Here is a 60,948-nt window from a genome sequence, read left to right as displayed (position 1 = left end):
ATTCTCTGATAGGGTGGAAACCAAGTAAATCTACATAACACAGATGGCTTGGTGCTGTGTAAGAGCCTGATGAAATCTTATTAATCATAGTTGATCTGTCAGATGTAAATAGAGAGAGATGTACGAGAATAAAGTGGAAAAAAAATAAACACAGTGTTGGAAACGTCGATGCAAAAAGCAGCACGTGCAGGAAAACTTAATTAAAAGAGAATGCAGGAAAACATTGGCAGAACTACTCTGGTTACGTGGAGCTATTTATTTACCCACAGGGCATTTTAACATTATTTTATGTGCCAGTGGCAGGGTGGGTGGTGGCATTGGGATTATCACCTCAGAACATCGGTTTTATGAGCTTTCTCTCCAGTCTGTCTCACCAGTACACAGTTAGTGCGACACTATTACAGCTTGAAGTGCCAGAGTTCAGAGTTCAATTCCAGTGCCATCTCTGAGGACTCTGTATGTCCTTCCTGTGGAATGCATGGATGTTCCACGGGTGCTCCAGTTTCCTCCTACAGTCCAAAGATGTACCGGCTGGTAGATTAATCGGTCATTATAAATTGTGATTAGGCAAGGGTTAAATCGGGGGATTGCTGGTCAGCACAGCTCAAGAGGCAGGAAGGACCTATTCAATGCTGTACACCAATTAATAAATAAATAAAACAACTTAACTGTTTAGCTCGAGGAATTTTGTTAGTTTTTGAATTTTGCTCATAATTTTCAGCCATTCCTGTCAGAGTTACCCCTCTATCGAGTGTCACTTTACGCACAATCCGTCTACAGTCTGCTTCTAAGCTAATTTTATTTATTTATATTTATTGAGTTTTTTTATTGCATCCTTTATGCTTCTGGTATCTTTTTTAGCTGCATCAGATCCGGAGTAACGATCACTTCTTTCTCCTTTCCACTTGCGTACTGATGAATGACAATAATTAACCTTGAATTTTGAATGCTAAGATCAGAGAAGGGAGATTTAAAAGGGAGATTAGGAGCAGTTTTTTCACGCAGAGGAGGCTTTGTATTTGAGATGAGCTGCTGGATACAGTGGTACAGGTGAGCATCTGAACAACATTTAAAAGCCGCCTAGATGGATAGGAGAGGTTTAGTGGGCATTTGGGACTAGCTTGCTGAGCAGCACAGTTAGCATGGAAATGTTGGGCCGAAGGGCGTGTTTCCATGCTGTATGGCTCTATGACTCCGACAACCTCAAGGTTCTCTGAGTTTTACAGTACAGAAGAGGCAGCCGAGACAGAATAAATCTGAGGACAGCTTGAGCAGGAGCTCATTCCCAGTTCAGAACTATGTACCATCCCAGGGCAAACCAGCTGTGCTTGGTGAACTGGCTATTGTGGAAGCTTAGGGAGTGGCCACATAGTAGTAACATGTTCTACCGGACTTTAAGACATAATTACCAATGTGGTAAACCATATATATATAGGTTGTAACTGGGTTACCTGTCTGGACGCGCCCCTCTGCTGACTGCTCCTGTGGCTCCTCCCTAAGCACCCTGAATAAAGGCAATTGTGTCATTGCTCCTCCCACTGTCCAGGACAGATACTCAGCATAGACGTTCGTCCATTTACTGTTAATAAAAGTATTTCAGTATTTACTCTACTTCCAGTCTTTTGGAGTAATTGATAGTGCATCAACCAATTATGTCTCTGAAGATATGTGGCTTTTTTTTTGCATTAAAGACACTACAAGCACGAGATGGTGTTGACAAAATGTACAACAAATGAGGAAATAGATGCTGTCAGTCTCTTTGGCGGGTTTGAATTCAGCATGCAAGGTTCACACATTCTGAGATTATCAATCACAAAGTGTCAGATCATGTGAACAAAGAAACTCCCCAGCTCTAACTGCCAAAGGTTCCTCATACAAAAAGTTACTACCCTTCAACCATCAGGCTTCTGAACCGGAGTAGATAACTTCAGTCACCTCCACTCTGAACTGATCCCACACCCTCTAGACTCACTTTCAATGACTCTACAACTTGTGTTCTCAGTTTTATTTATTTTGTTTCCTTTGCACAGTTTGTCTTTCGCACATTGGTTGTTTGTCGGTCTTTGTGTGCAGTTTTTCATTCATTCCATTGTATTTCTCTGTTCCACTGTGAATGCTTGTGAGAAGATTGAATCTCAGGTGACATATACAAACTTTGATCATAAATTTACTTTGAACTTTAAGATTAGCAGCCATGGGTGATGCGTTGGAGAGCTGCGGTTTGAAGGCAGGAAACACTATTTCACAACAGACTTTTTGTTAAAATGGCACAGTGGAAAATCAACAAAACAGACAAAAAAACACACTAATAGTGGATATGATTTGTTTTGCTCCATATATTCTGAAACTGCTACTTACACTGTGACATTCCAACAGATCAACTTCTTGTGTAGCCTTGACCAGGGTTGTGTTTGAGATTATTTCACTGCAGTTGTGATGTGTCATTGTACAAACAGGCTGCAAAATAATCCTGGCACTTTAAACATATATTGATTCCGCTTTGAGCTACTTTGGAGTCTGCAGATGCTGGAAATCCAAACAACACACACAAAATGCTGGAGGAACTCAGCAGGCCAGGCAGCATCTATGGAGAAGAGTACAGTCGACATTTCCGGCCAAGACCCTTCTGCAGGAGTCCCGCCGAAGGGCCTTGATCCGAAATGTCGACTGTACTCTTTTCCATAGCTGTTGCCTGGCCTGCTGAGTTCCTCCAGCACCCTTGTGCGTGTAATTCTGGGATTTGTCTTCTTCAGATAGCCATGAAATACAGGAAAAACCAGGGAGGTTGTTGATTGATCAACCCCCACCACCCCCCCCCCCGCAGCCCTGCACAAAAAGAAAAAGAAACAAAAACTCACAAACTCCAAACTCCCCAACCTCCCTCACACAAAAACTAACAGATTACCTCCACGGAGAACAACAACAAAAACATTGAATCCCAAACCCCCAAACCTCTCCCTCACAAAAGAAAACTAATATATATGTATATACATTACAATACAATAATGGAAAAGAATTTTCCTTACTATTTTGTTAATGTAGCTAATGATTACATTGCCCAATTCTTATCAGTTGTGGTACACCATAGGGTTAAAATTCAATTGGATTGTATCATTTGAAATGGTATCAAATAGCTTTTCCCTGTGTAAGTCTGTGCATGTTGCGGTGATTACACCATATCCCTTCTTTACTTACTTACTGTCTGTTACACCACTGGCATTTAGGGTATCTATGAAGGTCTTCCATCTCTGGCAGTGCTCAGGGCTTCTTTCATCATGCCAGTAGCTTCCTCTCAGTTTTCACTACTGTCAGCCATGCAAGTCCTGGGTGGAGACTGAGGAATATCATCGCACTCAGATGTAGAAAGATTCTTCATTGCTGTTTACATTACAGTTTTATTAGACCAGTTAGGGTTGTTAGCCCTGAGCTGAACCCCAGAACCTGGAGGACCGGTGAACCACTCTTAGTCTGGCCTCTACCCTTTGACCTGTTTGGCACGGGTGACCCTACTGAGAGCCAAAGCACAAAGCCCTGAATCCAGCCAACATAGCTCTCCAGGACACCAAGGCTCACAAGCCTCCAAACAATGACAAGGTTGTGGTCCAGTTGGAGGAGATCCCTTCTAGGGCTCACAAAAAAAAAGATAAAATATCAGGAGTAATTGTACTTTGTATTGCAATAGCTCTCAATTAAACACAAACTTTGTTTCCAACTTGGCACCAACCTATCAACAATGAACATAGACTTTAACATGCCTCCCAGCTTCTCACTTCATCCCCCACTCCCCAACCCACCTACCTTCCCCCTCACTTGGTTTCACCTATCACCTTCTGGCTTGTACTCCCCCCCAACCCACCACCTCATTCTGATTTCTGCCCCCTTCATTTTCAGTACTGATGAAGGGTCTTGGCCCGAAACACCAATCATTTATTCCCATCCATTGGAGCTGCTGGACCTGCTGACTTCCCACCACCATTTTATATTTGTGGCTCATTTATTTCACTAAACCTGGCTGCTCCTTTCCTGTGACGAAAATAATTTCACCTTTCGCTTTTTTTTTCTGCTCACTGGGTTTACATTGCACTTTCCCTTTCATGCTTGTAGCAAACACATTTACACCCGCCACTTCTATCAGGCGAGCCAACAACGCTTGAAATTGGCAATTGTTTTTCCTTGATGACTCGGGATCAAGAACGTCTCGCTGCTGCTCCTGATCTGTGGATTCTGAGATGGTCGATAAGGCGAGTGAGGGAGCTGTGGTCAAACGCTGGCGGGGCACATGGTGCTTGGCAGGGTATGGGGTGGGTATTTTACACTTAGACCATAAGACAGGAGCAGAATTAGGTCATTCAGCCCATCAAGTCTGCTTCACCATTCCATCGTGGCTGACTTATTATCCCTCCCGACCCCGTTCTTTTGCTTTCTCATCTCTGTTCTCATTGGAAACTCTTCTGTTCTGAGGCTGCACCCTCTGTTTCAAGATTACCCCACTACAGGAAATATCCTCTCCACGTCCACTCTAGCTAGGCCTTTCAATATTCACTTTGCATTACATGACGATGATGATGATGACTTCGACTCAGACCTCAGAGGCCAGCGTTGGGCATTTTCATGCCTTACAAGGTGCAGTTCGAAAGGCTGTGTGGGGCGCCACTCCTCGTACAGACAATTCGCAGTATTATTTTAAGAGGCTGAGTTGCGCGCTCGACATCAACCTGACGTGGATGGAGAGTGCGCACGGGGGCAGTCCGTCACTGGATCGAACCTCGGGAACTTTGCATTACAATTGCTATCATAAACCTCCTATCCCACAAAACCTATCTTGTTTTCTGAAAAGAATTAAACCATAAGACATAAGAGCAGAAACAGGCCTTTTGGCCCATTGAGTCTGCTCTGCCAATCAAATATGTCTGATTTATTTTCCCTCTCAACTTAGTTTTCCTGCCTTCTCTCCGTAACCTTTGACCCTTACTAATCAAGAACCTATCACCTTCCGCTTTAAGTATACCCAATGACTTGGCCTTCACAGATTGACCAGCCTTTGGCTAAAGAAATTCCTCCTCATCTTTGTTCTAAAGGGATATCACATCTGCCATATGCATGGGATAGATACCCCAATATTAAGCATTAAATGGTTTTCCCCACTCAATTTGACATCTGAACAGGAAAGGATTTGACCAAAAGACAAATTCAAAAGATGATTGATATTTGTACTTGATTGCAGATAGGAAGCAAATTCACAATACAAATCCTAAACTGCAACTGATTTACCCTCTGACTCACAATGAAAAGTTTCAAAGAGAAACTTTGTTCAGAATTGGGTCTCATCTCTTCATTAAGTCACCTGTTTGGTTCGTTCTCTAATTAATAACAATTTTTACACACCTTCATTTGACATCTTTTAATTTTAGTATTCATTAACCTTGCACCTTGTGTTAATTCAAAAATAAAATTTCATTTTTCTTTACCCTTGAAATGTAATTTATCAGTGTTTTAAAATCAACTAGAGATTTAAGCAACCATTTTCTGGGCTCCTATTAGCTTTGCAAATTATCTTTCATAAGTCTAAAGTGAAGTTTAGTTGTATTCCAATTTCCCAGGAGTGTTTGACTAGTCAAGATAAGCACTGAAGATTTGGGAAAACTCACTTTAAGAAATGTGCACCTCAGGAACTCTCAAACAAGAGAAAATCAGCAGATGCTGGGAATCCAGAGCAACACACACGAAGTGCTGTAGGAACTCAGCAGGCCAGGCAGCATTTATGGAAGAGAGTAAACAGTCGATGTTTCAGGCCGAGACCCTTTGTCAGGACTTCCTCAAGACCTTTCTGTACTAAAGATAGCTGATTTTAACTTATAGATTGTTATATCCAAATTTCAGACAAACAGAAAACAATATTATTTAAAATTATCTTGGACACTGTTTAGCTTGGTCAATGAAAACTCACATCCAATGTTAAACATCATCAATCGACGAATGATCTTAGTTATAATTCAATAAACCAGTAAAGACTTTTTCTGAAAATATAATAAAATCTGCCTTTTAAAAAGTATAGTCCTGATGAACGGCCTCGGGGCCTCTCAGAGTCCAGCCCTACTTTGAGAGGTGTAAATGGGTCAGGCCAGCCAACAGAACTCTGGTGAAGCTGTATAGGCCAATCCCCTGTACAGTTGATATGATGGATTACAGAAACATTGATGAATTCCAGCCAGACCATCGACTTTGGACGATGGAGATGGGAGGCCATCAATGGCCTATGGTCCACTGGGAGCTAAGGGCCCAAGAAGGTTCTCAGGCCAAAAATATTGACTATTTATTACCCTCCATAGATGTTGCCTTACTTGCTGAATTCTTCCAACATTTTATTGTGCTGCTCAAGATTTCTAGCATCTGCAGAATCACATACAGTATGTTAAAAACTACAATGCCTGTTCTTTCAGAGTCTCAATCAGAACTTTAATTATTTTAAGACAATTGCTTTTCTGAATAACCAAGATGACAGCAACATATACTTTAGCTCAATATATTGCTAATGAAACCCCACATCAGAAAGAATAAGGGATATTTAAAGTTAACATTTCACAGCTACACTTAGACTCCAATAACCTGGTGCCCCATTTTCCAGACTATAAAATGTTACTCCCATTAATATACAAATGCATTTTTATTTCAGAGACACGGGAGGCTGCAGTCACTGGAATCTGCAGCAACGAACAAAATGCTGGAGGAATCAACATGCTGAGTAGCATCAGAGGAGTGAAATGGACAGTTGAACTTTAGGGTCAAGACCGCTTTTCAGTACCTTTGTCTTTTAGAAAACTTTTACACAATGGGTAGGGAGGGAGGGGGTGTAGAGGTACGTCTCTACCAACCGCTAGCCTGTGGGTCACCCTTGGCAAGGTGTAGCACCTGCTTAGCTACTTGATCAGGGTCATGTGAAGCCATGGCAGCAGGTGGTGGATGGTCATACGAGCAGCTGGTGCATATCACAGGTCCTGATTATGTGACCACTGATGCCAGGCAGACAATCTCTGAACAATGTTCATAATGGCTAGGGTCACCCATCTCGTTGCCAATGCCAAGTGGTTAAGGCATTTGACTAGCGATCTGAAGGTCGTGAGTTCGAGCCCCAGCTGAGGCAAAGTGTTGTGTCCTTGAGCAAGGCACTTAATCACACATTGCTCTGCGATGACACTGATGCCAGGCTGTATGGGTCCTAATGCCCTTCCCTTGAACAACATTGGTGTCGTGGAGAGGGGAGACTTGCAGCATGGGCAACTGCTGGTCTTCCATACAACCTTGCCCAGGCCTGCGCCCTGGAGAGTGAAAACTTTCCGGGCACAGATCCATGGTCTCGCAAGACTAATGGATGCCTTTATTTATTTATTTATACCCATCTCGTAAAGACATTGCCTGAGAAGAAGGCATTGGCAAACCACTTCTGTAGAAAAATTTGCCAAGAACAATCATGGTCGTAGACCACGATCACTTACAACACATAAAGATGATAGCGGTTCCAGTGAACCTAGCGAGCTTCATAGGAGCAGGAAGTGTGCCAGTATTCCAGACCTCAGCTCCACCTACAAATCTATCATGTTTCTAAACACTGCTGTTCTGGATCCTAATCCTGTCTCTGGACCCTGATTTCAGAGCTCAGCCCTGGTCCTAGCTGTAATTCAGACCCGCTTCCACTCTGGTTCTCATTCTGGAGTAATGACTCAGCCAGCATCCATCAACACCATCCAAATTTCCAAACAATTGGATGCTAGATTAGAACATTATTTGTTTTTTTTGCAAATAAACCAAAGTGTTTTCATTTGATTCTCGAGGTGCAACTTTATAGTTTCTGAATCCAACCTGCATTCAACCTGCACCCCAAAACACTCTAACTTCCTTCGCCCAGACTTTAGCCTATCTTCTTCTGCTGCTGCTTCCTGCCCAGCATATCAGGGATAACCCCACTGATGTGATGGATATTCATTGTCCAGGGCCAAGGGCTCTTTATTGCCAAGCCCCGCTTTCTAGCACAGAGATCAAAGACGTGTTTTTGAGTAAGTTAAACTTCCAACTAAAACTCTTTGTTCAACTTCTCCTCATAAACGGCAGCCAGACTTCAGTTCTCAATGTACACGGCAAGCTGTAATCAGTCTGAAGTTAAAAGGACAGCTTTCCAAACAAGCAGAACTGTCAATAGAGAACAGACTTCTGGCCCACAGCACAAGGTTGACTTCTCAAGAGATGCAGCATAAGACAACGGAGTTATATTAATGGGATTGTATCAAACTAGATAACGTGGCTAAATTATATAGGTCAAGGAAGCTTGCAGACTAGATTGATACAATCACTTTGCACATCAAATAGCTGACCTATCAATAGTTGGAAGATTTGCATACTCAGACGGTCACCTTCACAACAATGTTGGGTATTTGGGCACTCTGTCCTCAGAAGCTTTTATACCATCTGTGTGAAAAGGTACGATGTCTGAAAAATTAACACGTGTGTGTGAAGACCAAGAGGCAGAAACACAGTATAAGTGTTAAAGAGCAGTCAGACTTGTTAGGAATGGTCAGGGAACATCAAGAAAAATGACAAAAAGTTGGGTTGAACTAGAATCCATTCCTCTGCCTTCGATTCCTGCAACAGACAACTTGCTTGTCTGTAACTCATCGATATGTCTTCTTAGCTTATAGGAATTTTCCCGTGTTTTGGAAGTCCTTTGTGTTTTAAAAATAGTTTGTAATTTGGAAATCTTTTATACGATAAAAATCTGCTGAGTTTTAAATTGGTTTTAAGAATTTTGTCTAAATTTAAATGTGTATCACTAAAAATAAATGAACTGTATTTAAACTACTTAGTTAGCTGGAAGCATCTCTTCCTTAGTCGGGAGGGAGGACCCATGACTCAAATAGTGGGTACTGGCAGCTGAACTTATCATAGAGGATAAACAGGGAAGTGAACTAGCTTGAAGAGTAGGTGTCTACAGTATAACCTCCCTTTAGTGAGGGTACTCATAGTTGGATAAGGCTTAAGATCTTCATTTGAGTTTAGAACTCTTTGGTCAGTATGACACTGGAAACAAATAATTGCAATGTCCTGTTGCAGTATTCTTCCTGATTTCAAAGGCAGTAATCCTTGCACTGTCCAGTGTCACAGTAAATCCACAAGAAACTCCTTAAAGTGTACATCAGCAGAATCCAGGTTACAGGATTAAGAGTTCGCTGAAATGCATTCTAAGGATCTCGAGTATTTTTTGGTAAAGACCCAAGAGGACTTGGAAGTCCACTTATTTCTTCTTATACATCCCAATATTGAATTAAGTAAGCTCTTGTAATATTTGTAACAACTACAGGATAACAAGTCTGTGGCTAACTATCATTGGATGATGAGATTGTGTGGAAATATATCTATCGTGAATAATAATAATAATAATGGCTCCGTCTGTCTAAGTAGACAATGGATGCGCCCCTCGGGGCGCAGATCTGGGCGATGAATATGGAGATCCTGGGCTGCCCAGACATCTAGATCCCCCTCCCGGCCTCGCGGATGTCATCCAGAGGAATGCGAAGCAGTACATTTGGCATCAGCTTGGCTGCAGGAGCTGCCGGGAGGTGATGTGATACGTCATCCAACCCCCTTAGGGGCTCCACTCCGGATTTGTGTAGGGTTTACTCCTCAGCCTTCTCTTCTCCCGAAGATACCCACAAGGCAGTGGGATCCGTAACCCTGGATAGGGGCCCATACCGGGTACTGTCAGCCAGAGCCAGCTGAGCCCGGGACTCGCGTAAGGCAGGGTCATGAATACAGAAGTAATAATGACACTGGTTTATTTGTGCTATTCAAAGCATGCAGTAACTGTGGTACTCCTGAATCTTAAAAAAAATAGGACGCTGGACAAGAACTAAATTAATGGAAGTCATTAATGATGTAAGTTGATGAGGAAAAAATATTATTTTTGTAAAACACTGATGCTTAAATACAACCCATGAGCGGCTGTATGAAATCAACAAAAAATTGAATGAAAATCTCTGCGTGTTTAAGTATACCTGTAATCTTCACTATTGCGTTCAATCTCATGTCAATCAAAGCAGATGTATGAAATAGATCCTTCAAAACGACAGTCTCCCTGCAATCTAAATAAGACCATAAGAGCATATAACCATAAGACGCAGGAGCAGAATAAGGCCACTCAGCCCATCAAGTCTGCTCTGCCATTCCATCATGGCTAATCCCGGATCCCATTCAATCCCATACACCTGCCTTTGCTCCATATCCTTTGATGTCCTGACCAATCAGGAAACGATCAACTTCCGCTTTAAATGTACGCACAAACTTGGCCTCCACTACAGTCTGTGGCAGAGTACAGTATTCCACAGATGCACTACTCTCTAGCTAAAAATATTCCTCCTTACCTCTGTTCTAAAGGGTTGCCCCTCAATTTTGAGGCTGTGCCCTGTAGTTCTGGATACCCCCACCGTAGGAAACATCCTCTCCACATCCACCTTATCTAGTCCTTTCAACATTCGGTAGATTTCAATGAGATCCCCCTGCATTCTTCTAAATACCAGTGAGTACCGTCCCAAAGCTGACAATCACTCCTATGTTAACTCCTTCATTCTCAAAATCATCCTTGCGAACCTCCTCTGGACTCTCTCCAATGACAAGGCTTAGCATGATCTCCTTGCTTTTATATTCTATTCCCTTGAAATAAATTCCAACATTGCATTTGCCTTCTTTACCACAGACTGTAAATTAACCTTCTGGGAGTCTTGCACAAGGACTTCTAAGTCCCTTTGCACCCCTGATGTTTGAACCTTCTCCCCATTTAGATAATAGCCTGCACTATTGTTCCTTTTATCAAAATGCTTTATCATACATTTCCCAACACTGTATTCCATCTGCCACCTTTTTGCCAATTCTTCCAATTTGTCTAATTCTGCTGCAATCACATTACTTCCTCAGACTACCTACCTCTCTATCTACCTTCGTATCCTCTACAAACTTTGCCACAAAGCCATCAATTCCATTAACCAAATCATTGATAAACAATGTGAAAAGTAGCAGTCCCTATACTGACCCCTGAGGAACACCACTAGTCACCGGCAACCAACCAGAAAAGGCCCCTTTTATTCCCACTCGCTCTCTGTTAGCCATTCTGCTATCCATGCCAGTATCTTTCCTGTAACACAATAGGATTTTATCTTGTTAAGCAGCCTCATGTGTGGCACCTAATCAAACGCCTTCTGAGACTCCAAGTAAATGACATCCACTGTCTCTGCTTTGTCCACACTGCTTGTTACTTCCTCAAAGAACTCTAACAGATTTGTCAGCCAAGATTTCCCTTGAAAAAAAACAAGTTGTCTTTGACTTATTTTATTATTAGTCTCCAAGTACCTCCATACCTCATCCTTAATAATAGACTCCAACACTTTCCCAACCACTGAGGTTAGGCTAACTGGCCTACAATTTCCTTCTTCCCTTCTTAAAGAGTGGAGTGACATTTGCAATTTTCCACTCCTCTGGGACCATACCAGAATCAAGTGATTCTTGAAAGATCAAGGCCAATGCATCTGTATTTCTTCAGCAACCTCTTTCAGGACTTCGGGATGTAGTCCATCTGGCCCAGGTGACTTATCCACTTTAAGACCTTTGAGCTTGCATAACCCTTTTTCCTTTGCAATAGCAATGGTGCTCACTCCTGCTCTCTGACACTCACAGACCTCTGGCACACTGCTAGTGTCTTCCACAGTGAAAACAGATGCAAAGTACCCAATAAGTTCATCGGCCATCTTTTTATCCCCCATTACTACCTCACCAGCATCATTTTCCAATGGTCCAATATTCACTCTCACCTCCCTTTTACTTTTTATATAACATAAAAAAAACTTTTAGTATCCTACTTTATATTATTGGCTAGTTTGCCCTCATATTTCATCTTTCCCTTCTTATGACTTTTTTAGTTGCTTTTTGTTGGTTTTTAAAAGCTTCCCAATCATCCAACTTCCTATTCACTTTTGCTACCCTATATACCCTTTCCTTGGCTCTTTTGAGCCCTTAACTTCCTTTGTCAGCCACGGTTGTCTACCCCTGCCATTTGAGAACTTCTTCTTCTGTGGGACATATCTATCCTGTGCCTTGTGAACTATTCCCAGAAACTTCAGCCATCTCTGTTCTGTTGTCATCCCTGCCAGTATCCTCTTCCAATTCACTTGTGCAAACTCCCCTCTTATGCCTCTGTAATTCCCTTTATTCCATTGTGATACTGATACATGTGAGTTATGCTTCTCCCTCTCAAACTGCAGTATGAGTTCAATCATATTATGATCTCTACCTCCTAAGGGTTCTTTTACGTTAAGCTCCCTAATAAGATCTGGGTTATTACACAACACCCAATCTAAACCCTTCCCCAAGTAGGCTCAAGCACACACTGCTCTAAAAAGCCATCTTGTAGGCATTCAACACATTCCCTTTCTTGCAATCTGACACCAACCTGATTTTCCCAATCTCCTTGCATATTGAATTCCCTCATTACGATTCTATCATTACCCTTATTACATGCCTTTTCCAGCTCCCTTTGCAATCTTAGCCCCACATCTTGACGACTATTTGGAGGCCTATATATATATTTTTACCCTTGCAATTTCTTAACTCTACCCACAAACCTTCAACTTTCTTTGATCCTATGTCACCTCTTTCTAAAGATGTAATTCCATCTCTTACCAACAGAGCCACACCACCCTCTATGCCTTCCTGCCTGTCCTTTCAATGTATATCCTTTGATGTTAAACTCCCAGGGGGTGGCATTGATTATTATAGATGGACTCAAAAGAAGTATCCTGAGATATTGCATCTCAGCCTGGTATGGCAATTCTCTGCTCTGGACCAACGAATTCTGCAGTGGTAAACACAACCTAGGCCAGTTTCAGGAAGGCTGACAGTATCACCAAAGATGTCTGATACCCTGGCCATTCTCTTTTTCTTTCTTTTACCTTCAGGGAGAAGATGTATGGCCATGAATGCCCAAACATCCAGAATCAAAAACAGCTTCTTCCCACAACTATAAGACCTCTGAACCGATCACTTATTCCACAATCCTTTCCCGGTGGCGCTGCCATTTTTCCATATTAGTTTAATTGTTTATTTCGTGATAAAGCATGGAATAGGCCCTTTCAGCCACATCGCCCAGCAAACCCCAATTTAACCCTGCCCTTATCATGGTGCAATTTATATAGATCAATTAACCCACTAACTGGTATGTCTTTGAAATATGGCGGGAACTGGAGCACCTGAAGAAAACCCACGTGGGGAGGACGTACGAACTCCTTATTGAGGAAGCTGGGATTGAACTCCGACGCCCCAGCTGCAGTAACGTGGTGCTAACCACACCACTATGGCGCCCTCTGTTATTCTGTTGCTGGTACTTAAGCATTTTTCGCACTATCTTAGATTGTACTGTAACCTTTGCACCGTTCTGCTGTTTAGCACTCATTGCTGTATTCAATATTATTACGTGTACTGTTTACTCACTGAGCATTATGCAAGTAAGGTTTTTCATTGCACCTTGGTGTATATAATAAACTTATCTGGATCATTGGTTTATCAGAGTTTTATGGCTCTGGGTCTCTACTCACTGGAGTTTAGAAGAATGGGGCAGGGGGCAGAGGAAGGGGTTCTCATTGAAACCTATCAAATTATTGACAAGCCTAGACAGAGTGAATGTTAATTAATTGTGGGGAGTCTAAGACCAGAGGACACAGCCTCAGATAGAAGGCTGTCCCTTTAGTCAGAAGTTGGTTAATCTGTGGAATGCATTGCTACAGATGCTGAGGAGGTCAAGTCATTGGGTATACTTAAAGTGGTTCTTGATTGGTAAGGGCATCAAGGTTACGGAGAGAAGGGAGGAGAATCCGGTTGAGAGGGATAATAACTCAGCTGTGCTCAAATGGCAGAACAGACTCAATAGGATGAATGGCCTAATTCTGCTCCTATGTTTACACGTAAAGGGATATGGGTGTCCTTGAATACTGAAAAGCTATCATTACCAAATGCAGCAGGCATTTAGGAAGGCAAATGTCTCTTTGATTTTTTTTATAGCAAAAGGATTTGAGTACAAAACTACAGGACCCAAGTGAGACCACACATGGAGTATTAGGTACAGTTCCAGTCTCCATAGTTTAAAAAAAAATAAAAATAAATAAATAAATATATATATATATATATATATATATATATATATATATATAGACACACACACACACTGCAGGAGTGCAGCTACAATTCACCAGTTTCTTAGGGTGACAGATATGTCATAGAAGAAAGGATAAAATAAGCAGATTTAGAATGAAGGCAACCTCTTTCAAATTTGTAGAGTTCATTGAATTTGGAGGATTTTCTCCCACTCATCGTGAATGCCACTCTCTCGAAATAAGGCAACATAAAACAGAAATGAGAAGACATTTCATTATTCAAAAGGGTGACCTATCTTCCACATTTTTTACTTCGGATTGCATTCAAAACAGATGTATAATTCCTGCATATTTAAAGACCAAGGAATATAAGGAAAGGATAGCATAATGGTTTTGAATGGAAGAATAGTCCTATTCCTGCACTTATTTCTCAGGTTTTTATCTTATGAGCATCATCTAACAATATCAATATATACAGAGAATAAAAATAAAAAGCCAAAACCCCAATGAAAAATCTCAACGTTTTTACTTGGTGTACAATATTCATGCCAAACTTTACTTTTCCACCGCTGTTACCTGTACATAACTGTAGCTAGAACTGAAGTGGTATTTGCAAGCCAACCCTATCAGGGATAAATGCACTGTTATATATTTACTATCTGAATCATAAGCCTTCTAAATGTTTAACCTACACTGGCCTGCAAAAGTTTGGGCACCCCGGTCAAAATTTCTGTTACTGTGAATAGTTAAGTGAGTAGAAGATGAACTGATCTCCAAAAGTCATAAAGTTAAAGATGAAACATTCTTTTCAACATTTTAAGCAAGATTACTGTATTATTTTTGTTTTGTACCATCTTAGAGTGAAAAAAAGGAAAGGAGCACCATGCAAAAGTTTGGGCACCCCAAGAGATTTGAGCTGTCAGATAACTTTTACCTTAATTAGCTTGTTAGGGCTATGGCTTGTTCACAGTCATCGTTAGGAAAGGCCAGGTTATGCAAATTTCAAAGCTTTATAAATACCTTGACTCCTCAAACCTTGTCCCAACAATCAGCAGCCATGGGCTCCTCTAAGCAGCTGCCCAGCACTCTGAAAATTAAAATAAATGATGCCCACAAATCAGGAGAAGGCTATAAGAAGATAGCAAAGCGTTTTCAGGTAGCTGTTTCCTCAGTTCGTAATGTAATTAAGAATTGGCAGTTAACAGGAATGGTAGAGGTCAAGTTGAGGTCTGGAAGACCAAGAATACTTTCCAAGAGAACTGCTCGTAGGATTGCTAGAATGGCAAATCAAAACCCCTGTTTGACTGCAAAAGACTTTCAGGAAGATTTAGCAGACTCTGGAGTGGTGGTGCACTGTTCTACTCTGCAGCGACACCTACACAAATATGACCCTCATGAAAGAGTCATCAGAAGAAAACCTTTTCTGTGTCCTCACCACAAAATTCAGCATCAGAAGTTCGCAAAGGAACATCTAAACAAGACTGATGCATTTTGGAAACAAGTCCTGCGGACTGATGAAGTTAAAATAGAACTTTCTGGCTACAATGAGCAAAGATATGTTTGGAGAAAAAAAGGGTGCAGAATTTCATGAAAAGAACACCTCTCCAACTGTTTAAGCACAGGGGTGGATCGATCATGCTTTGGGCTTGTGTTGCAGCCAGTGGCACAGGGAACATTTCACTGGTAGAGGGAAGAATGAATTCAATCTTTTACCAGCAAATTCTGGAAGCAAACATCACACCATCTGTAAAAAAGCTGAAGATGAAAAGAGGACGGCTTCTACAACAGGATAATGATCCTAAACACACCTCAAATTCCACAATGGACTACCTCAAGAGGAGCAAGCTGAAGGTTTTGCCATGGTCCTCACTGTCCCCTGACCTAAACATCATCGAAGATCTGTGGATAGACCTCAAAAGAGCAGTGCATGCAAGACGGCCCAAGAATCTCTCAGAACTAGAAGCTTTTTGCAAGGAAGAATGGACAAAAGACCTCCAAACAAGAATTGAAAGACCCTTAGCTGGCTACAGAAAGCATTTACAAGCTATGATACTTGCCAAAGGGGGTGTTACTAAGTAGTGACCATGCAGGGTGCCCAAACTTTTGCTTCGGGCCCTTTTCCTTTTTTGTTACTTTGAAACTGTAAAAGATGGAAATAAAAAAGTAATCTTGCTTAAAATATTGCAGAAATGTGTCATCTTTAACTTTATGCCTTTTGGAAATCAGGTCATCTTTTACTCGTTTAGCTATTCACAGTAACAGAAATTTTGACCAGGGGTGCCCAAACTTTTGCATGTCACTGTATTTTTCCTTTTGTCACAATGAAAGAATAATCTAGTACCTTCAATTTATTTTTGCTCCTGAGGCATTTGACCTTTTATTAAGAGTTGCAATTCATCACAACAATACCCTTAACCAAATTCTGAAGAGATATAATTTAAACATCTGGTGAGCCAAAAGAATTCAAGTGGAAGTTACATTATGCAAGTTATACATATCAAATAAAAAATTCACTTGAATAAAATGTCTCCACATTTGAATATATCAAATTATATATTAATATATAATTAATATATCAGTATTTGAATTTACCCAGACTCCCTGCTGTGTCCAATCCTATGTCAACCATGTTCTCACAGAACTTTAAAATATGGCCATTTTGAGTTCAACAGTTTACACCCAGGCCCCCAAGACAAATGAGGAAAATGCTGAATACAGCATATAACATGGCTTACAACAGAGTGAAACCAATTTAAGATTTCACTGACAGGTGCAATGAAATAGAACTATATTCAAGTGATACATAGAGGTATTCAGTGTCTTGGATGTGATTGCCAATGGGCAGTTGCATGCATTGCTACATAAAACTCTCCTGTTTCTGACAGTCCAATTTCTTTGAAGGTTTACATTTAGATGTGTGACACAGTTGAATGCATATTCTCCAAAACCTCGCCATATAACCAACTGTGAACAAAATCCTGAGAGTGTTTCATTGCTTCAAAGAGTCTTTTGTATTCCTCTGGAAACACATTTCCTGTCCATACATCCTCTGGCAAATCTAGTTGTCTCATTAATTTTATTCCTCCTCCAGGACACCAAGACCTATCAAAGATTTAAAAAAAATTGAAGAATGTTTACAAATTAGCATTTGGTAAACTATATAAACCCCATTGTGTTGGATATGATAAATAAGGCAATGATAGAAAACTAGTAACATCCCTTCTCAACTTTGAAAAGATACGCCCAACTTTGTTATGTTCTGTTTTCAGAATAAGTTGCGACAATAAAATCATACAACTATATATAGAAAACTCCACCATGGACAATCCCAAGCCCAGAATTGAAAGGAGGAGGGTTGAGCATGAGGCTAACAACCCAGTCCTATAAAAACCCAGAGCTACAGAAACACCAACAGAAACTCCAAAGACCTCGTCCCTGGGAGAGGAAGGATTTTCAATGGGCTGCACCAGAAGACAACTTGAAAGACGGCCCAGGATAGAGAAATCTGAAACCCTGCCAGCTGCACCAATTCCTCAGCCAAACCATCCAATTCTTACCTTCAAACTCAGGAGGCACAGGCAGCAATCCAGGGATTACTACCCTTGAGGTCCTGCCTTTCAGCTTTCTACCTAACTCCCTATATTCTCCCTTCAGGACCTCATCCCTTTTCCTGCCTACATCATTGGCACCAACATATTCCATGATTTCTGGCTGTTCATTCTCCTCCTTTAGGATGCTGTGGACCTGATCCAAGACATCCCCATACCCTGGCACCTGGAGGCAACATAACACTGAAGTGTCTTTTTCACGTCCACAGAATCTCCTGTCTGATTCTCTAACTTGGGAATCCTTATCACTACTGCAATTTTCTTCTTCACCCTTCCCTTCTGAGCCACACTGCCGGATTTAGTGCCAGAGACCTGGTTGCTGTGGCTTTCCCCTGGTAGGTTGCTCTCCCCAACAGTATCCAAAGTGGAATACTTATCATTGAGGTAAATGGCCACAGCACTACTCTGCACTGGCTGCCCATTTCCTTCCCCTTTCCTGACCCATCTACCTACCTCCTGCACACTCAGACAAGACTACCTCCCTGTAACTCTGAGATATCATCTCCTCATTCTGAAAGGTCATTCAGCTGCAGCTCCAGTTCCCTAACATGGGTTGTAAGGAGCTTCAACTTGATGCACTTTGACTATAAGATATAGGAGAAAAAATAAGCCATTTGGCCCATCGAGCCTGTTCCACCATTTCATCATGGCTGAAAAATTTTCCGTCTCAGCCCCAAACTCCTGCCTTCTCCCGTAAGCCTTCATGCCTTGACTAATCAAGAATCTATCAATCTCTGCCTTAGTTATCAGGCAGCCGAGAGGTCTCCCAGCATTCCCACATCTCACACGAAGAACATCCTTAAACTCATCCTCACTGTACCAGCTATGTACTAAAAGAAAGAAAAACTTGCTTGGAGCCTTTGCCCCTTCTTGCATAAGCTTCTTGAACCAAAGCCTGACGACTCTAACAATGCCCCACTAACACAATGACCACTCTACTTATACTGTATCTTGCTTTTAAAAAAATTGGCCTTTGCCATGTGCATAATGGATCATTATGACTGAAGCCTGGGAGAAAGTCCCAAAAGACCTTGAGCACTTTTTAAACTTTGTACTGCCTCTCCCATGAGTGAGTGCTGGTGATGATTGAAGTCTGCTGAAATCCACACTAGATACTTACTCCAATTTGTTAATCAGATTTGTTTTTCGTTTTGTAAGGCACTGCTTCAGCATCAATACCAGTGTGGTTGAATTGAATGTTGTTAAAGTCTCATTGAACAAGTCTTTGCGGGGTGTCAGTCGTACGAGACACAGATGGTCATCTGGCATCTGCTCAAAAGATATAGGTAATTTTAAGCTTAATTTTAAAAAATATTCATAAAAACATACTCTGAAGTTATAAAATCACCTAGAACATGAAAGAATTGTATTCTACTGAGCTTTCTATTTTTAACCTACAAAAAAAAACTTGTCTCACATAAACTTGCATCTTTCAAACAGAAAAAGTATTAAGGAGATGATAAATGTTTCGGAAATCCAAATAATGTTGGCAATGAAAAGGGCGGCACTGCTTCACAGCAGTTATTTGTAGAAATGATCCAATTCCCAGTCCCACACATTCTCTCCATGATAATGTGGATTCCCTCTGGGTACTCTGGTTTCGTCCCTCACAACGAAGACTGGTTGGTAGGCAGACTGGTCGGTAGGCAGACTGGTCGCTTAGATTAAGAGCAAATGGTTGGTAGGAGAAGAAGTATTCAATAGCCGTGAAACAAATTGGTTACAGGAATTGTAATGATGGTATTGCTCCAGAACTGCCATGACCTCAATGTGTCGAATGGCCTTCCCCTTTGAGAGATATAAATAAAGATGATGCAAAACTTTAATCTTCTGAAAAATTATTCAGGTAGAAATTAAACAATTAGGCACAATTGAACAGTGTGAAAAGTAAACCCACAGAATACCACATATACATTAGGATGAGAAAAAGCAGTCTGAACAACAATGGGCTCATATAGTCACTGCTTCTTTTTTAACAAATATGTAGGGACATTTATTAGTTCTAAGCAAATTTATTATCCAAGTACAGACATGTCACCATATACAATGCTGAGATTCATTTTATTGCATGCATACACAGTAGATTCAAGAAACACAATAGAATCAATCAACAGGATGGACAAACAACCAATGCGCAAAACACAACAGATTGTGCAAACCCAAAAGAAAAGGTAGTAATATTAAATAATATGCAATAAATATCAAAAACATGAGATGAAGAGTCCTGGAAAGTGAGTCCATAAGTTGAGAGAACAGTTTAGTGATGGGGCGAGTGAAATTATCCCATCTGGTTCAAGTGCTTGACGGCTGAGAGGTAATAATTATCCTGATTCTGGTGGTGGGGCCCTGAGTCTCCTGTACCTTCTTCCTAATGGCAACAGCAAGAAGAGAGAATGGCTTGGCTGGTGGGGGTCCTTGATGATGGATGCTGCATTCCTAGGACAACGCGCCTTATAGATGTGCTCAATGGTGGGGAATGCTTCCCTGTGAATGACTGGGCTGTATCCACTACTCTTTGTAGGATTTTACAATCAAGGGCATTGGTGTTTCCATACCATGCTGTGATGTGAACCTTCGCAAACTCCTAAAGAAGTAGAAACGCTGCTGTGCTTTCTTCATATTGGCACTAACGTGCTGGGCCCAAAACAGATCCTCTGAAATGACCACACTGAGGAATTTAAAGTTGCTGACCCTCTCCATCTCTGATCCCCCAATGAGGACTAGCTCATGGACCTCTGGTTTCTTCCTCCTGAAGTCAATAGTCAGTTCCTTGGTCTTGCTGATATTGAGTGAGTGTGAGATTGTTGTTGTTGCACCACTCAGCTAGATTTTCAATCTCCTTCCTATATGCTGATTCATCACCACCTTTGATTCGGCCAACCACTGGTGTCATCAGCAAAATTAAACCTGGAATTGAACTGTGCTTAGCCACACAGTCATAAGTATAAAATAGGTATTACAGCTTGGGGAGTCAGGGTTCGGAGTCCAATTCCACATCCTCTGTAAGGATTTTGTATGTCCTCCCCGTGAACACGGGGTTTCCTCCCCTAGTCCACAGATGTATTGATAGTTGGTTAATTGGTCACTGTAAATTGTCCTGTGATTTGCCTAGGGTTAAATCGGTGTGTTGCTGGGTGGTGGGACTGTTTCGCACTTTAACTCTAAATAATAAGTAAACTGAGTAGAACAGAGGGGCTAAGCACACAGTCCTGTGGTGCACCTGTGCTGATGTATTGTCGCAGAGCTGCTGTTGCCAATCCAAACTGAATGGGATCTGTAAGCGATGGAATAAAATATCCATTTGCACAAGAAGGTATTGAGGGCAAAGCCTTGAAGCTTATTGATTAGTATTGAGGGGATGATAGTATTGAATGCCAAGATCTAGTCAATAAAGAGCATCCTGATGTATGCACCTTCTCTGTCCAGATGTTCCAGGGTTGAGTGAAGAACCAATGAAATGGCATCTGCTGTGAACCTGTTGTGAAGGCTGAGAAGATCTGAGTCGCTTCTCAGGCAGGAGTTGATATGTTTTCATCATCAACCTCTCCAAGTACTTACACCTCTGTAGATGCAAGTACTACTGGACCATAGTCATTGAGGCAGCTCATCACGTTCTTCTTAGACACCAGTATAATTGAAGTCTGCTTGAAGCAGGTAGGTACCTCAGACTGCCGAGAAGTTAAAAATAGCGGTGAACACTCCAGCCAATTGATCAGCACCGCTGTTATATACTTGGCCAGGTACCCTATCGGAGCCAGATGCTTTCATGGGTTCACCCTCCTGACTCAAAGGATGCTCGCACATTAGACTCAGGGACTGGAATCACAGGCTCACCAGGGCTATGGGAGTTTGTGAAGGTTCCTCTGTTTTAAAACATAGAAAATCTACAGCACATTACCGGCCCTTCAGCCCATGATGTTGTGCCGACCATGTAACCTACTCTAGAAGCTGCATAGAATTTCCCTACTGCTTTACCCTCTATTTTTCTAAGCTCCATGTACCCATCTAAGAGTCTCTTATAAGACCCTATTATATCCGTGTCCACCACATTTGCTGACAGTGCATTCCACACACCCATTACTGTCTGTGTGAAAAACTTACCTCTGACATCCCCCTTGTACCTACATCCAAGTACCTTAAACTATGCCCCCTTGTGTTAGCCATTTCAGCCCTGGAAAAAAGCCTCAGGCTATCCACACAATCAATGCCTCTCATCATCTTATATACCTCTATCAGGTCACTTCTCACCCTCAGTTGCTCCAAGGAGAAAAGGCCAAGTTCACTCAACCTATTCTTATGCTCTCTAATCCAGGTAACATCCTTGTAAATCTCCTCTGCACTTTCTCTACAGTATCCACGTCCTTCCTGTAATGAGGTGACCTGAACTAAACACAGTACTCCAAGTGGGGCCTAACTAAGGTCTTATATAGCTGTAACATTATCTCACGGCTCTTGAACTCAGTCCCACGGTTGATGACGACCAACATACCATACAGCTTCTTAACAACACCGTCAACCTGTGTAGTAGCTTTGATCATGGGCTCCAAGATTTAGGTGATCCTCCACACTGCCAGGAGTTTTACCATTAATTTTATATCTTGTCTTCAAATTTGACCAACCAAAATGGACCACTTCAAACTTATCTGGGTTGAACTTCAATCTGCCACTCCTCAGCCCAGTTCTGCATCCTATTGATGTCCCGCTGTAATCTCTGACAACCCTCCAAACTACCTACAACACCCTGACTTTTGTGTCATCAGCAACTTACTAACCCACCCTTTAACTTCTTCATCCAGGTCATTTATAAAAATCACTAAAAGGAGTCGTCCCAGAACAGATCCCTGTGGGACACCACTGGTCACCGTCCTCCATGCAGAATACGAACCATCCACAACCACCCTTTGCCTTCTGTGGTCAAGCCAATTCTGGATCCACAAATCAAGGTCTCCTTGGAATCCTTGCCTCATTACTTTCTGAATGAGCCTCACATGGGGAACCTTATCAAATGCCTTACTGAAATCCATATACGCTATATCCACTGTTCTACGTTTGTACCTTCATCAATGTGTTTTGTTACATTCTCAAAGAATTCAATTAAGTTCATAGAAACATAGAAAACCGACAGCACGATACAGGCCCTTTGGCCCATAATGCTGTGCCGAACATGTACTTACTCCTACCATCAGGTAGGAGGTACAGAAGCCCAAAGGCACACACTCAGCGATTCAGGAACAGTTTCTTTCCCTCTGCCATCTGATTCCTGAATGGACATTGAATCTTGGATACTACCTCACATTATTTTTAATATACAGTATTTCTGTTTTTGCACGTTTTTTAAATCTATTCAATGTACGTAATTGACTTACATGTTTATTTATTATTTTTATTTTTATTTTTTTTTCTCTGCTAGATTATGCATTGCATTGAACTGCTGCTGCTAAGTTAACAAGTTTCACATCACATGCCGGTGATAATAAACCTGATTCTGATTCTGAAATTAGTTAGGGTTACCCATAGCCCTTTATTTTTCCAAGCTCCATGTATCTATCCAGGATTCTCTTAAAAGACCCTATTGTATCTGCCTCCACCACCATTGCCGGCAGCCCGTTCCACGCAGTCACCACTCTCTGCGTAAAAAACTTACCCCTGACATCTCCTCTGTACCTACCTCCAAGCACCTTAAAATTGTGCCCTCTCATGTTAGCCATTTTAGCCCTGGGAAAAAGCTTCTGACTATCCACACGTTCAATGCGTCTCATCATCTTATACACCTCTACATGCCCAGGTTCTACTTGTCGCCCTGGCTACGAAGGATGGGTCTGGCCCCACTCCCGCGCAACGCCCCAGTCAGCTGGTCATTGCCGGCATACCTGTCCTACATAGCGAAGTTCTTCCAGGAGAACGCCTTTGACCACAGGGCCATCAGGCAGTGGTCGGCACGTAGTGTCCTGCAGGCACTGCAGGAGAAGGACGTGATGGACACAGTGGGGTGGTTCCCTGAGCAGACTGTCCAGTTCATCTGGCAAAATGCCTCATCGCCAGATCTAACCAACAGGCACCAAGACCTCGCCTGGCTGGCGGTGAGAGGGGCCCTCCCAGTCAGAGCCTTCCTGTACGCCCGGAACGTCGTCTCCGCACCCCACTGCCCACGGGAGGACTGCAGTGAGGAGGAGTCTGTGACCCACCTCTTTGCACACTGCCAGTTGATGGACGGGCTAGTGTCACGGTTTATCCCCAGCAGCTGCGTAACAGAGGACTCTCTGATCTACGGGCTGTTCCCGGGGACACACACGGAGACCAACGTCCGGTGCTGCTGGCAGATCATCAACTCGGTGAAAGATGCTCTTTGGTCGGCCCGAAACTTGATGATCTACCAGCACATGGAGATGTCCGTGGGAGAATGCTGCCGACTGGCACATTCTCGACTGCAGGAGTACGTGCTGAGGGACGCACTGAAACTTGGTGCAGCCACCGCAAGGGCCCGGTGGGGAAGGACCACAGTATAGGTTTCTCCACCCGTGGGAGTGGGAGGGGTCGGAGGGTGGGGAGTATACCCCTCAACAATGAAATGATATGGTAAGCTGAACTACTGGAGTGCCACGTGGGTGGCTATAAATACGGATATGTACTGTGTATAATGCAAACGTATGTAAAGGATGAAAAGTTATGGAATGGTTTGTTGTATATATTTATTTTTGAATAAAGTATATTTTGAAATAAAAAAAAAATACACCTCTGTCAGGTCACCTCTCATCCTCTGATGCTCCAAGGGGAAAAGACCGAGTTCACTCAACCAATTCTCATAAGGGATGCTCCCCAATTCAGGCAACATCCATGTAAATCTCCTCTGCATCCTTTCTATAGTGACCAGAACTGAGCGCAGTACTTCAAGTGGGGTCTGTCCAGGGTCCAAGTTCATAAGGCATGACCTGCCCTTGACAAAGCAATGCTGACTGTCCCTAATCAGATTATGTCTCTCCAAATGCTCAAATCCTGCCTCTCAGGGTGTTCTCCAACAACTTGCCCACCACTAAAGTCAGGCTCACTGGTCTATAATTTCTTGGGTTATCTCTACTCCCTTTCTTGAACAAGGGAACAACATCTGAAACCTTCCAATCCTCTGGTACTTCTCCCGTCCTTATTGATGATGCAAAGATTATCGCTAGAGGCTTAGCAATATACTCCACTTCCCACAGTAGCCTGCGGTATATCTCATCCGGTCCCAGCAACTTATCTAACTTAATACCTTTCAACAGCTCCAGTGCAACCTCTTTCTTAATGTCTATACGCTCAAGTATTTCAGTCCGCTGTAAGTCATCCCTACAATCGCCAAGGTCCTTTTCACTGGTTAATACTATAGCAAAGTATTCATTAAGTACCTCCGCTACCTCCTCCGGCTCGATGCACGTTTGCACTCTCACTGCTATTGGTCCTATAGTTACATGGCTCATCCTCTTGCTCCTCACATACTTGTAGAATGCCTTGGGGGTTTTCCTTAATCCTGCTCGGCAAGGCCTTTCATGGCCCTTTCTAACTCTAATTTCATTCTTGAGCTCCTTCCTGGCACCCTTGTAATTTTCTACAGCTCAAACAGTACCTAGTATCTTGAACCTTTTGTAAGCTTTTCTTTTCTTCTTAACTAGATTTTCTACATCCTTTGTCCACCATGGTTCTTTTACCCTACCATCCTTTCCCTGCCTCAATGGAATATACCTATGCAGAACTCCATGCAAATGTTCCCTGAACATTTTAAGTATATAAAGGGTAAAATAGAGTTGAGGGTAGACATAGGACCAATAGAAAATGACGCTGGAGATATTGTAATGAGAGACGCAGAGATGGAAGAGGAACTGAAAGCGTACTTTGTGTCAGGCTTCACAGTGGAAGATGTTTGCAGTATACTGAACATTCAAGCATGTCAGGGAGGTGAAGTTTGTGCAGTGAAAATTACGACTGAGAAGGTGCTCAGGAAGCTTAATGGTCTGAGGGTGGATAAATCTGAACCTGATGTTATGCTCCCTTGGGTTCTGAAGGAAGTAGCTGGAGAGATTGTGGAGGCATTAATGATCTTTCAAGAATTGATAAATTCTGGCATTGTACCAGATGAATGGAAAATTGCAAATTTAAGAATCCGCTATTTAAGAAGGGTGGGAGGCAGCAGAAAGGAAACTATAGACCTGTTAGCCTAAACACAAAATACCCTGCAGATGCTGGGGTCAAAGCAACACTCACAACACACTGGAGAAACTCAGCAGGTCGGGCAGCATCCATGGAAGCGATCAGTCAACGTTTCAGGCTGGAACCCTTCGTCAGGACTGAAGAGGGAAGGGGCAGGGGCCCTATAAAGAAAGTGGGGGGAGGGTGGGAAGGAGAAGGCTGGTAGGTTCCAGGTGAAAGACCAATAAGAGGAAAGATAAAGGGGTGGGGGACGGGAAGCAGGGAGGGGATGGGCAGGAAAGGTGAAGAAGGAATGGGGAAAGCACAATATTGAATTCTCCAACTTCCAGTAATTCCCTCCTCCTCCCTTCCCCTATCCCAATTTCACTCTGCCCCCTCCCCCAGCTGCCCACTACCTCCCTCATGATTCTGCCTCCTTCTACTATCCATTGTGCTTTCCCCTATTCCTTCTTCACCTTTCCTGCCTATCCCCTCCCTGCTTCCCTTCCCCCACCCCTTTATCTTTCACCTGGAACCTACCAGTCTTCTCCTTCCCACCTTCTTTATAGGGCCTCTGCCCCTTCTCTCTTCAGTCCTGACGAAGGGTTCTGGCCCGAAACGTTGACTGATCATTTCCACGGATGCTGCTAGACCTGTTAGCCTGACGTCAGTGGTTGGGAAGTTGTTGGAATTAATTGTTAGCGATGAGATTACACAGTACCTGGAAGCACATGACAAGATAGGCCAAAGCCAGCATGGTTTCGTGAAAGGAAAATCCTGCCTGACTAACCTGCTGCAATTTTTTGAGGAAATTACAACCAGTGTAGACAAAGGAGATGCAGTGGATGTGGTGTACTTGGATTTTCAGAAGGCCTTTGACAAGGTGCCGCACATGAGGCTGCTTAGCAAGATAAGATCCCACAGAATGACATGGGATTTACAAGCATGGATGGAGCATTGGCTGATCAGCAGAAAACGGAGAGTGGGAATAAAGGGATCCTATTCTGGCTGGCTGCCAGTTACCAGAGAAGTTCCACAGGGGTTGTTGTTGGGATCGCTGCTTTTTATGATGTATGTCAATGATTTGGTCCATGGGATTAATGGATTTGTGGCTAAATTTGCCAATGATAGAAAGATAGGTGGAGGAGCGGGTAGTGTTGAAGAAACAGAGAGCCTGCAGAGAGAATTAGATAGTTTAGGGGAATGGGCAAAGAAGTGGCAAATGAAATACAATGTTGGAAAGTGCATGGTCATGTACTTTGGTGGACGAAATAAACGGGCAGGCTATTACTTAGATGGGGATAGAATTCAAAATGCAGAGATGCAAAGAGACTTGGGTGTCCTTGGGCAGGATACCCTAAAGGTTAACCTCCAGGTTGAGTCAGTGGTGAAGAAGGCAAATGCAATGCTGGCATTCATTTCTAGAGGTATAGAATATAAGAGCAGGGATGTGATGTTGAGGCTCTATAAGGCGCGTGTGAGACCACCCTTGGAGTATTGTGTGCGGTTTTGGGCTCCTTATTTTAGAAAGGATATACTAAGATTGGAGAGGGTTCAGAGAAGATTCACGAGAATGATTCCAGGAATGACAGGGTTACTGTATGAGGAAAGTCTGGCAGCTTTTGGGGTGTATTCCCTGGAGTTCAGGAGAATGGGGGGGGTGGGTCTCATAGAAATATTCCGAATGTTAAAAGGCCCGAACAGGTTAGATATGGCAAAGTTATTTCTCATGGTTGGGGAGTCAAGGGCGAGAGGGTATGACTTCAAGATTTAAGGACGTCCATTTAGAACAGAGATATGGAGAAATTACTTTAGTCAGAGGGTGGTAAATCTGTGGAATTCGTTGCCACGAGCGGCTGTGGAGGCCAAGTCATTGGGTGCATTTATGGCAGAGATAGATAGGTTCTTGATTAGCTAGGGCATCAAAGGGTACGGGGAAATGGCAGGGGAGTGGGGATGACTGGAAGAATTGGATCAGCCCTTGATTGGATAGCAGAGCAGACTCAATGGGCGAAATGGTCTATTTCTGCTCCTATATCTTATGGTCTTATGTGCCACATTTCTGCCATGCATTTCCTTGAAAATATCTGCTCCCAATTTATGTTCCCAAGTTCCTGCCTAAAAGCACCAGATTTCCCCCTACCCCAATTAAATATTTTCCCAAATTTTCTGCTCCTATTGCTCTCCAGCACTATGGTAAAGGAGATAGAGTTGTGATCACTACCTCCAAAATGCTCTCCCACCAAGAGATTTGACACCTGACCAGATTAATTTCCCAATACCAGATCAAGTACAGTCTCTGCTCTAGCTGGCTTATCTGCATATTGCATCAGGAAACCTTCCTGAACACATCTAACGAACTCCACCCCATGTAAACCCCTTGTTCTAAGGAGATACCAGTCATATTAGGCAAGTTGAAAACAACCCTATTATTATTGCAGCATTCCAGCATCTGCCTCATTTGCTCCTCGATATCTCTATAACTATTGGGGGTGGGGGGGGGGCGTCTGTAAAAAATACCCACTGGAATTATTTCTCCCTTCCTGTTTCTGACTTCCACCCACAATGACTCAGTAGACATTTCATGACTTCCTCCTTTTCTGCAGCTGTGATACTATCCCTGATCAGCAGTGCCACTCTCCCCTCCTCTTTTTCCTTCCTCCCTGTCTTTTTTGAAACATATAAAGCCAGGCACATTCAGCAGCTATTCCTGCCCAAGTCATCCAAGTCTTTGTAATGGCCACAACATCATAGTTGCACGTATTGCTCCACACTCTAAGTTTATCTGTCTTGTTCATGATACTTCTTGCATCAAAGTAGATGCACCTCAAACCATCTGGCTGAGTGCTTCTTTACTCTATCATCTACCCATCCTTCCTCATAAACTTCCTACAAGCTGTCATTACTTGTGCGCCAACTGCAACATCTCTGCCTCTTCACTTCCGTTCCCGACCCCTGCAAATCTAGTTTAAACCCTCCCAATAGCATTAGCAAACCTCCCTCCCAGGATATTCGTTCCCCTCGCTTCTGATGGTCAAAGTGAGCATAGATGTCATTCAGCTCATCTGGGAATGAAGTGCTACTGTCACCCATGTCACTTGGCTGCATCTTGTAAGAGGTAATAACATTCAAGCCTGCCACAGCTGTTCAGCATCCTTCAGTGATTCAAGTTTGGTCCCGAAATGCCACTTTGCATGTGAGATGGCTTTCCTGAAATAGTACCTGGACCTCATGTATTTTATTTGGTGTCAGACCTGAATGCCATTGATCTGGCCCTCAGCAGACTGTAGATCTCATGCTTTATCTGGGGCTTCTGGTTGGGAAAGACTCTGAATAATTTTGTGGGGATACATTTGTCTATGGCTGTTTTAATAAAGTCTGTGACAACTGTGGTGTATTCATACAGATCTGCTGATGAGTTCTTGAAAATGACCCAGTCCACTGACTGGAAGCGATCCCGCAGCTGTTCCTCTGCCTCCGGCAACCACCTCTTTGCTATCCTTATCTCTGGAGCCGTGCTCTTTAGCCTCTGCCTGTACGCAGGTAGAAGGACGCCAAGTAATCAGGTTCCTGAAATATAGTCTATGCACGTTTATAGTCTGTGCCTGAGGGTACAGTTTCAAGGTGCTTGGAAGAAGGTACAGAGGAGATGTCAGGGGTAGGTTTTTTTTTTATACACAGAGTGGTGAGTACGTGGAATGGGCTGCTGGTGACGGTGGTGGAGGTGGATACAATAGGGTCTTTTAAGAGACACCCGGATAGGTACATGGAGCTTAGAAAAATAGAGGGCTATGGGTAACCCGAGCTAATTTCTAAAGTAAGTACGTGTTTGGTACAGCATTGTGGCCGAAGGGCCTGTATGTTTCTCTATCCTTCTATGGAACAGTAAGGATTCTTAATTGAAGTTTAGCAGTGGTCTGGTGTGTTGCTGCTGCATGTTATATGTTGATAATTGGGCAGAGATTTCTTCAAACAAGCCTTATTGAAGTACCCCAACTATGATTTGGAAGGCATCAGAGTAGGCTGTTCATTTGCTGATAGCAGCATTCAGTATCTCAAGTGTCTCCAAAATGTCGGTCTTTGGGGATATGCAAACTGTGGTCAGGATCACGGAGGAAAACTCTCTTGGAAAATGGTCGGCACTTAATCATTAAGTGTTCCAGGAGAACAACAATGTGACAAGACTACTGCATCCAACCACCACAAAGAGTTCATTATGAAACACAGAAGACCCCTATCCTTTGCATTCTCTGAATCAGCAGTCCAGTCCTTCCTATGTATAGCGTTCAGGTCTTACCGATGTATCCAGAGTGAGCTATAACTCCATGGAACAGGTAGCAACTCAACATTTGTTAACAAGATGCTGCGTAGAAGATGTTTCATTCCCCTGTGTTTCAATCTAGCTTGTAGTCCTCCCCTCCTCCATCTCTTTTGGCAATGGCAATATACCTTCAGCTGCTTAAAGATGCCATACCTACATGCTTAAGAATAAGTCTGCTAAGTCCTTCAGAAGATTGTGAAATCGGTAATTCTTTAAGATGGTTAACTTATTTCAACTGATTTATTTACAAATTGAAGAATGAAAGTTAACAAGCTAAGAAATGGAAATAAACTGTGCAATCTCCTGTTTGTTCTGCCAAGGCTAAACTAATTTTATAATTAACAGGGATAGTGTCCAAAATGCATACTCAAAAATTTTGTTGGCAAGCAGTATGCAATGCCACCTCTCAACTCTTTAAACTCCACCAATAATAAAGATATATGACAATTATCTTTGTTGCCAAATAAAACAGCCAATGATTTTTTATAAGCTGAAAGCAGTGTGATGTTTCCATAGGAAATGTCTCAAGCCGGCTTGGTGCCAGCTGGATGGTTGTGAGAACACACATGTTGTATAATACATTTTGAAATCCTCGCAGAGCAGACTCGCTGTATACATCAGTATTTGGATGGTAAACAGATAAAATAACAATACTGTTTAGAAATGTTGTTATTTCTCAATTGTATTTTTAAAAGATTAACATTAATAACTTTTGAACAGGTCTTCAAAATGCTTCATTAATTTTAGCATTATACTTTTATTAATAGTAAAACAATGAATAGACATAAATAAGCAAAGCATTAATGCTTCTTTAAAAAAGTTCATGATTACTGTTACTAATTCATTAATCAATGATAACCTCTGGTCAAAGTTACCACAGCATGCGAGAATTTTAAAAAAAAAGTTAAAAGATTATCGCCAATTTGGCACACGCTCTCAAAAAGATTCACCACCTATCGACTAAATATTCCATAAACTGGTCAATGATTGCCAGTCTCTCGGGAGAGGAATACCCCCATTTTTCTGAGATTATGATCCTTGAGGAAAAATGGGCTCAACCTTACACCCACCTTCTTAGGATTCTTCCTAATGATTTTGAATAATGAAGGTACAGATGCAATTGAGATAACTTGCACTTCATAACACACAAGATAAAGTAAAAGCTTACCACGCCTCGTTTCACACTTCCACTGTTTAGAAAATTTGTAGTAAAAGATGAGCAAGGTTCCTGAGAAAGAAATATTTATTTAGAGATCATGTCAAAGAAGTAAACACTTCACTCAATTTCAATCCTGTCTTGTATGGGAAACAAATGAAGATAAAAGCAAAACCAGCATAATGACATCAGAGGAACAAAGTTCATGCAAGTCAAAGTCTGCGTTTTACTACCATAATATTGAAAAACAGAAACTGACCTTATGTAACAGCTTTATTTCACAAGCTATCTGCCACAATGCAGCAAATGCATCGTAGTGTTTCATGTCGCCAGGCTCTGACGTTATCTTCTACAAATGAAAGAATATTCAATTTCAGCAACAGAATATGAAGCACAAGATTTGAGTTAACATTTCAAAGAGATCTCTAACATACCATGTACTGTTTCTCACTAATGAACATGTTCATTTCTATTCTTCCATATTGAAAAATTGAAATCCTTTCAAGCAAAGCATAAGCAAACTTCCAAAGCAGGCTCCGTTCATTTCTTTGTGGAAAGATTCCAATGACTTTAATTGGAATATCTAGGAAAGAAAATAAGGATGTCTTAGATCAGTTGTTGTTTAAAAAAAGAGAATTTATGCATTTGTCTGCAGAAGATCAAAATCTACCTATGCCATCCTGATGTAAATTTCCCAAAGGCAGCAGCACATATATATAACGTACCTGCTTTCATTAATCCAGGCAAAGATTTTAAGAATATGGAGATTTTGGTGTATCTGTCTAAAATACTTAGGCCATAACCAAGTACTTTTTGCATAACTAGTCATTGTGATATAGGGAAGGAAAGTAGTGGAGGTAAATTCAATTGTAGTGAAAAAAAAGGGAGCTGGGTAATTGAAAGGAAAATTTGCAAGGCAGCAGAATGATGTGTGGGGAGAGGGATTAGCTGGATTGCCAGTGTGAGCTAGGCTCCCTAATTCAAACTGTTTTGCAGTTCTGCAAACACTCCACAAGCTTCTGTGAGGATAACTGCAAAACATGACTCACATTCTCTGCCTCCACACGCAGGTCACTTTTTCAGTGTCTGATAGGTTTTATTCTTTTCTCAGTGACTTATTCTTTTTAAGTGCATTTTATTTGATTTTGCTTGTCAAGGGGTACAAATAAAGCAATTCCGTTGAAACAAAAGTCCCCAAGGACCAAAATACAGGGTTACCTGGTTAAGTGGTGAGACATCTGGAAGATGCATGCAGCTTATTAACAAAATACTATTTTTAATTTTCAAATCCAAATCCACTAACTGTTGAGTATTCCTATTATCAGCATGGTACCAAAATATATTAACTCTTTTCCTTAGTCAATCAAGTAATTTTAAGTGCACTTGCTATTCTAGTCTTGAAAAAGCAACAACTGATCCAGAGAAAGCAACTTCTGTGAGGTTGACTGAGAGAATGTGCAAACAAAGACTGCAAACCTTGAGGAATAAAATAGTAGTCAGGGCAGAAGATAACTCTCTGGTTCACCTTTGATAGAATGCCTTTCAGAGAGCAAAAAGAAAGGGGGACGAGCTATAACATAAAATAGTACAACACAGGAACAGGCCTTTCGGCCTATGATGCTATGCCAAACTAAACTATTCGAAAACTTTCACCTTCTATTTCCAATGACCCATTTCTATGAATCAAATTTAAGAGAACAGCTGGAGTTCTGTACAATTCTTTGGAAAACAAATATTGTTTAATCAGATTCAAATGGTCAAAATTATTATTCAACTGATGTAACCGAAACAGAAAGTGATTAACAGGTTGTCACCTGCAGTCCAAGCAACCTCTGATATTCCCAGGTTATTGAAGAGTTTCTCAGAAAACATGGCAGGAGGTTTCATAGTGCCACGGCCTATTGGATCCAGCTTGAAGAAGTCACAGTGCACCACTTCCAACTGTTCATTCACATGTTTTCCTAAAGACTAATTTTAAAAAATGTAATAGGTTAATATATTTTACAAAAGCCCATTTTATAGCAACAATCGATGTTCTCTATTGGTGAAGAAATGTGAAATTATACTTACTTTGACCAAATTAGTTTAATTTTTAAGCAAACTCAGTGATAGGTACATACATTTATCTTCTGATTATGGGGTAGTTTCCTGAAAGCTCTCTTATCCACATTCCTCAATTTTGTATCCCTCAATCATGCCTGCCTTGTCCTGCTCTGCCCCGAGGAGAACAGACCTTCCTTTTCTAGTCTCACCTCATAACTGAAATGCTCTGTCCCAAACAATATGCCAACGAATCTCCTCTGCATCCACTCCAGAACCTTCCTGATAGTCTGGTACCTGGAAATGCATGCAGTACTCAAGCTGAGGTCTGACTGAGGTGTACAAGCTGGAGAATCACCTCGCAACTTCTGTTTACATTGCTCCAACTAATGAAGGCTGGTATCTTACGTACCCTCCTAGAAATACTATCTGTCTATTTTGTCACATTTGAGAATCTATTGACTGTTCCTCAATGATCCCCAAGACCCCTAAATTCATGGTAGGTGCCCTAGCCTCATTGGTGCTCCCAAAATGAATGACTTTGCATTTGCCTCCTTACAACCCCTCACAATTTCTGCTCTGTGACTCTCCCACCATAAAGCTATCTTCCACGCTATCAACAACTCTGCCAATCTATGTGTACTTACTGATCTTGACATTCATGTATATTACAAAAAGCATGGGTCCCAAAATCAAATCAGAGGCCTCCAATCACAAAAAAATGCAAATCTCCACTGTGACCCTTCATCTCCCATTGCCAAGCAAATTTTGGATCTAGTTTGCTAACTCACTCTGCCTCCCAAAAGTCCAAACTTTTGAATCAGTCTCCCAAGTAGACCTTGTTATACATCTTACTAAAGACCATGTAAACTGTATCTACTACTTTTTCTTCACTGATACAGACTATTAACTCTTCAAAAGAATAAAATGAAACTGGTCAGACAGGATCTGCCTTTGACAAAACCATGCTGGATGTCCCTGATTAGTCTCGGCCTTTCCAAGTGATCAGTAATCCTCTGCGACAGAGTGCTTTTTCATTGAGATACAGCGCAGAATAGGCCCTTCGAGCCGCACCGCCCAGCAACCCCCCAATTTAACCCTAGCTTAATCAGAGGACAACTTACAATGACCAATTAACCTCACAACCGGTACGCCTTTGGACTGTGGGAGGAAGCTGGAGCATCCGGAGGAAACCCACGCAGTCACAAGGAGAATGTACAACTCCTTACAGGCAGCGGTGGGAATTAAACCTGGGTTCCGGTACTGTAAAGCGCTGTGCTAACCACTACACTGCCATGCCGCCCAGATAGTCAGACAATATCTTAAATACCACTTTCTCCATGACATTTAAGATTGGGGAATAAATGTTGGCTTTATCAGTGAAATTTACAACCAAACAAATTAATAAGTGAAGAGACAATTTTCCTTTGAAAAGAAATTTGCTTCAACGTATAACAAGGAATAGCACTTCTGACAACAATAGTCCATAAATACTGCATTATAATAGCCACGGGTCTGCCCCAAGGAGAACAGACCTTCCTCTTCTAGTCTCACCTCATAACTGAAACGCTCTGTCCCAAACAATATGCCAATGAATCTCCTCTGCACCCACTCCAGAACCTTCCTGATAGTCTGGATGGTCTGATATTCTATGGTTTTTTCTAAGCCTGGAGTATGGTGAGTAACACTGAGAAACTAGAGCAAAGGACAACATGTTCCTGCTGTGAAAAACAAGACAAATGTAACAGCATGACAACTTCAAAATTACATCATTATTATCCCCAACAATATCTGCATGAAAATGTTGAATCTTCCCTTTTGAAACATCAAACAAATAAAAAACTCCAAGAGTAAAAACTAAGTTGCAGTCTCTGTGATGGATAACTTGGATTTTACATTTGGATTTACCATGGTCCAACTGAATGTAGGGAGGCAATGGACTGGTACAACTATTTTACCCCTGTAGACAATAATCAGCATCATCATTTCAGCCTTTATCTTATCACAGGTTTCAAATACTTCAAGCTCTGTCACAACAGAAAGTGTCAGAGACATGTTTGACACCTTGCATAGTGAGGAAGATTCCACGGGGCTTTTGGGTAAGGGAGGGAAGCAAGGGCACTAATTAATTAAAAAAGAGATGAGACTGAGAGAATATTTTAACAAATGCAGCTGGCTTTAACATCTTACATCCTAGACCAAACTTAACCTTTCATCCTTTTTTGTAAAAGACTGAAGTCAGGACATGGTGCAGTGAGATGGGAGCTCTTTCACTGGACATTTTAAAGTCAATCTGTGTCACACATCTCACTCAAATTATAACGTCCTCAATTTCTTAGCAATAAAAGATGGACTGCAAAAATACCTGTAATGCTGGTATAAAATGTTTATTGCTCTCCAGTGCCACAATCCTCTGCGCTCCACTATTTAGTAATGCACGGGTTAAAACACCAGGCCCTATAGATGCAACAAAACATAAGTAAATCATCATGAGCTGAAGAAATCAAAATACTAAAACAGTTTAGAATGTACGCACCTGGATTGCATTCAAAAATTATCGCATTATTTTCAGAGCCATCATTGCCAATGCATTTCACGATACGATTTGCCAAATCAGGGCTGACAATAAATCTCCTTAACCAATGTCTCTTCTCTGTATTGATTATTATTTTTTGAACTTCCTTGGGATCCATAAAGTCAAACCTGGACAATGGCCTCCACTGATTTTTCCTGAGTACCGAACTAGCAAGTGCTGACAGGCTTCTCTTTGTTCTATCACAATAGGTCGAATATTCTTTAACCTCGTTCAAAGTCTGACGTTCTGGAGCACCATTGCCCAGAAGCCCAGTGTGACACGAAAATAATCTCAATGAATGCTGGACTTGTTGACAGCCACAAGCTCTGCAGGTTGTAGTCTTTAGAATGTAAAACACCGATATGCAGCTTAATGATGCCATAATGCTTTGGATCTGAAAGAAAAAGATATTAAACTCTGAACAGATGAAGTCAAAATCCTGCCAATTATAAATTCTAAAATGATATTACTAATGTAAAGCCAGGATTTTATTCATGATCATGACTGCTCTTCATAGTTGAAAAGTGCTACTTTACACTTAGTCCATTGTATGGACAGCAGCAGCCATTGACTCTAAGTGATCAATGTACATAACCACACTGAATAGGTATACAAACTAAAACACACAAATTGCTGGAGGAACTCAGCAGGTCAGGCAGCATCCATGGAAATGAATAAACAGTGAACATGTTGGGCTGAGACCCTTCTTGGCTCAATACATTGACTGTTTTTTAATTTCTATAGATACTACCTGACCTGTTGAGCTCCCTCAGCATTTTGTGTGTGTTGCTCTGGATTTCCAATATTTGCAGTGCAGACTTTCTCATGTTTAGATATACAAACTTTTGGGGGGGGGGCGGGGTGGGGTTGAGGTGATCAAAGTGATACAGTCATATTAAACAAATAGTCAATAAGGACTACTGACTGATGCTGGGTCTCCACCCAAAACATTGACCATCTCGCTGCCTCCACAGATGCTGCCTGGCCGACTGAGCTTCCCCAGCTGTTTGTTTTCAATCTCACATTCTCCAGTGTCTAGATGTGCTCGATGATTGCTCTTCCACTTTCTGTTAAGGCACCACAAGTCCAAATGGCCTCTGGGTTTCACTGCTATGACCATCCTGCAAGGTAGAGTGGTCGTCAAGGTCCATATGACTCTCAGGTAGCTTTCCGACCACCTGCCCAATCCTTGTGGTTGTCCTTATGGTTTACAGTGCCTTAGGTCTGCTTTCAAGATCAGAGATCAAAATAGAAAAAAACAAGCCACCTAACAATAAAGTTTGAAACCCACTTTATTGTCATTTATCTATATATACTATCAAACGAGACGTTTCTCTGGACCAGGGTGTAAAGCAGTCTTCTTCTTCGGTTGTCCATCAAAATCCGATGACGACGTCCACTTCTTTAATGGTGAGATCTTTGATGACTATACAGTCCTATCCTGGACCCACAAGCTCCATTGCAGGTGGGACATGTATACGTGGTAGTGGTGGGAACCATGGCTGCATTTCTCCTGGCTCTCTTCTGCTGTCTTCTTGTTGCTCTTTCCATCTCCAGAATACAAACTCCATTCCTACATTAAATGAGGAGCAGCTATATTTGCTTTGCTACACGTCGCTCTTCTTTAATAAACTGAGGTTTTCTACTTCAGTTTCCAAAGCAAAGCGATACCAATAGCATTCAGGAAAATTTAATGTTCATTCTGGTCACATTAGACTACACTACACTTCTCTCAAAGGGTGTCCCAACGAGTCACCCCGTTGTCTAGTGAGATTCTAAAATGTACCACCGCTAGACCTTCTCACGTATGAAATTGGTTCAATCTCCAACTTACACCTTCAATAAATATGTATTAGCTTTATACGAATGTCAACATAGATTTGACCAAATTAACAACCACTTCTTCTGTTGTCCATCGAAATCCGATGACGACGTCCACCCCTTTAACGGTGAGGTCTTTGATGACTATACAGTCCTATCCTGGACTCACAAGCTCTATTACAGGTGGGACATGTATATGTGGTAGTGGTGGCAACCATGGCTGCATTTCTCCTGGCTCTCTTCTGCTGTCTTCTTGTTGCTCTTTCCTTTCTTTTTCAATATTTTTATTAATTTCTTACATAAAAGAATACAGAGTACAGTAGGATATATGATATATATTGATTATAATATATTGAAATCACAGATGAAGTGTAATTACCCCATATCCATATAAACTAAATTTAAACAAAATATTGAAAAGAGATTTTATTATACAAAAAATCTAAACCCATTACCAGAAAAAACCCAGCTGTTAGGTTAAAAAAAAGGAAAAAAATCCTTAACATATAGTAAAACATATTATTAGCCAACATCTATAATTAATAGCAAATCAAAGATTTTGAAAATAATTCAAAAAAGGTCCCCACAATGTTAAAAGAATCTTGTCTAAGTTCAGAAATTGAACGGCAGATCATCTCTAAATTTAAGGAAGACGTAACATCAAGTAACCAATGAGTATGAGTAGGTGGAGAGGCATCCTTCCACTTAAGCAACAATGCCCTCCTGGCTATAAGGGAAATAAAGGCCAAAATATGCAGATCATGTGTCTCCAAAACAATATCATTTCCTCCAACAATACCAAATAAGGCAGTCAAAGGATTAGGTTTAAAATTTACTTTAAAAAGCACCGAAAAAGTTTGAAATACTTCCTTCTAATATTTTTCAAGACTTGGACAAGTCCAAAACATATGGAAAAACAAAGCTTCTCCATTATTACATCTCTCAGAAAAGGGAGATATATCTGAATAAAAACGAGACAGCTTATCTTTAGACATATGGGCTTTATGAACCACTTTAAATTGTAGAAAAGAATGACGGGGACATAACGATGAGGTATTAACTAATTTACAAATTTTATTCCAAGTGTCCTCAGAAATTGAAATTTGTAAGTCTTGTTCCCAAAGATTTTTAATTTTATCTAAAGGAATAATTCTCATTCCCAACAACATACTGTGACGATATCCTGAGTTATTCATTATGGACTGTACTTTTAAAAAGACAGAGAGAGCGTGCAGCTGTACAGCACAAACAACTTGTGTGAGAGCGAGAGAGAGCGAGAGCGAGAGCGAGAGCGAGAGAGAGAGAGAGAGAGAGAGAGAGAGAGAGGCGCGAAGACTGCTCAGTTTGTTTGGGATTTCTGCAAGGACACTGCCAGCTTCTGAGTTCCTACAGAGAGAGAAGGGAGGAGCTACTTGATGGACAGCTGGTGTTCAGCGCAGCAGTATTTAAACTAGCGTAATTGATTATTTCACGGGACAGGCAGATACGCTATGGTGTGGTGAAGATACCACTATTCTGTTCAGGTGCCACAAGTGTGGGACTGAGGATCGATTGTGAGGGATCGATCTGTGATTATGAGTGTGTGAAAGAGCGACCCTGTGGAGTCTACCCGTGCGTCTAACCTTTGCCTGGGTTGGTAGACTATCAATTGAAGACGGTGCTCTTAAGTTGGTCAAGTTTGGCTAACTTGGAAGTCTCAGAGGACAACGGGAAGATCGACGGCATCAGCTCACTTGAAAAACTAGACATCTCTCTCTCTCTCTCTCTCACTACTCAACTAAATACCATGAACTGAACTGGTTTCATTTACCCATCATTGTAAGACTGTATCCATTTACCCCTAGGCTTGAAGAAGCTTGGTTTTTATATTTCCACACTTATATATGCATAAACTTTGCTAACCTGTTTGATTTATCTGATTTTAATATTACTATATTGTGTAGTTACTAATAAATGAGCATTAATTAACAGCAATACCAGACTCCAAGGTGTTTTCCATTTCTGTTGGTTCTTTAACCCGTTACGGGGTATGTAACAATACCATAAGTATTAGATATAGATGTATTACGGAAAGGTTTCAAATTAAAAATAATATCAAGTAAATTTTTATCTGGACTTTTAGGAAATGTATGTACTTGAGAACACAAAAAGTCTCTAAATTTGTAAATATTGAAAAAAGTGAGTTCTCGGTAGGCTATACTTAACTGACAGTTGTTCAAATGAAGAGAGACTATCTCCAACAAACAAATCATGAAAACCTTTAATACCCAATCTATTCCACTCTTTAAAAACTACATCAGACATAGAAGGTTTAAAAAATATTAGAAAAAATAGGACTGGAAAGTGAAAAACTCAAAATATTTTCTAAATTGTACCCAAATCCTCAAAGTATGTTTAACTTCAAAATTATCAGTTAAATTACTTAAAGATAAAGGAATTGAGGATCCAAGAAGAGAAATGATAGAAAATGTATTAACAGAGTTAGCTTCTAAAGAAACCCAGACCGGACAGTATAGTTGTTCTTTCTATCTCAAGAATACGAACCCAGTCCCTATACAGCTGTCGCCAAGTACTAGGGTCAGCAGTAACATCCTCCAGGTCCAGGTAAAGCACAGTAGTACACATAACAAACACATAACACACAATAACTTCGGAAAGTAAGAATTAAATCTACAAATGAATTACACCATAAGTAAACAAAGTAAAGTGCATAAACCTCTGTACTCAACTGACCCCTTCATTCTATATGCCATTATGTTAAAAACATTAATTGAACAACATTTATGCCTTCTAGACCGTCAAATATCTCTTAACTCCAATAAAGTACGTGTATGTCGGTAGGAGAAAGAAAGTTAATGTTTCAAAGGTTCAAAGCACATTTATTACCAAAGAATGTATAAATTATACACCTTGCTTTTTGGTTACTCTTTCAGGTTTGAGTTCCTATAATGGATCTTTAACCAGAAACCAGAAATCCTTTTTCTTTCTATAAATGTTACATTTCCAGCGTTTGATTTTCACTTGTAAAGTGTAGTTACAATGCTGGTCCTGAAGAAGGGTCTCGGCCAGAAACGTTGACTGTTTACTCTTTTCCATAGATGCTGCCTGGCCTGCTGTGTTCCTCCAGCACTTTGTGTGTGTTGCTTACAATGCTTGAATTGTCCCAATCGATCTGCATACATCACGTTCCCACGACACTTTACAACGGGATATCAATAGGATGCAAAACTGGGCTGAGAAGTTATAGATGGAGTTCAACCCAGATAAGCATGAGGTGGTTCATTTTGGTAGGTCAAATATGATGGCAGAATATAGTATTAATGGTAAGGCTCTTGGCAGTGTGGAGAATCAGAGGGATCTTGGGGTCCGAGTCCATAGGAGACTCAAAGCTGCTGCGCAGGTTGACTCTGTGGTTAAGAAGGCATATGGTTTATTGGCCTTCATCAACCGCGGGATTAAGTTCAAGACCTGAGATGTAATGTTGCAGCTATATAGGGCCCTGGTCAGACCCCACTTGCAGTTCTGTGCTCAGTTCTGGAAGGATGTGGAAGCCATAGAAAGGGTGCACAGGATATTTACAAGGATGTTGTCTGGATTGGGGAGCATGCCTTATGAGAATAGGTTGAGTGAACTTGGCCTTTTCTCCTTGGAGCGACGGAGGATGAGAGGTGACCTGATAGAGGTGTATAAGACGATGAGAGGCATTGATCGTGTGGATAGTCAGAGGCTTTTTCTCAGGGCTGAAATGGTTGCCACAAGAGGACACAGGTTTAAGGTGCTGGGGAGTAGGTACAGAGGAGATGTCAGGGGTAAGGTTTTTTTTTAACGCAGAAAGTGTTGAGTGCGTGGAATGAGCTGCCGGCAATGGTGGTGGAGGTGGATACGATAGGGTCTTTCAAGAGACCTTTGGATAGGTACATGGAGCTTAGAAAAATAGAGGGCTATGTGTAAGCCTCGTAATTTCTAAGGTAGGGACATGTTCGGCACAACTTTGAGGTGTACAGGTTTCCCCCGCCATCTGAAGGTACAGCCTTCCTATGAAACAGTTCGTAGGCCGAAATGTCGTAAAGCAAAGAAGCAATTACCATTTATTTATATGGGAAAATTTTGTGAGCATTTACAGACCCAAAAATAACCTGCCAAATCATGCCAAATAACACATAAAACCGAAAATAACAGTAACATATAGTAAAAGCAGGAATGATATGATAAATACACAGCCTATATAAAGTAGAAATACTTTTCCACAATCATTACTGAACTGTTCTCCATAGTGAAAATCTCATGCAAGCGCTGTTGGCAAGAACACTCTCTCCAGTAACCTTTAAGCTATGAAGCTGCCAAATCATACCAAATCACACGTAAAAATACACAGCCTATTTAAAGTAGAAATAATGTATGTACAGTGTAGTATCACTTACAGGAATTGGGAAGATAGCTTGCCGAGCACACTGATGATGGTGTGTTAGACTGAGTCGTCACAGGTTGGGTGGTGCAGTGGCCCCCACCCTCTGGGCCACCAACCGATACCGATCCGTGAAGCACGCAGCGGTCCAGCTGTAGCCAGAAGGCATCCAGCACATCTTTAAGAAAAAAGCCAAAATAAACATGCTAATTAATTAGGTGCCGCCCAGCACGTAATTGTCGGCCCAGATCAGTGCCGATTTCCGATTGCGTCGTCTCTGATCTGGGCCAACAACTACGTGTTGGCAGCACATAATTAATTAGAATGTTTATTTCGGCTTTTTTCTTAAAGATGTGCTGTGTGCCTGCCAGCTACTGCTGCATTTTCTGCGAACCGGTATCTGTCCGCGGCCTGAGGGTTGGGGTGGTGGGACAATGGGGTGTCATCTCATCATCTTCTGTTTCCATTAGAGCAAGCAGCTCATCTTCTTCTATCTCTGCCCGCCTCCATGTTGAAGGTCGAGGTTCATCGTCTGCTGTGGCTGATGTTGAAGGCTTGCTTGACTGCTGAGCCTCACGCACTTTTCCATCACACAGTTCTTTAATAAGGACTCAAACCATCCTGCAAATATCTCCTAAACCGATGTACCCTTTCAAAATTAAAGTCGTACTTTATCATTACTCATTCGGTTTCGATTGTTATCCTTTTTTCTTCCAATTGCATCAGCTCTTCATCTGTCAGTTCTTGGTGATGGGATGTCAAAACCTCTTCAACATCATGTTCGTCAGCTTCCACAAGCCAAACTCACTTTGTCCTTACTTCGTTCACCACAATCAAAACGCTTAATTATGTCTAGTTTTACCGTAAGTGTAACACCCTTATGAGCTGTTTCAGGCTTTTCCGATACCTTAGAATTCATCTTGCAAATGACTGCTCACAGGCATGTGTTTAAGCAATGCCGGCGAGAATGCAGTTCCAAATCTACGAATCAGGGCGCGCTCTGCCTTTTATCGAGCGCTGTATTTTTTTTCGTAACAGTGAAAACACCTTCTGAAAGCGAAAAGAGGGTACAAATGTAGGTCTTTCGTAACAGTGAGGTTTCGTAAAGCGAACGTTCAAAAAGCGGGGGACACCTGTACAAGATGATGAGAGGCATTGATCGTGTGGATATTCAGAGGTTTTTTCCTCAGGGCTGAAATGGCTAACATGAAAAGGCACAGTTTTCAGGTGCTTGGAAGCAGGTACAGCGGGGATGTCAGGGGTAAGTTTTTTTTAAAACGTAGAGTGTGCTGAGTGCGTGGAATAGGCTGCCGGCAATGGTGGTGGAGGAGGTGGATACAATTGGGTCTTTTAGGAGGCTCCTGGATAGGTACATGGAGCTTAGGAAACTAGAGGGCTATGGATAACATAAGGTAATTTCTAAAGTAAGTACATATTCGGCACAGCATTGTGGGCCGAAGGGCCTGGATTGCGCTGTAGGCTTTCTATGCTTCAAAAACAAAAAATGTAGAATTTCTAGGTGGTTATCCAATGACTCAGAAACAAAATTAAAAGTAGAGCCCCGAAGAGATCAACAGTCTGCTGGAGGAACTCAACAAGTCGAGCAGGATCTGTGGGAGGAAATGAATTGTCCGCATCCCCAAGTCGAACCCCCCCACATGTAAGACAGGGGTTCGAGTCTTCGACTTCAGACGTGAAATCTCTCTTTTCTGATGAAGATCTCAACCCAAAGCGTTGGCCACTCATTTCCCTCCACAGATCCGGCAGATGCTGCCTGACCCGTTAGGCTCCTCCGGCGCTTTTCGCATTGCTCTCCCTGTTGACCTGATGGTAGTTTAGCTGGAAACTAAGAGTTGACTTTGTTGTTTAATCTGAAAGCGAGAACACTTTGTTGTTTACCATGTGCGTTACCGGGTTTGAGCAACACCACGTTGTGAAACCATCACCGCACAACGTGCGTACAAAGCCAACGGGCTGCCGTTACGCAACATCACACCTAATGACCACCCCGACTCTGAGATTCCTGAATCACAGCCAGACGAGGGACGGAGGTAAAGGGTAACGGCGGACGATCATTGCTCTAACCTGACACGAACCGAATTCCCCGGACCGGCGTCACGCCGCGAACGCCACTCACTCCACACAGCCGCCGGTCGCCGTTCGCCACAGTGACATTGACCCCGACGTCAGCTGGTGCGCACGTCGGGCGACTGCGCGCTGACGTCACGCGCCAGCCCGAGCCCGACGTCTCGAGCCAGTTGACACCATCCAGTTCGCACAGCGGAGGTTAAGAATCCGAGCAGATAAAAGTGGTCTATTCACTCGTGTTCTGACAAAGAACGGGTGTCACCCACGGTCCCAGACTGAGCTGCCTGCTCCTTTAATTCCCTCCGAGGAGCGCTCGGGAATACTGAAGGGCGAAGGCCGGCGCGCATGCTCAGAGAGTGGTGTCTGTGTGGGAGGACAAAGTGCGTAACTGGAGGCCGGGGACACGAAGTGGTGGGATGGAAGGGCAAGTGTGGGCTGAACGGTAGTTTGAGCAGCATCTGTTGAGGGAGAACCGAAACTACATGAATTGCCTAACTTTAGCACCCATCAAGAATTTATTACTGATGAGAACAATATAATGATGGAGAAGTCATACAATAACCTATCCCTAATGTCAGCAGGAAGAAGGAATTGGTTGTTGACTTCAGAAGGAGTAGTGGACCGCACGACCCCATTTACATCGGTGGTGCGCAAGTGGAACAGGTCAAAAGCTTTAAGTTCCTCGGGGTCACTATCACAAATGACCTGACTTGGTCCAACCAAGCAGAGTCCACTGCCAAGAAGGCCCAGCAGCGCCTTTACTTCCTGAGGAAGCTAAGGAAGTTTGGCCTGTCCCCGAAAACCCTCACTAATTTTTATAGATGCACCGTAGAAAGCATTGTTCTTGGGTGCATCACAACCTGGTATGGAAGTTGTCCTGTCCAAGACTGGAAGAAGCTGCAGAAGATTGTGAACACAGCCCAGCACATCACACAAACCAATCTTCCATCCTTGGACTCACTTTACATTGCACGCTGTCGGAGCAGTGCTGCCAGGATAATCAAGGACACGACCCACCCAGCCAACACACTTTTCGTCCCTCTTCCCTCCGGGAGAAGGCTCAGGAACTTGAAGACCTGTACGGCCAGATTTGGGAACAGCTTCTTTCCAACTGTGATAAGACTGCTGAAGGGATCCTGATCCGGATCTGGGCCGTACCCTCCAAATATCCGGACCTGCCTCTTGGTTTTTTTTTGCACTACCTCACCTTTTCTATTTTCTATTTATGATTTATAATTTAAATTTTTAATATTTACTATCAATTTGTACTCCAGGGAGCATGAAGAGCAGAATCAAATATCGCTGTGATGATTGTATGCTCTAGTATCAATTGTTTGGCGTCAATAAAGTATAAAGTAAAGTATATCGATACTACAACCAGTTTGAAACGTAACGGATACTTCTTTTCTAATTCTTGCATGATTTTCTATAACTTATGTTTTATAACCATATAACAATTACAGCATGGAAACAGGCCATCTCGGCCCTTCTAGTCCATGCCGAACTCTTACTTTCACCGCGTCCCACCAACCTGCACTTTGCCCATAACCCTCCATTCCTTTCCTGTCCATATAGCTGTCCAATTTAACTTTAAATGACAACATTGAACCTGCCTCAACCACTTCTGCTGGAAGCTCGTTCCACACAGCTATTCCACACAGTTTTGCGTGTGAATAATTTGTATTAGGTACTATGTGCCTGTGATGCTGCTGCAAATATATATTTCATTGCTCCTCTGCAAATTGTACCAAACTTTGATTTTCAAAGTCCAACTGCCCAGACAGAGTACAGGCCCTCCCTGGGTTGCAGACAACGAATTATGGACACCTTCTATATACAAACAAGCTTCCACAAATATTATTAAATTCGAACGAGAGCTGGAGAGCTCATGTGAGAATAATCAATTGATAATTATTTCTCATTTTCTTCTAGGTTATTGTTTAGGGTGGTTAATAGGGTGCAGAAGAGTCAGAGGGGACTTTAGTGAAATAAGCCCTGTGAAGATTTGACAATATGCATGTTAAGATTATGATTTCTCTTGTAGAAGAACCTCAAGCTTTAAAATTAAGGGTCACCTATTGAAGCCAAAAGGTGAGGTAATTCAACTTATTGCAACTTTTCCTCAAACTGAAAGTGGAGTCCTGAATAATTTTAAGGCCAAGGTAAACAGATACTTCAAAATTAAGAGCTTGATGGGTCACTCAAGGTAGAAGGAAATGCAGAGTTGAGATTGAGGACGTCCACAATCTTAAGTCATGAAGCGGGCTGGGAGGTTGACACATGCTCTTTTGTTGTTCATCAGTATGTTCTTAACAGGTACCAGGTGCTTCTAATTTAGATGAATGAAACAGCCCGAACCTGCATGCAGCAAGATAAAAATAGGCCATGGGCTGATAAACAGCTAGTAATATTAGGGAAAAATGCCAGGCAGTGACCATGTTTCAGCTTGAAGGGCTGAATGGCCTACTCCTGCACCTATTTTCTATGTTTCTATGTTCAATGACATTTGATTGGGGTGGACTAGCTCAATTAAATGACACTGCGCTTAATTGAACTGAAATGAGCTAAACTGAATATTCATAGACTGTTTCAATTACTTTGTGCTTTGCTGTTTTATAGTCTTTCTTTTGCTCATTTTTGCCGTTTGCATGATTTGTTTTTTTTTTCCCTGTGCTTTGGGTGTTTGATGCTTTCTTTGAGTGGGATCCATGGTGTTTCTTTGTTTTGTTGCTGTCCGTGGGAAGGTGAGTCTCAAGGTTGTGTACTGCATGCATACGTAGTGCCTGTTACCCAACTGGCATTTAGTGCAGTGATGACAATCCTCCAACTCTCTCTGTGTAGACGGATTCTTCATGGCTGTTCTATAACAATGTTTTTTGACCGTTCAGAGTCGTTAGCTCTGAGCTGAACCCCTGAACCTGGAAGACCGGTGGACCAGTCTTAGTCTGCCCTCTGTCCTTTGACCAGTTTGGCATGGCTGACCCTACCAAGAGCCAAAGAATAAGGTCTTGACTGTGGCCTCTGGGTTATTGAGGCACGCAAGCCTTCAAACCACGACAAGGTTGTGATCCTCTTGGAGGATTGCATACATACATTGATAAGAAAAGTACTTTGAACATTAGCATCACTTAGTTCCTCACCATCAGCATCCTAGTGGGTCGTTTTTGATCAGAAACTCAACTGAAACAGCCACATAAATTCCAATGCTGTGCAGGTTAGATGCTGGGTATCCAGTCCTCCTGACATCCCAAAACCTTTCCACTATCTACAAGGCTCATCAAAAGTGTGACGGAATATTCTTCACTTGCAGGAAGAGGGCAGATCCAACAAGACTTGGGGAGCTCGGTACCATTCAGGATGAAGTTACAACGTTCAAAGTTTCAAAGTACATTTATTATCAGAGTATGTACTGTATAAATTATTCAACCTTGAGATTCATCTGCTTACAAAGCAAGAAACCTGAAAGAACCCAGTTAAAAAAAAGACCAACACCTAATGTGCAGAGAAAAAAAAAACACAAATCATGCAAACAATAAAAGCAAGCAACAGCATTCAGAACCAAATTGAGTCAATAGACCCGGAGCAACCAGAGTAGATTAGATTATGAGGACACACAGTCCTCTTTTATTGTCATCTAGTAATGCATGCATTAAGAAATGATACAATATTCCTCTGGTGTGATATCACAAAACACAGGACAGACCAAGACTGAAAAACTAACAAAAACCACATAATTATAACATTTAGTTACAACAGTGCAACAATACCATAACTTGATGAAGAACAGGCCTTGGCACAGTAAAAAAGTTCAAAGTCTCTCGAATGTCCCACATCTCACGCAGATGGGAGAAGGAAGAAAACTCTCCCTGCCATGCCCGACCACAGTCCGACTCTGAGTCGTCCGAAAACTTCGAGTCTCCGATCAGCCCTCTGACACCGAGTATCGAGCACCATCTCTATCCAAACGCTTCGATCTCAGCCTCGGTCGCCAGCAGCAGGCAAAGCCGGGGATTTTGGGGCCTTCCCTCCGGAAGATTCTCCATCGCACAGTAACAGTGGCAGCGAACTGGCATTTCAGAAATTTCTCCAGATGTTCCTCTGTGCTTTTGCGTCTGTCTCCATCAAATCAGAATTGTTCATGGCCCCTATTTAACAGATACAATATCATTTCACTGGAGAGCTACGCGCGCTGCCATCTTCTCCTCCCGCCTGAGGAGTAGGCCCATAGCCTCAGTCTCAGTTCATCACATAGTGGGGCAAATTGCTGCAAAGCTCGCAGATACAAAGCCTGGAGCACCCCATTAATCACCCTGAACAGTAACTGCAGTGTGCATATTGTGTAAAATACACTGATACTCACGTATACTTGCAATACAGAAGGCCATTCAAACCATCAAGCCCATGCCAGCTCACATTGCAATACCATTCCCCATTAAATATCTGCTTTTGTTTGTTTCTATTATTTTGGATAAATATCTCTCTGGTTCTCCCATGAGTCACCAATGCTAATTTTCAGTAGCCGGTTGACCTAACATAGAAACATAGAAAATAGGTGCAGGAGTAGGCCATTCGGTCCTTCGAGCCTGCACCACCATTCAGTATGATCATGGCTGATCATCCAACTCAGAACCCTGTACCAGCCTTCCCTCCATACCCTCTGATCCCTTTAGCCACAAGGGCCATATCTAACTCCCTCTTAAATATAGCCAATGAACTGGCCTCAACTGTTTCCTGTGGCAGAGAATTCCACAGATTCACCACTCTCTGTGTGAAGAAGTTTTTCCTCATCTCGGTCCTAAAAGGCTTCCCCTTTATCCTCAAACTGTGGCCCCTCGTTCTGGACTTCCCCAACATCGGGAACAATCTTCCTGCATCTAGCCTGTCCAATCCCTTTAGGATTTTATACGTTTCAATAAGATCCCCCATCAATCTTCTAAATTCCAATGAGTATAAGCCTAGTCGATCCAGTCTTTCATCGTATGAAAGTCCTGCCATCCCAGGAATCAATCTGGTGAACCTTCTTTGTACTCCCTCTATGGCAAGGATGTCTTTCCTCAGATTAGGGGACCAAAACTGCACACAATACTCCAGGTGTGGTCTCACCAAGGCCTTGTACAACTGCAGTAGTACCTCCCTGCTCTTGTACTCGAATCCTCTAGCTGTAAATGCCAGCATACCATTTGCCTTTTTCACCGCCTGCTGTACCTGCATGCCCACTTTCAATGACTGGTGTATAATGACACCCAGGTCTCGTTGTAATCACCTAGGGCAGCACGGTGGCATAGTGGTTAGCGCAATGCTTTACAGACCCAGCGACTCGGGTTCAATTCTTGCTGCTGTCCCTAAAGGGTTTGCTCGATCTCGCTGTTACTGTGTGGGTTTCTTCATGATGGTCTAGTTTCCTCCCACAGTCCAAAGACCTATCAGTTGGCAGATTAATTGGTCATTATAAATTATCCTGTGATTCGGCTAGGGTTAAGTTGGGGGGTTGCTGGGTGGTGTGGCTCAAAGTGCCGGAAGTGCCTATTCCGCTCTGTATCTCAACAAACACATAAATAAATAGACCTCAGAAACTGCAGTCTTCTCCATAAAATGCACAGGGTGGAAACCGCATGGGAACTCCACCACTTGCAGTTTTCCCTCCAAGTCATTCACCAGGATGATTTGAAAATATATAGCCAGTCTTTCATTATCATTGAATTTAAATCCCAGAACTCCTCACTGAAAGTTGAGTTCTTTCAGAAGTTAGGAGAAGGGGAAGTACAACGAGATCTTGGTGTCCTTGTTCACCAGTCACTGAAAGTAAGCATGCAAGTACAGCAGGCAGTGAAGAAAGCTAATGGCATGTTGGCCATCATAACAAGGGGAGTTGAGTATAGGAGCAAAGAGGTCCTTCTGCAGTTGTACAGGGCCCTGGTGAGACCACACCTGGAGTATTGTGTACAGTTTTGGTCTCTAAATTTGAGGAAGGACATTCTTGCTATTGAGGGAGTGCAGCGTAGATTCACGAGATTAATTTCCGGGACGGGGACTGTTGTATGTTGAAAGATTGGAGCGACTGTGCTTGTATACACTGGAATTTAGAAGGGTGAGAGGGGATCTGATTGAAACATATAAGATTATTAAGGGATTGGACACGCTAGAGGCAGGAAACATGTTCCTGATGTTGGGAGAGTCCAGAACCAGAGGCCACAATTTGAGAATAAGGGGTAGGCCATTTAGAACAGAGTTGAGGAAAAACTTTTTCACCCTGAGAGTTGTGGATCTGTGGAATGCTCTGCCTCAGAAGGCAGTGGAGGCCAATTCTCTGGATGCTTTCAAGAAGGAGTTAGATAGTGCTCTTAATGATAGCGGAGTCAAGGGATAAGGGGAGAAGGCAGGAACGGGGTACTGACTGTGGATGCTCAGCCATGATCACAGTGAATGGCAGTGCTGGCTCGAAGGGCCGAATGGCCTACTCCTGCACCCATTGTCTATTGTCTATAACACAAGAAATAGGAGAGGGAGTGGGCCATTGTGCCTGTGGAATCTGCTCTGCCATTCAATAAGGTCATGGCTGATATGGCTGTGGCCTCAGCTCCAACTACCTACCATTTCCTCACAATCCTTAATTCTCCTGCCACACAAAAATCTATGCAACTGTGTCTTAAATATATTTAATATATCTCCAGGCATAGAATTCCACAGATTTACTACTCACAGAGAAAAACAGTTCCTTCTTACCTCTGCAACACACATCAAAGTTGCTGGTGAACGCAGCAGGCCAGGCAGCATCTGTAGGAAGAGGTGCAGTCGACGTTTCAGGCCGAGACCCTTCATCAGGACTAACTGAAGGAAGAGTGAGTAAGGGATTTGAAAGTTGGAGGCGGAGGGGGAGATCCAAAATGATAGGAGAAGACAGGAGGGGGAGGGATGGAGCCAAGAGCTGGACGGGTGATAGGCAAAAAGGGATACGAGAGGATCATGGGACAGGAGGTCCGGGAAGAAAGACAAGTGGGGGGGGGAACCAGAGGATGGGCAAGAGGTATATTCAGAGGGACAGAGGGAGAAAAAGGAGAGTGAGAGAAAGAATGTGTGCATAAAAATAAGTAACAGATGGGGTACGAGGGGGAGGTGGGGCCTTAGCGGAAGTTAGAGAAGTCGATGTTCATGCCATCAGGTTGGAGGCTACCCAGACGGAATATAAGGTGTTGTTCCTCCAACCTGAGTGTGGCTTCATCCTTACAGTAGAGGAGGCCGTGGATAGACATGTCAGAATGTCCTTCTTACCTCTGTCCTCAATCAGCTCCCTGAATCTTGAAACTATGTTTCTTAGTTCTAGCCTCACCTACCAGTAGAAACAACTTTCCTGCCTCTTATTTGTCCCTTTCATAATTTAGGAATGTTTCTAAAAGGTCCCTTCTCATTCTCTTGAATTCCATACCGTTACCCCCAATTATTGATGAAGACCATCAGATATAGGAACAGAATTAAGCCATTTGGTCCATTGAGTCAGCTTCACAAATCGATCACGACTGATTTATTTTCCCTCTCAACTGCATTCTTTTGCTTTCTTCCCATAACCTTTGATACCCTTACCTATCAGCCTCCGATTTAAATATACCAAATAACTGGGCTTAATAATACAGGTAACAGATCACAAAGAATGAAGTAAGTAAAAGTCACTGGCACTCCCCAGTGCTTGCTCAGCCCGCTGCTGTTCGCACTGTTGACACATGACTGGGTTGCAGGATTCAGCTCAAACTGTGTCATCAAGTTTGCGGATGATACCACAGTGGTTAACTGCACCAACAACGATGACGAGGTGGAGTGGCTGGTGGATTGCTGTGATGAGAACAGCCTAAGCCTGTACATGGAGAAAACCAAGGAGGTCATTGTGCACTTCAGGAAGTTGCAGGCGAACCATCCCCCTGTGCAAATACTTGGCTTCTGTAGAGAGAGTTAAGTGCACCAAGTTCTTGGGAGTTCACATCACGGATGATCTCACCTGGTCCCTTAATATCACCTCCCTGAATAAGAAGGCACAGCAGTGCCTCCATTCCCTGAGAAGACTGAGGCAAGCAAGGCTCCCCGCACTCCAATCTTAACTGTGTTTTACAGGAGAACAGGAGAGTGTCCAGATAAGTTGCATCTCCATCTGGTATGGGAGTAGCCGAGCATCAGACCATAAGTCCCTACAAAAGATTGTGGGAACGGCTGAGAGGATCATTGGGGTTTCCCTACTATCCATCTAGGACATTTATCAGGAGTGCTGTGTACGCAGGGCCCTAATATTATCTAGGATCCCAGCCATCCATTCAGCATCCTCTTTGACTTTCTACCATCAGGCAGGAGACTCCGATGCATAAACACAAGAATGGTCAGGATGAGAAACAGTTTCTTCCCTCAGGCCATTAGGCTTCTGAAACTCCTTGCCACATTGCAAATGTAGTGTCACTGGTTAATCTGTTCTGCAATTTGACAATATTTAATTTTTGCTCTTTAATTTGTTATTTAGGCATGATTCATTTGTAGATTTTATCCTTACCTTCATTAGTTATTATGTGTGTTATATGTTCTGCAGCGCTTTACACCCTGGTTTGGAGACACGTATCATTTCTATATAAATTATATGGTTATATACATGTTTATAGTTAAAAGACAATAAACTTGACCTGGTATATTGGGCTGATAGGATAATGTCACAGAATTGCACCTCAGTATGTGAGTTCATTTATGTAAAGATTATCTATTTAATCATTATTTAGTGAATGCTTTTTAAAGACAAGGGACTCAACAAATGGCCAAAAGTTCATCAGAAGAGACAATGCCTGTTCTCCTTTTTCTTCTCCGTCCTGTTTTACAGCGGTTGGCACCCAGCTTAATGGTGCATTACCGCCACCTTCTGCTCCAGAGTGTGCAATAGACTTACATTCTAAATCCCTTCACCCAATCTCTCTCTCTCTCTCTCACATGCACACACACACACATACCCTAACCTACACTTTATTCTCCCATCTTTGGCCATCCTAGTACCCTATTCCTGCTTATCCATCATATCCTATTAAAAAACCCTGTATTCCTTAAGAAAGCTAAAAATACCCTGACCTGTGCTCTCTCACCCATGCCCAGCAACCCTTTTAATGTGAATTCCTGCACCCCCCCATTCCCTTAGATTAGTTCTCATCATCTCTCTCTGTATCCCACACTTCCTGCAACTCAGAAGTACATGTTCTACTGACTCCTCTTCCTGACAATCCTCAACGTGATGGCGTCGCCTGGAACGTGACGTAAAGACGCACACGGCGGGGGGCGGGGCGGGGCGAAGAGCGGGCTGACGTTCCAGATTCCGAATCAGCTGCAGCGAGGCCGGATGGCGCGCTACTTGCAGAGGAGCAGCTGCGGACACCGGGGAGAAGGGCTGAGGGCTACCGTGGCTCTCGCCCCTGGGCAACTGCTCTACTCCGCCCCCCCCTATGCTTGCATTCCCTCCAAGAAAGCCAGAGGGTCCATCTGCGAACACTGTTTTTCCAGGTACCGGTGATGTCTGACTTGCACATGAATGTGGCTTACCATGTACCTGTCACGCTATCTGTAGTAATATTGTATGTTTGCTTTGATTAATTTTATTGTACATGACAACTACAATAGCGCTTCTTCGCATATTTGTTACGCGAAGTATTTTTTAATGAAACTTCTACCCGACGATGGTCCTGACAGTTTTGACACGTTATAATAGTTATGCAAAGCACTTTGGTTTAGCTATACATCTTGAATCTCCGACTTTAGGAAGTTTCTGTGTATTTTTAGAAATGAATTTGTGCATATTATACAAAAGTAGAGAGAAATCCTGAGATCACTGAGCAACAAGTACAATCGCCAGTGATCTCAGGATTTCCAAAATCACTTTGCAATCAACTCAGCTCGTTGTGTAGACTTTGTTGTATTGCGGACAATGTGGCAGCCAAAACTCCACGCAAGCTCCTGAGAGAGAGAACAAAAATCTGTTATAGTAATGTTGACTGAAGAATGCTGGAGTGTTAATTTGGGAAAACTTTATCGAAGTACATTCCAACGTAGATTTGAATTGCAGAATTATGTGTTATTGCAGGTGCTGTTTGAATTTTAGAAGTAGTCACTTGGCAGGTAAATATTTTATATGCTTGGGTCTTCGGCTATTTAAATTACAGTGATGGATGATAAACAGTGATGCAAATGATATAAAACTAACTCTGAAAGCGAGCTGTGAGGATGGGGTGGCATGGTAGCATCGTGGTTAACCCAACACTTTACAGCATTAGTGGCCCGGGTTCAAATTCTGCTGCTGCCTGTAAGTGTGCATGTTCTCGTTCTCCCAGTGGCTGCCTGGGTTTCCTCAGGGTGCTCAGGTTTCCTCTCACAGTTCAACGAGGCCATTGCTGGGCGGTGTAGCTCGAAGGGCTGGAGTGGCCTATTCCACGCTGAATGTCAGTCAATCAACAAACAACACTTCGTCACATGCGAAGCGACGCCATCACGCTCGGTGGTGGTGTCTGTTATTTGTCAAGTAGGGGACTGTGCACAATTCTGATTTGGTGGAGACAGACATGAGAGCACAGAGGAACATCTGGAGAAACTTCTGAAATGCCCGCTTCGCTGCCGCTGTTACTGTGTGGTCTGGAATCTCTGGAGGAGAAGGCCCCGAATCCTTGGCTTTGCTTGTTTCGGCGGCCGGGCGAGGGTCGAAGGCACTTGGCAGAGGATGGCGCTCGGGAGGCTGTATCGGAGGGGCTGGTCGGAGGCTCGAAGTTTTCGGGTGGACGGACTCAGTGTTAGTTGTGTTCGGCTGCTTCCAATGCATCGGCAGTTGTCGGTGCCTGGAGGGTTATGGCAGGGAGTTTCTCCCTTTGCTGTCTGCTATCGAGGACTCGGGAGTCGATTGACTCGGGACTTTGAGATTTTGTTTTTACCGTGCCCGCGGTCTGTTCTTTATCAAATTATGGTATTGTTTTGCACTGCTGTAACTATATGTTATAATTATGTGCTTCTGTCAGTGTTAGTCTTTGGTTTGTCCTGTTTTTCTGTGATATCACTCTGGAGGAACATTGTATCGTTTCTTAATGCATGTATGCATTTCTAAATGACAATAAACGAGGACTGAGTGTTCTCATAATCAAATCTAAATAAATTTAAAAAAAACCAGTGAAGGATTATAGACAACTGTAGTGAGTGGGTAAGGTGGGAAAATATGGTTACTTGGCAGAAGGAATAAAAGATCAGAATTGTTTCTTGATACTGAGATCCAAGTCTAATTTCCAACAAAACCAGCAAGAGTCAAGCAGCACCAAAAGAGACCCTTTGGCCCAACATATTCATGCAGACCAAGATGTCTATCTGAGTTGGACCTGTTTGTCTGCATTTTGCCCATGTTGAAGAGAAATTACAAGAAAACTGTAAAGGTCGTCCAAGAACATCCTTAAAATAATCTTGGAAAACACAAACACATGAAACTATGTTTCTAGTGAAATTCTGCTGAAAACCCAAAGCAACTCTCAGAAAATGTTGGAGGATTTCCGGAGGTCAGGCAGCATCTACGGAAAAGAATAAACAGTCGACATTTCAGGCCGAGATCCTCCTTCAGGAAGGAGGAAGACACCTGAATAAAAATGTGGGGGGAGGGAAAAGAGGCTGCTGGAAGGTGATAGCATTATTAAAGCTGGAAGTATTATCAGGGATGCATCTCACCCTAACCATGGACTTTTTACCCTCCTCCCATCCGGTAGGTGCTACAGGAGCCTCTGTTCCCACACCAGCAGGCACAGGAAGAGCTTCTTCCCTGAGGCTGTGACCCTGCTGAACCTCACATCACAGCGCTAAGCAGTATTGCACCCATATTGTACTGTCTCAGTACTTTTATATTTGTGTACTGTAGCACTTTTTTTATTCGCAGTTATTTTGTAAATAACACTATTCTTTGCATTTCTGGTCAGGTGCTAAATGCATTTCATTGGCTTTGTATCTGTACTCGGCACAATAACAATGAAGTTGAATCTAATCTAATCTAATAGGTGAAGCCAGGTGGGTGGGAAAGGTCAAGCGCTGGGGAAGAAAGAATCTGATAGGAGAGGACAGTGGACCATAGGAGAAAGCGAAGGAGGAGGAGACCCAGGGGGAAGTGACAGACAAATGAGAAGAAGTGAAAGGTCAAAGTGGGGAATACAGGAAGGTGGGGGGGGGGTGTAATTTGTTCACCGGAAGGATAAATCTATATTCATGCCATCAGGTTGGAGGGTATCCAGATGGAATATAAGATGTTGTTCAGGCCATGGATCGACATGCCAGAATGGGAATTATAATGTTTGACCTCTGGGAAATGTCACTTATGGTGGATGGTGCAGAGGTGCTCGACGAAGCAGTCCCCCAATTTACGATGGGTCTCAACAATGTAGAGGAGGCTGCATCTGGAGCACCGGGCACCGTTTTGGAAAATGCTTCATGTTCTCACTAACTTGTAGGTCTGAGACCAGAGGAGCATCCAGGAAGGTAGCAAGCAGTTGAGAAGATCACATGGAGGCAAAGAGGAAGAAATGGGGGAAAAAAATAAGGCAAAACCCGATCAACCAGAGTTCCAGCCAAGGTCCATCTTGTGTTGAATCCTGCCCACACATAGTTATCTCAGGATATACAGAAGTTGAAGTGTTGCACTGAGAATGGGGAGAGAGGAGAAGCAAGGGAGAGGGGGATTAAAAACAGGAGAAAATGACAGGCCTCCTGATGCAGTCTGGTTGACAGATTTCATTCCCTATTTCTCCTTCTCAGAGTTTTGGGGTAGGGCAAGTTGTCTGGGGAGCTTGACCTTCCAGTGGTTTATCATGGTGATAGTTCTTTTTGCATGCTCTTTTGAAAGAATTGATAATGGTTTGGAGACTAGACTCTGAATACACCCAAATATAAATGTCATCTGCCTACTGTCATTCAGTAACTTGGGTTATAAGAACATAAGAAATAGGAGCAGGAGTTGGCCATCTGGCCCGTTGAGCCTGCTCCGCCATTCAATAAGATCATGGCTGATCTGGCCATGGACTCATCTCCACCTACCTGCCTTTTTCCTATAACCCTTAACTTCTACACTATGCAAAAATCTATCCAACCTGGTCTTAAATATATTAACTGAGGTAGCCACCACTGCTTCATTGGCCAGAGAATTCCACAGATCCACCACTCTCTGGGAGAAGCAGTTCCTCATTTCCGCCGAATCTACTCCCCCGAATCTTGCGGCTTTGTTCCCTAGTTCTAGTCTCCCCTATCAGTGGAAACAACTTTCCTGCCTCTATCTTATTCTATCCCTTTCATAATTGTATATGTTTCTATAAGATCCCCTCTCACACTTCTGAATTCCAGCAAGTACAGTCCCAGGAGACCCAATCTCTCCTCATAGTCTAACCCACTCATCTCTGGAATCAACCTGGTGAAACACTCCAGCATGCCTCCAAAGTCAGTATATCCTATCTCAAGTAATGAGGCCAAAACTGCACGGAGTACTCCAGGCATGGCCTCACCAGTACCCTGTACAATTGCAGCATAACCTCCCTGCTCTTGAATTCAATCCCTCTAGCAATGAAGGCCCACATTCCATTTGCCTTCTTGAGAGCCTGCTGCACCTGCAAACCAACATTTTGAGATTCATGCACAAGCACTCCTAAGTCCCTCTGCACTGCAGTATGCTGCAATTTTTTATCATTTAAATAATAATCTGCTCTTTCATTTTTCATTCCAAAGTGCATTACCTCACATTTACCAATGTTGTACTCCATCTGCCAGACCCTTGCCCACTCACTTAACCTATCTATATCTCTTTGCAGTCCCTCTGTACCTTCTGCACAATTTGGTTTTCCATTTAAGTTAGTACCATCAGCAAACTTAAATACAATACACTCGGTCCCCTCTTCCAGATTATTAATGTGTATCGTGAACAATTGCAGGCCCAGGATCAATCTCTGTGGCACACCGCTCACCACTGATTACCAACCAGAGTAACCCATATATCCCAACTCTCTGCTTTCTATTGGTTAACCAATCCTCTATCCATGCTAATACACCAGCCCCAACTCTATGCATCCTTATCTTATGGATAAGTCTTTTATGTGGCACCTTATCGAATGCCTTCTGGAAATCCAAGTAAATAACGTCAATCTGTTCCTCTCTATCCATAGCACTTATTATATCCTCAAAGAGTTTGTCAAACAGGACCTGCCTTTGCTGAATCCATGCTGTGCCTGCATGATGGACCTTTTTCTTTCCAGATACCTCGCTATTTCTTCTTTAATGATAGCTTCAAACATTTTCCCAACTACAGATGTTGAACTGGCCTATAGTTACCTGCCTTTGCCTACATCCTTTTTTGAATAGTGGCATCTTCCAGTCTGCAGAGAAATTTGGTAAGTTATTACCAAAGCCCCTACTATGACTTCTGCCATGTCTTTCATTACCCTGGGAAGCATTCCATCAGGACCAGAGGACGTAACTATCTTCAGGCCCACAAGTTTGCTCAGCACTACCTGTTCAGTGATAGCAATTGTATCGAAGTCCTCACCTCCCTTCGCATCCATAACATCTCTCTTTGGCATGTTAGACGTGTCTTCCACTGTGAAGCCCGACATAAAATAGTCATTGAAAGTCTCTGCCATTTCCTCATTACCCAATATCAATTTCCCCTCGTCGTCCCTCAAGCACCTACGTTCACTTTAGCCACCTTTTTCCGCTTTATATAGTTTCTAAAAACTTCTACTACCTATTTTTATATTTTGTGTTAATTTACTTTCATAATCTATCTTCCCTTTCTTTATTGCTTGCTTAGTGGTTCTTTGTTACTTTTTAAAGTTTTCCCAATCTTCCAGTTTCCCACTACTCTTGGTGGCTTTGTATGCATGAGCTTTTAGTTTGATGCCTTCTATTATTTCCTTAGTTATCCACGGCTGGCTCTCCCCACCGTTACTGTCCTTGCTTTTAAATGGAATATACTTTTGTTGAGCACCGTGAAAAATCTTTTTCAAAGTCTTCCATTGTTTCTCAACCATCCCACCATATAGCTTGTGTTCCCAGTCTACACTAGCCAAATCCTCCCTCATCCCATTGTAGTCTCTGTTGTTTTAGATCAAACAATTGCACCCTTCATTTGTATGGTTGCTGTATAATCTTTAGTCTGGAGGTACTAAGATTGAACAGGTTTCTACATTGAGCAGAATATTATAGTGCAAGAGCAGGCCATTTGCTCCATGATCTGTGCTGACCACAATTCCACTTTAAAGTAATCCCTGCTGCCTGCACAAATCAATATCCTTCCATTCCCTGTCAGTTCATGTGTTTATGCTTATCTTATAGATTCAGTTCAGAGGTGAGATTGTTGGAGCTGAGGTGAAGTATTACAGGAGGATAGCTAAAGTGATGGCACTACTTAATTTAGTTCCATTTTGCACAAGGATTGCATCTGTGGTTCACCTCCTTGGTGAGGATTACACAAATAAGATGATGATGGAATTTTGGGAGGCAGCAAAGATTCAGAAGGAACCTCCACAATCTCTCTCTATTGATGGAGTCCAAAACTTCTCTAAGGTCAGTCAAGGCTATTGTAAGATCCATGTATTTATTTCTGTCTGTATTGTAATTTTTGTTATGTGTTTTTATTATGGGTTACGGTAATTTAGTTTTTTTAGTGTGGGCATGTGGCCAAGTGGTTAAGGCATTGGACTAGCTACCTGAAGGTCGTGAGTTCGAGCCCCAGCTGAGGAAACATGTTGTGTCCTTGAGCAAGGCACCTAATCACACATTGCTCTGTGATGACACCGGTGCCAAGCTGTATGGGTCCTTATGCCCTTTCCTTGGACAACGTTGGTGCCATGGAGAGGGGAGACTTGCAGCATGGGCAACTGCTGGTCTTCCATACAACCTTGCCCAGGCCTGTGCCCTGGAGAGTGAAGACTTTCCAGGCGCAGATCCATGGTCTCGCAAGACTAACGGATGCCTTTAATTTTTTACGGTAATTTGTCATGTGGGTGGGGGCATGGCAGAAGCAAACGAGTATAGTTACATATTCACGCTTTGTCTTAATTAGTTGGTTCAATTTAGTTATCAGGGAATGAGCCTGAGGTGATAACTTTTTTTGACTGCTCGTCGTCGGTCTTTGCTTAGTTACAGTTAATTACACTAATTTCTCTTATTCTGCTATAGCGCTAATTTAGTTTGGTTGGTTTTTTAAAATCACAATAAGATCATTCGTCTTTGTTGGTTTTGTAATAAAGGACTAGAAATTTGGTTATTTGAAAGTGCATCATACTTGGTCAACTCCCATACTCGATCTCTCAGCGGTTTTGATCGTTTTATATGGTGGGTGATGTTGCTCTTTACACAATTTTTGGATATACAAGGTGATGAAGATCATTGTCAGTTTGAATCTTGATGGGTTGAATTCACAATGTGACTGAGAGAAGCCCTTTGCCCATTGGGAAGTAATAGTTGCAGCCAACAAATTACAATGGGAGGTGGAAAATGCTGCCTAAAGGACAATGTTACAATAGTCATGAGGGACTTAAATATGCAGGTAGATTGGGAAAATCGGGTTGGTACTGGATTACAGGAG

General features: G+C 42.5%; 2 protein-coding genes across 3 annotated transcripts in view; one reads left to right on the top strand and one right to left on the bottom strand.

Moving 5' to 3' along the window:
- Positions 1-14,516: 14,516 nt before the first annotated feature.
- On the bottom strand, positions 14,517-45,697 carry tfb2m (transcription factor B2, mitochondrial). Of its 2 annotated transcripts, XM_063055481.1 has the most exons (10): positions 44,352-45,697; positions 42,283-42,444; positions 36,002-36,434; positions 35,831-35,922; positions 33,240-33,393; positions 31,860-32,008; positions 31,685-31,774; positions 31,438-31,497; positions 18,912-19,060; positions 14,517-17,285 (listed from the first exon to the last, which is right to left on the bottom strand). In XM_063055481.1, the coding sequence occupies exons 3-10, from the start codon at positions 36,420-36,422 to the stop codon at positions 17,093-17,095; spliced, it is 1,308 nt and encodes a 435-aa protein (XP_062911551.1). In that variant the 5' UTR covers positions 36,423-36,434; positions 42,283-42,444; positions 44,352-45,697; the 3' UTR covers positions 14,517-17,092. The 2 variants fall into 2 exon arrangements, with proteins under 2 accessions (XP_062911551.1, XP_062911550.1); XM_063055480.1 differs by lacking the exon at positions 42,283-42,444 and having other exon boundaries at positions 14,518-17,285; positions 44,352-45,696.
- Positions 45,698-53,688: 7,991 nt separating this feature from the next.
- Positions 53,689-60,948, top strand: part of smyd3 (SET and MYND domain containing 3) — a 1,006,799-nt gene continuing 999,539 nt past the window's right edge. The window contains exon 1 of the mRNA XM_063055475.1: positions 53,689-53,867. Within this exon, the coding sequence (XP_062911545.1) occupies positions 53,707-53,867 (161 nt within the window). The 5' untranslated portion in view covers positions 53,689-53,706. The remainder of the gene's footprint in view (positions 53,868-60,948) is intronic.

This window comes from Mobula hypostoma, chromosome 8 (genome assembly GCF_963921235.1).
Source record: "Mobula hypostoma chromosome 8, sMobHyp1.1, whole genome shotgun sequence".
Taxonomy (NCBI): Eukaryota; Metazoa; Chordata; class Chondrichthyes; order Myliobatiformes; family Myliobatidae; genus Mobula; species Mobula hypostoma.
This window is presented reverse-complemented; position numbering and strand designations above follow the sequence as displayed.

Excerpts from the sequence above, each read along its gene's own strand:
- tfb2m (XM_063055481.1), bottom strand. The coding sequence starts at position 36,422 with ATGGCATCATTAAGCTGCATATCGGTGTTTTACATTCTAAAGACTACA. Across the intron at positions 35,923-36,001 it reads AATTTTTGAATGCAATCCAG|GGCCTGGTGTTTTAACCCGT; the intron begins GTGCGTACATTC and ends TTGCATCTATAG. Across the intron at positions 33,394-35,830 it reads ATTTTATACCAGCATTACAG|TCTTTAGGAAAACATGTGAA; the intron begins GTATTTTTGCAG and ends TTTTAAAATTAG.